Raw genomic sequence first — 71,311 nt, forward strand, 5'->3', positions numbered from 1 at the left:
TGAGAACCATCTCACATCGAAAGGGATATTGCCCATCATACAGGCACCAAGTGCGGGCCTTGTGTTCCAACGAACATCCATAAAGCATGCACAAGCAATTATCTTGATGCGACGCCATATGGACAAAGCACTCAGATTAGAGTATATGTCCATCAAAGATGCAAAGGACCTATGGGCAGCGCTAGAAGAGCGCTTTGGTAATATCCAAGATTCCCTCCTCCCTGACTTGAAGATTCAATGGAGCAATATACGCTTCTCAGACTTCAAGTCTGTTTCTGAATACAATTCAGAAGCTCTTCGCCTAAAGGCCATGCTAAAGTTCTGTGGAAAACCTATCACAGAAGAAGAGCTAATTGAGAAAACTCTCTCTACCTTCCCCGTCTCAGCAATTATACTATCAAAGCAGCATCGCACTGAATATAATGCTGGACGACTTACAAAGTTCAATGAGCTCATCAATCTTTTGTCGGTAGCTGAGAAGCACGACAACATCCTTGTAAAGAATTATAATTCAAGGCCTGTTGGAACCAAAAGCGTTCGTGAGGCGAATTATAATGCACCCAAGAAAGGGCGCAAGGAGCGGTACCCTACTAATAGGGGACATGTGTACCCTAATAACAGGGGACATGAAGGACGAACGGGTCCATATAACCGCCCCAACAAAGAAGGCAGCCGCAACTATAGTGCGGGCACACGTGGTGGTAACTACACACGTGGGAGAGGTGGATATAACAACACCATGGGCCGTAACACTGTGGGCCGTGGAGGTCGCACCATACGCCGTGGTAGTAGCAGTAACAACCCGCCTAGGGAATATCCACAACGTGCACCACCTGCACCTCAAATCAAGGGAGGCAACCACAATGACGTGTGTCATCGGTGTGGTTCAATCGAGCATTGGTTTAAGCAATGCCAGGCAAGTACTCAACTAGCTGCACGCTACAAGGAGTACAGGGAAATAAGGGAGCAAGAAGCCAACCTTGCTGAAGAAGAAAATGGTGAAGATGTCAATCTCACCATAGAAGACTTCAAAGCTGTAAATGAAGAGCACGAGGATGACGCAGACTTTGATTAGAATAGTCTTTTCTATTTTCCAATAAAACGGCAAATGTGCCTTAGTCAATAAATGACAATTGTATTGACTCTTTCTCATGTGGCGTACCTAATGAAGTATGATGTCTAGGAAAGTAATTGAGATCGGGGTATTTAAGCGAGCCTCGCTCCACCAACATCTCTCTACTTCCCTGGTCATATTTCATTGGAATTACCAAACGGATTGAGCAATTACAATTTGTATAAGTTTGATTTTATTTTGGAATAGACTTTGGAAACTTTGATGTAATCATTGGCTTTTTCCTTATTAATAAAGTATCGCATTATCATTCAATGTCATGGACATGTGTTAATATTCCGAACTTTATTTTTTCAGTATGTTTTCGGGAGAATTGGAATGCCTTCTTGATAGTGGCACCACACATACTATATTACGACATAGGCAATTATTCTTATGGATGACGCCTAGTCAAACTTCAGTAACTACGATGGCAGGACCATCACAATTGATTCATGGTCGAGGACCAGCTCAATTTTTGTTGCCAAATGGCACAAATATTAATATCACCGAAGCTCTATATGCTCCAAGGGCTAGAAGAACCCTATTGAGTTTTAAAGATATAAGAGCCAATGATTTTCATGTGGAAACACATAGTGAGAATGGACAAGAGTTCCTTTGCATCACCTCTAATAACTACGGAAATACACGAGTATTAGAGAAACTTATGTGCCGCTCTAGTGGATTGTACGCAACCACTATTAGAGTCATTGAATCCAACCATGTCATGAATGAAAATTTATGGGATTCCGACACATATAGGCTTTGGCACGACCGTTTGGGACATCCAGGTCGTGATATGATGATCCGTATATTAAAAACTTCACACGGACATCCATTCTTCAAAACGAAAAGAAGTACGAACCAAAGAGAGGTTCAAAGAATTACTTCCCAAGCATATCATTCGTTTTGCAAAGCTTGCTCTTTAGCAAAAGTAGGATTGAGACCATCCTATGCAAAGGACACTAAAGAAAATATACCATTCTTGCAAAGAATACAAGGTGATATTTGTGGACCTATCCATCCAACTTGCGGACCATTTAGATATTTTATGGTGTTGGTTGATGCATCGACACGTTGGTCACATGTCATGCTCTTATCCACAAGAAATGCTGCATTTGCTAAACTCCTAGCACAAATCATTAAGTTAAGGGCTCACCACCCTGATCACCCTATTAAGTCAATTCGTCTTGACAATGCTGGGGAGTTTACATCAAAGACTTTTGATGATTATTGCATGTCCATTGGGATCGAGGTTGAACACCCTGTCCCTCATGTACATACCCAAAATGGTCTCGCAGAAGCTGCCATTAAAAGACTTCAAATGGTTGCTAGGGCATTGGTTATGCGCACCAATCTCCCTATTTCTGCTTGGGGCTATGCAATATTGCACGCAGCTGTGCTTATTCGTCTAAGACCCACTGCCACACAACCCTTTTCTGCGTCCCAGATGGTAACTGGGTATGAGCCAAATGTCTCACACTTACGCATATTTGGGTGTGCAGTCTATGTGCCAATTGCGCCGCCACAGCGCACTAAAATGGGTCCTCAAAGACGATTAGGCCTTTATGTTGGCTATGACTCTCCAACCATTATCCGCTACATAGAACCCTTGACAGGTGATCTATTTACCGCTAGATTTGCGGATTGTCACTTTGATGAGACAGTCTTCCCGTCATTAGGGGGAGACATGAACACTAATGTTCAACAAAAAGGACAGGAATTGTCGTGGTTTGTCCCCACTTTGTCTCATCTTGATCCCCGAACCGCACAGTCTGAAATAGAAGTGCGGAGAATTCTCGATCTTCAGAACGTAGCAGAATCGATGCCTGATGCGTTTTCTGATATCGCTAAAGTGACGAGATCACACATACCTGCTGCAAATGTACCTGCAAGGATTGATGTCCCTAAAAGACATAATGCCATCTCAAGAGTACATGAGAATGGCGCCAACGTCCCCTCTATGGGTGACACATTGGCTAGGCCCACGGCTCCTGCCAGGAAGCGCGGGAGGCCCATAGGTTCGATGGATTCTCGCCCAAGGAAGAAAGCGAGTTTGGCACAAAATAATCCATTAATCATCGATACAAATAATCCATCTCATGAGAATATTCCGGATTATGGTTATGTCCAAGAGACATCATTGGGGGACGCTCCAATGACAGAACCAAATCCAGAGAATAGAGAGATCTCCATGAATTACACTAGTATACATGTGATGATGGATAGAAATTCTATGACTATTGATGATGCATTTGCATATCATATTGCAAAAGGAATTATAGAATACGATGATATCGAACCTCGCTCCGTTGAAGAATGTCAACGTAGAGCAGATTGGCCTAAATGGAAAGATGCGATCCAGACTGAATTGGATTCACTAACAAAGAGACAGGTATTTGGGTCTATAATGCTGACACCACCAAATATAAAGCCTGTTGGCCACAAATGGGTCTTTGTTAGAAAGCGTAATGAGAAAAATGAGGTTGTTAGATACAAAGCCCGCCTTGTGGCGCAAGGTTTCTCACAACGCCCTGGAATCGACTACGAGGAGACATACTCTCCCGTAATGGACGTTATAACGTTCCGCTACCTTGTCAGTTTGGTAGTTTCCGAAAAACTTGACATGCAGCTTATGGATGTGGTTACAGCATATCTCTATGGGGATCTAGATTCAGAGATATATATGAAGGTTCCTGATGGACTTCAATTACCCAAATCAAGTGGCTCTAAACCACGGAGCGCGTTTTCAATAAGATTAAGACGCTCACTATATGGATTGAAACAATCCGGACGGATGTGGTATAACCGTCTAAGTGACTACTTGATTGGGAAGGGATATGTTAACAATGAAATATGCCCTTGCGTGTTCATTAAAAAGACAAGTTCCGGATTTGCAATTGTAGCAGTTTATGTCGATGACATGAACCTAATTGGAACTCTAGATGAGTTAAAGGAAACTGCTAAATATTTGAAATCCGAGTTTGAGATGAAAGATCTTGGGAAAACACGGTTTTGCCTCGGAATAGAACTCGAGCACCGTAGTGATGGGATTATGATCCATCAGTCAGCATATACTCAAAAATTACTAAGGCGCTTTAATGAAGATAAAGCAAAGCCTGTAAGTACTCCCATGATCGGCCGTAGTCTTGAGCCCACAAAAGATCCGTTTCGTCCAAGGGATGAGGACGAAGATTTATTAGAGGCTGAAATACCCTATCTAAGTGCGATAGGCGCATTATTGTATTTAGCTCAATGCACAAGACCGGATATCTCATTCGCAGTGAACTTGTTAGCTCGACATAGTTCTGCGCCAACACGCCGTCATTGGATTGGCATAAAGACAATCTTTCGATACTTAAAAGGTACGATTGATATGGGCTTGTTTTATCCCTACAGAGAGAAAATAAAAGACGGAAGCATGGGATCAGACCCCAAGAGGCAAAAAGCCATCTTCCGTAATGTAGACGCCGGTGACACCGTCCATGGTGACCGACGTTCTCCTCCTCCCCTCCATCAAAATGATAATGATGTTTTGATGGGATTTGCTGATGCAGGGTATCTCTCTGACCCTCATAAAGGTCGCTCCCAAACAGGTTATGTCTTTACCATGGGAAGCACGGCGATATCTTGGAGATCTACAAAACAGACCCTTGTTGCTACTTCCTCAAATCATGCAGAGATTATTGCTCTACATGAAGCTGTGCGTGAATGCATATGGCTAAGGTCTATAAATAGACACATTCGAGGAACTTGTGGTTTGAAGTTCACCACAAATGAGCCTACATGCATTTATGAAGATAATGCAGCTTGTATTGAGCAAATGAAATTAGGTTTCATCAAGGGCGACAATACCAAGCATATATCACCGAAATTCTTTTACAATCAGCAACAGCAAACACTTCTAAAAATTGAAGTAAATCAAATCCGATCAGAGGATAATGTAGCGGACTTATTTACTAAGTCGTTACCAAAATCCCCTTTCGAGAAACATGTGAAGAGCATCGGATTAAGAATGTTATCCGAACTCCCATGATCTTCAGGGGAAGTCTAAATCAGGGGGAGTATCCAGAAACATACTCCACACTCAACGCGCGTTGTGCTCTTTTTGTCCTTCGACCAAGGTTGTTTTTTCCCACAGGGTTTTATTACTTGGCAAGGTTTTTAACGAGGCAATTTCGAAGCGCACGGCCTAGACAATGCTATTAAACATGAAATATCCAAGGGGGAGTGTTGTAGTATACATGAATCATATTGTAGTATATATGAGTCATAGTATAAATGTCTATATCATGTATAAATAGGCACTTGAGTGTATAGATAAGGTACTTGAGTGTATAATATAGGTATAGAGACTTGTGTGACAAGCTTTATGCCAAAGGGCAACAAGCATGGCAATTATCATCATCACAGCTACCATGTTGAGCTGCAGCTGTAAATCAAGTTGATACCAAGCTTGAGATTATCTTTGAGCTTTCACACTTGTAATGTATTCCTATAAATACCCTCTTGTATGAGATGAATAAACACACATGAATCTCCATTCTCTCTGAATTATTACTCTCTCTATATTTCTGTCAATTTATGCTTGTCCTCAAACAATTTTCTTTTTCTTTTCAGATTCATTTAAGATCAAAGATTACAATGCAGCTCCTCACATTATAGCCTTCATAGTCTACAATGCATAACCTGATAGAAAGTCTTGGAAAGCTTTAATTGTTTGTTCAGGAGCTGGTGGGACTGGTTCCTCACCTAGTCAATAATATTCTCAGTTAAATATTTATAAATAGCTAACCACATATTTTGCAACAAAGAATTTATAAAATCAATACAAAATACCTGGTTATTTGTTCCTCGCTTTCTTGGGTCTGCCAGGTTGCTTCTTATACAATGGGGAAAGAATAGGATAGTCTATCTTCTTCCAAAGATCTTGGCCAGCAACAGGATATTAATGGCAGGCAGATACTCATTCATTCATTTACTTATCATTACAGGACCAACAGACCACATATAATGCTGGATCTTTGTTCTTGGAAAAACAGCAGCTATAGCATATGGGCATGGCAAACCAAAGTGCTTCGAGATGTATAAATTTGCCCACTAACCTTGAATGCATTTTTCCCAGTAACTTCAAATACGTAATGAGAAGACTCTTTGGCATTATACACGTGCTAAACTTCCCCCCATCTTCTCAAGAGAAGTTTATGCACTACTGGACCAGCACACCTGACCAGTAGCCAAACTTACCATCAGGTCTTTTCAGGTCTTTTCCACATCTGACCAGCACACCTCCTATTAGCCAAACTTACCATCAAAGTGACTCTAACATTTCAAGCTTTATATCAATATTGTCCCCACCCTGAGCGGACTTGGATACTTATAAGCTAAACATTTAGCATTGCATTGATATATATATAGACTTTCTTCTTGCCGGCACATTGGTCATGATTTAGCCTCAAAGTTTTGATCAGTAGGTGTTGGTCATGGTGATATGAATCACTTTGTGGCTTGGAAGCATATAACCAAAAAAGTGCTGATTTGTATATTTAACAATTGGTAGTTCAATGAAAAAGAAAATCAGCTATTTTTGAAAAGTCCAAAGAACAACATTTACTAGTTTGATTGTGGCTAGCAGTTGCTATTTTCATATTTATAGGTACTATTCAATCTATCATTATCAGCCTTGCATACAGTAAGCTATATAGAGGCAAAAACTAAACTGAATTTATACAGTGCTACATTAATGAGTGACTTAGCTGTTTTGCACACTGGAGTAATTCCTATGATATTCTAGCTGTTGCTATTTTCATGTTCAAAGTCTATTCAGTCTGAGCCCCATTCAGATTCCCATTGAGATCGCCATTGTGCTCCTCATTTGCAATATCGCCATTGAGCTCCCCATTAGCAATAACGCCATTGTGCTCCCCATTTGCAATATCGCCATTGAGCTCCTCATTTGCAATATCGCCATTGAGCTCCCCATTTGCAATAAGATTGTCACCCACATAAACAGATGAAAGAAACCTCACAGGTCCGTGAAAGGAAACGGGACCGTGATATGTGACAGAAGAGTGATAGGAAGTGGGAACATTAATTTGGGCAGGAGGAGGTGGAGGAAAGAAAGTAGGGAATAGGTAGCTTAGGGCACTCAAGAGCAAGTCATACAAACGATTAAGCAAATATGAACTAGCACCCCACCCAAGAGAGAGAATCTGATGCATCGTGATGACACATAACAGATGGACAATACAGACAGCAACAATCTGCATTCTAGGTGACAGGGAGAGAAAATTAAAGCACAAGAACCTCAACCAAGACATGACTACCCTGTAAAAGCCCCGAGAGTTAGGAGGTACAACAAACACAGAAGCTAGGATAGAAGTTACCCGGTTTGAGACAGCCGAAACGATGGAAGATGTGTCTCCCGTGATCAGTGAGAATACGCTAACAGGGGACCGTGTGGAAAGTTGGAGTTCAGATACAAAGGGGGCTTCAAAATCGGACCAGCTGATCCCAGAATAGTATACCGCCCCGCCAACAGAAAGCAGTGTGAGTACTGGGGCAAAGAACCACAGCCTCCTCAAGTTACGTCGGAGACGTATCGCTCTGTCTCCACTACGAGGGAAACTCAATGGCTGCTCTTCTTGATTGTTAACTGCATTCCGTTCTTGGCTACGAGGGTGAACATTTGGTGGCACTCCAAAGATGGGGAAATAAGAGAGAAGTCCAAAGCCACGAAAGTGAACACGTGGTGGCACTCCAAAGACTGCAGGCAAAGAAGAGGGAAGACGAAAGTTACGAAAGCCACGCCTCATCATCGAGAAAGGATTCCTTCGAGAACCATCAGAGTTATCCTTCTTGGAATCATCAGATCCATTCTCCTTGGAACCATCACCTGGGCCTGTGTTCCCAGACATTCTCCTTTGAATGATAGAATACCTATATAATATAGTTATATTAGTGGGAGATAGAAGCATTTTTTTACAATCAGTTGCTTTAAGAAGATTATAAAATTCTGTTACTGTGGCATAGGAACCCCACAATTTTGGTTGGTTTATGATAAGGGAAAAAATCATAAATAGTACCCGAAGTAAGGCCCACTACGAATTTCAGTACATAAATTTCCAAAACATAAACTTTGGTACATCAAATATGAAACCCGACCCAATATACGTACACGACGTCAATGACTCCGTCAGACGTCGTGCCATTACGCACATAATAAAGGGCAGAATTGGTTTTTTAGTTTGAAAACCCTTATCCCTTCGACTTGGTCAGCTGTCGTATATAAGGACATGTAGTCCACCACAGTCAACTCGTTTTTCTCTCTCTTTTATCCCTTTGACAGCCACACGAACAAGAAGGTCCTGGAGGATCTGCAAAAATCCCGTCGAAGCGCCTCTGCAACAAGATCGCCGGATTCTCGACCCATCTCATGAAGCGCATCCAGAAGGGCCCCGTCCGCGGCATCTCCCTCAAGCTCCAAGAGGAGGAGCGCGAGCGCCGCATGGACTTTGTCCCCGACGAGTCCGCCATGAAGACCGACGAGATCGCCGTCGACAAGGAGACCGTCGATCAAGAAGGTGGATCCCTCTGATCTCCAGACTGCGCCGATCGGGTACGGCCCCAGGAGGTACTAGGAAATGGTGGCCGGTTGCCGGTTTTTCGCCGCCGCAACGGTTTTGATGTTATAGTACATTGGGTTTTTTTTTGGATTAGGAACCATGTCTAATTTGCTATGCTTTTTTTTGAGTTTGTTGTGAACTAGTGCTTTGTCCTTTATTGGAATTTCTGTTCTGGATTAAGAATTTAAAGCATGTCTCTTTATTTAGATTTGCTGCATAAGTTGTTTTGATATCGTGGTTAATTGGTTCAAATGTTGTTTCTGTGTTAATTTGGTTGATATTTTGGTTGATTGATGTTAGGGGTTTGTTTAAGAATGATTACAGTAGGGTTTAGATTTGAGTTTATTTGGAAGGATCTGGTTTGGTCATGTTGTTGGATATGATTACTTTGGTTCCACAAATGACATTGTGGCTCTAGGTCCCGGGAACTGAAGTGATGTTGATTTCAATTATGTTAGTTTGTTTAGTTGTTAGAGAATGCAAGCTTTTTAGTGAGGCCGTGGATAAATCCCCAGGCTCTTACTGACCTGCTTTTTTCTGCTTTTGTTCACATTTTCTTGATGCAAGTTCTAGGTACTTGAGGGTGCATTTTGTTTGGAAATGTATATACTAGAGTTGAACTGCGACATAAGGGTGCTTCATCATTTCCTAGGCTGAACCAGTGAATGAGACATCATCAGCAAGTGCTGGAGGGTCAAGGAAGAGGTACAAGTTGCCTGCAAGGAGAATTAAGCCAAGAAAGTCACCCAGACTTGCTGCTGCATCTGTTCAACCTCAAAAACCGAAACTGCAGAGGGCTTTGTGGAAACCCTGAATTCTGTGTTTTAGGAACCAAGCTTGGTAGTTATGGCAAGAAACACCACCTGTTAATGTGGCATTTGTTTTCTTTTGTAATAGGACAAATGCCATAAGCTTTTGTGTAACTGGTGGTTTTTGGAAAATCTGTAGTAGGGGGCAGTATGAACAATTGCTTTCCATTATTTGGAATTTCTATGTCATGCACAATTGAACCATTAACTAAGTAATTTCATTCCTATCATTGCCATTTTTTTTTTTCATTTTCACCACTACTAATGGTCCATTTTTAAACAAGAGTATGGTTAGTTGCAGACTTTATCAGAATTATGGCGGGAAAAATATGTGTAAGGAGTGTAGGTTGTAGGTTGGAGGGAAAAGGCCGTACAGACCATTTTACCCCTTCAAATACGGCCAAACTAACGGCGTCATTGACGTCGTGTATGCTAACTGGTCAGTTTTTAAACCTCATGTACCAAAGTTTATGTTTTGGAAATTTATGTACTGAAATTCGTAGTGGTCCATAGTTCAGGTCCACTTACCAAATTTTTCCCTTATGATAATAGTTAAACTCTGATAACATCCATTTGTCAATGTGCACACAGACAAATACCATACTCAAAGATCATAACTTTGATTGCATACACACAATTACAGTAGATAATAGCTTTACAGATGCAACTAGTTGTTTCAAATATCACACATATGAATAGCCTACAGCCCTACACCATTCTCTTCTCAGATATGATGCTCTACTTTGACAAGAAACAAGCATATAGACAGTGGCCTCATATAACTTTAAACAAATTGCAGAACTGCCATATTTTCTAAACACAACAGAGTGAAAAGTGGGTGTGTACCTTGAAATGCGAAGTTGAAGCAAAGGGCGATCGAATTTGGGGGCTCAATTTTTCTTGGCCGCCGTTTCTTGACGCTCCAGTCAAGATTCTAGGTCTTGCTCCTACAATGTGGAAACGCGAAATTGGGGAAATTAGCGCGAAGTCGAAACCCTAGAAATTACGAACTACGTAGTTGGGGCGAGAACGAAGGTTTTGGAGAAGAGAATCAATAATGTGGGAGAGAGGGTTTGAAGTAGAGAGGGAGAGAGGGGGGGGGGGCGGAGAGAGAGAGAGAGAGAGAGAGAGGAAAGATTTACCGTAGTCAACTATGGAGCATTAACCGTACTCGAATTTTCAGAGCTCGGTGGTCGTCGTTTATGGCGGTCGTCCGACTCTCTGTAAGCGCTAGTCAATTTCGAGGACCACAGAGAGAGGGGGAGCTCAGAAAGGTATTTAAGCTTGATTGTCATGGGTTAATTAGACATTTCGTAAACCACATTATGCTATAAAATGTCTTCTCTACCCTCACGTCGCACCTGAAGGAGTGTAGGTTATGGTAGTGACTACTGACTAGTGAAAGTGTGCTAGTGAGGATAAAAAGGACATTTCGCTTCACAATCTGCTTGAAAGGTCTTGTTTGCCCTCACACGTGAGAGGCTTGGGATTTTCCCTCCAAAATTTATTTTGATTTTCCACTCCTTTTTCTACTGAGCTTCCTCCCAATTACTTCATTTTTAAGCCGATCAGCCAAATCGCTCCAAGGCTATCGTTCTAGGCAACCGAAGTGCACATCCCAGTTAGCAAAAATCTAGGGGGAAAAAATAAAAGGGGCGAAATTGACGGCTCATTTGCATTTGCATTTGCATTTGCATTAGGGGATGCCGAATAAGAATGAAGGGTAGAAGCCGAAAGAATTTGTAGCTGGTCTTGCTGGTTGGGAGTTCATTTGCTAGTGACAATTGAGAGAATGTAATGTTTGTGGGTAGAAGACTTATATGCACATATATGATAGAGGTCTCAAAGCACAGAAACGTAAACAGCGATGCATTGGTTGCCAAATTGAACATAATACCTAGGTCGATCTCAAAATATAGACACACAAATCGACTACCAATGTAGTCATTTACAAAATCATCATCGGTTATGAAGCTTCTAATGGTCATTCAACTTGGAAAGTTCAGATTCAAGAGACAAATGCAGCTTGCTTTCCAACTTGCCGAGAAGATGGTGGTCCTCCCACATTTTCACTAGAATTGATACAATAAGAGGTATGTTTCCGTTACCTTCACTAATATTGCATCATCAATTTGCCCAACCAACTGATGTACCACTTCCAGCAATTTCTATCAATATCTGGAGTACCTAGAACCTGCAAACAAATCGAGCATCAAGAAAGACTTTATATAAGAATCCTAACATGATGAAAATCTTACAATGTTTCAAGATGTGCTGAAGACCAAATTTGAATATTCTTTAACAGCGGCTAATAGTTACAACTTACAAACAATGTTATCATCTTTTTCGATTCTATATGAATGGTAAATTTGTGGCCAAGAGTAACGAACTAATTAAGACAGGCAAGTAAGTGATGATGCTTGTGTTCATTCATAGACCCCTGACTTGAGTACCTCGGAAACAACTTGAAATTAAAATCCTCTTCTGATCAATCAAGAATCGATGTAATTGTAAATAAGAACACATGAAATCTTATCTCGATCCACTTAGAATTCAACCAATTTGTGTTGGAGTGTCACTCTTATATTCTTTAACCCTCAAAGAGAACAATCCTACTTTTGGATATAACACAAGCTTCTGGTATGGCAGAACAGTTAAATCATCTATCTATTGACAAACAATAGCTAGCAAACTTAGAGTTCATCCCTAATGTGACCAAATTTTCAGGACTTGAATGATATTTAACAAACTGAGGCAGACTCCCTTAGTTGACACATTTATTTGGGCCTTCAAGCAGAATAATCTGAAAATAGGGCTTTGACAACCCTGCAAACATCAAGCAAAACAATAGGACTTCGACATGCTTCCTCAATTGGAATGGTACTTCCATTATTCAATCTCTTTACAGATCGATACAAGAGAAATATGATCCTGCCGAACAGCCACAAGGTCCAACGAAATTCAGCATTGTTATATCAGAAATAACATCACTTAAAAATGTGATAAACATGAAAGCACTTTGAGTAGTACTGCTGCTATCCAACCCAAGAAACCCACAGATCAGCCCAAATAAAGGAGCACAGTGATAAAAAAGAAAACACTCCAGAATTAAGGAAGTTTTCCTCATAGATTTAAGAGAACCATGCAATCAAGCTCAGAAAATAGAAATTTCACTTCAATCACGTTTTAGAGGTTAAAGGCGTCAGCATGAGGACAACGAAAATAGGAAAGGAAAAAAAGAAGCCTGAATCCGTATTCAGGTGTAGGGATACCAGAGCTGATTCAAATTTAGAAATTCGAAATTATTCAAGCAAAGAACTAAAAACTATCTGAAGTCTAAAACCAATACCTAAGTCCTAAAACACCAAATGAAAATTGTAATCTGTCTGGAATAACTAAGATTGTTGAAAACTCGAAACAAAGCAACAGCAACACATTTGATCTCCAAGGTTACTGTAAATTACAGCTACAAAGAAATTCAACCACCTTAACAATGAGTTTCAAATTTAATTGGAAACCACTCCACAGTTGAATTTCAAACTCATCCTTAAGGTGGTTGAAATTCCTTGCCAACTCTAAACCCTATATACATAATACAGAACAAAGACATCTGAAAAAAGCACTACTCTAATTTCAAGTGCTAACCTAAATTCTTTGAAATTACTACACAGAAGAAAACATAGAATGCATGTATCCCATTGAATTGCTTCCCATGATCAATAAACAGTCCATGACTATCCATTAATGCACCTAGAGGAGAATCACTAAAAAAGTGATAATAGATTCATACAAACATTACTGTTTGTACTTTATTCTAGCAGGTTAAAGAACAGTACTCCACATACAGAAAATACTCCAGCTAAACTATAGATTCACCTTGCTCACTTAGACGCTCTATGTCTTAAATATCCACACAAATGCCTCATATTTCAATAAACTTTTTGAGCAATATCCCTTTCAGATCATAAATTATAGTCAGATCACAACATTGTTCTCATCTGTATTAATAGAGGATTTTTCATTATATCTTGTGCAATTAGTCATTTTCTTCTTCACGTTTATTCATAACAGTTTTATTTATTAAAGAGGAAATGCATTGTGATCTTTACTGACATCACGTTTCATGGTATTGGTATGAAAATTCTCATTACGCAATTCAAAAGATTGGCAAGAGAAAGAAGCAAACCTGATTATATCTAATACCACAACCTATAAAATATATACGAAAACAAAACAATATTCAAAAAACAAAAAGAGGGAGTAGCAATGGAGTAAACACTTGAATGAGTTAACATGTCCTCTTACCTCATTAATGGAAAAAAGCTTTCAAACTAAAAAAAACAGATCCAGATAAAGAAGCCTACCTGTTAGAAGCTCTTGATAGTCTTTCCCAAACTCTTGCCCACTTCAGGTAACTTCTTGGATCCAAAAACCAGAGCAGCCACACCAGCAATAATACCAAGATTCGTCGTTTTTCTTTGTTTCCAGTCCAAACCTCTCGCCCTTCACTATGACCTTACATGATTTACTTAATTTGATGCAATTTTTCTTGCCATCTGAAAAAATTTCAGGACTCAAAACTTTGATCTGCAATCTGCATAAGCACGCCTTAGCTTTGTATTTCTCAAGTCTTCCTCTTTCTGTCTCGATCATGACAATTGGAAGTGAATGAATGGATCCCTGCAAAGACGATGAAAATCATGAAATTAATCCATCATTTTCTCCCCTTGGAAATGATGCTGTCAGTACTAAGGTAAACATAACTATTTCTCAGTGTGTAACACATAATAACACTGAGTCAAACTTCTGAAATAGTGTTTACTAACTCGATCTTCTCAACTTCTGATACATATGGAGAATGAATAGTTCGCTGAACAAAATTACCAGAAAGTCTGCAGCATGAATAGTTCCTATATTCTGACCCTCTGTCTCCAAGTATTTCTTGATGAAGTCTTTTGCCCCCCGCAACTCCTTACTTGGTGGCAAGCTCCATTTGCTGAGCACATCTCTAGTTGAAATCCAAAGAGTTTATTACCTCCTCATGGACATAAAAAAAATATATATATAATAATAATAATAATAAAAACCAAAAAAGCTAATCATGCCGAATAAAAATTTCATTTTTACATTTCACACTGCGGGGCTTATTTTCTTGTCTACAGGCAATGCAGCCACAACTGCATCTGGACGGTCGAGAGTGTCTGCGGCGGAGTGAGGAAGTTAATGGAAGATTTTTTTTTTTTTTTTTTTAAGATGAAGATAATTTAGTATTTCCCTTTAGGGGGGTGAAATTTGCACCCCCAAATTTACAAACCACACCCCCTTTTATTTTTTTAATAGTATTTCATGTCACCTATTTTTACACTTCCTAAAACACCCTCCCCCCTCTCTCTTCCAGACCACCACCAAGGTCCCCGTTCTTCTTCCCACTGCCGGCCAAGTCCTCCACATCCACTGCTGGAACCGCCGTCAAGGTCGCCGCCGCCGCCGCACCAAAATCGAAGGCGAAGGCGAAGCCCAAAGCAGACGCCGACGCGATCAAGCCCAAGAGAAGCCGTGAAGCAGATCTGGAGCCACATCAAGCTCCAAAACCTGCAGGTCGTGATTTCGATCTCCTTTGCTTCATTCTCTGCGTTTAGGTAGCATGCACTCGGCATGCTGGATTAGGAATACCCATCTTCTTTTCTGTCAGTTCCCTTTGCAGATATATAAACATAAAGAAAGACTACAAATTTTAGTTCAACTACCGTCAACCCAAAACAAATAGCAGAAGCATATCAATTTCGTATTAATAAAATTCATAGGCATCCCAAATTCAATCAATCTAATGCTTTTATACATCAATTCCATCTATTCATCTCCACCACAAAATTACAGATTTAATTAATCTCAATATCCCAACAGAAACACATTCACAACTCAAAGGCTTGGAATTCTTACCCTGTACCATTTCTGCCGAGACAATAGTCTCAATGACCTGGTGCATCATGCAGTCCTCCTTAGTTCCTCATCATCCCTTTAAAAATCAATCAAAATCAAGACCAGAAGCTCCCTTTTACATTTCCATTTCCCCTGTTTCCTCCAAGTACGAAATTTAAGAACAACAATCAAAAGAATTGAACATTAATAACTCCATTAGAGTGAAATTGAAACTCAGCCTATCAACGAATGAGAGGCCCTTTTTTTTTTTTTTTTTTTTTCAGAAAATCAAATAAGCTTGGTCCAAGCTTCTCAAACACTATGCATATGTGATTGCCGTAATCAAACCAATCGCGAATCTGCACACAGCATGAGTTGCTAGTATCATTCTTGGCAATACGATTAAGCACATCCACCTCATGCTTAATCGTAATCATCGTCTCGTTTCGGAGGCGAACCATTTCTTCCATTCGCTTGATTACCCGCCAATAATGGCCGTTGCGCCTCTGGTTCGTACTCGGAGGGGCCGACGTCCCAGGCGGACCGGGGCCTTCTCCTGATTCGCTTTAGCATCCTAGAGTCTATTCCCACCGCCGTCATTTAAACCGGTCGAGATCGATCCCCGTCTGCAACCAAAATTCTGAGACAAAAATTTGGGGGAAATTGATTTGGGTTTTCTGGGCGAGACTCGAAGGATTTACCACAGAGGACCCTGAGGGAGAGAGATAGAGACAGATTAGGTAGCATGCACCGTGCAGACGGGAGAAAGAGGCCCTTGGTGGTGGTCTGGAAGAGAGGGGGACAGAGAGAAGAAAAGACCCAAAAAGAAAAAGAAAAAAAATCTGACCTTGAGGGTGTTTTAGGAAGTATAAAAATAGGTGACATGAAATACTATTAAAAAAACAAAATGGGGTGTAGTTTGTAAATTTGGGGGTGCAAATTTCACCCCCTCCCCTTCCCTTTATTATTTTTCAATAAAGAGAAGAGGTATATATAACGGCGTTAGGTTGCTTTTAGTAAATAAAATAGTGTTCAAAGATGACTGGTGGGACAGGTTTGATTTGAGATAGGAAAACTGGGGACATGTGATCTCCTCCCAAGACGAACGAGAGCAGATAGGTAATAAAATAAATGGCTATCGTGGATGTATGCTATAATTACATGAGTGAAAACGAAGAGTCAATAATAGTCACTTGAAAGTTGAAACTCAATCATCATCATCCTCTCCCATCAATAAACATGAACCATACCACAGTACCACACAAGGCAGGGCTGCAAGTCCTGCAACAAGTTTTTGTGTTTAGTTGGTACTAGCACAGATAATAACAAATTGGACAGAAGAAACAAGATTTTCTGTCGTGACAAAGAATAATAAAGCAGTAGTAATGTTAGGCTTGTGTCTTGTTCAGTGCCTCATGAGCCATGTTGCATCAGAGTGAAAATGCAGATATATAGATGTTCTAACGATATTAAACTGTCGCAACATGGTTCAAGTTATAAATAATGAAAACAACTTCATGCCATCAATGATTACACCCTAAAACAGAAAACAGAAAGGCGGTTTAGGCCAACTGCAGCATCGATATAACATAATAAGTTAATTAGCAATGTAATTTAAACATATGTTTTGATGTATGACAAACAAGTGAATGAACTTGTACCAGATGAGTTATTGTGACTTGTGAGAGATACACCGCCGAATTTTCAATTACAGTAAATTCAATAAAAATCTCACTAGAACTATAACAAATATATAACGTACGTACAATCTAACCTGTACCAATTCAAGGACTAGCTTTTTCGATTACAAACTATAACAATCTACAGTATGAAAAAAAATCGGACTTCCAATCTGACCTGTGATTGAAGCTTAGATTAATTCATTGTTGCACGAAGAACTCGAAGCGAAAAAAAGGTTTGAGAATGAAACAGGTAGCTCAAAAAAACCCTGAGAGCGGGTGTGGCATTCGACAAAAAGCGCCAGGGGTAGTTAGGTAAGTTCAGCGTCTTTAAAAAATAAAAATAAATAAAAAGGGAAAGGAAATTTGGGATCGGGGTTGTTATCTAATTCAATTCTTCTCCTCCTCCTCCTTCTTCTCCTCCTCCTCCTCCTTCGAAACCCTAAATTATTGATCACAACACCAACGCACCCAATCTGAAAATTGGGATAGCTCAGTACCTTTTGGTATCTATCGCGAAGGAAACAGTTGCTCAAATTTGTAAGTATATCTAGCTCCCACCAGACTCCAATTTATGTTTTGCTGAGAATCTCTATTTGCTCCGCTGCGTTTATCAGATAATATAAAAGTTCTATGTTAAGAGTAATCGTAATATTCTGTATTAACCCCTAAGTGATTGATCCCTAGCTATCCTTTCAGTCGCTGCATGAAAATCTGTTGTTTGGTTCCAATTCTAGCCATTGATCTCTGATTTGATTTCCGTTATCAAACTCGGTTAAATTAAAACGAAACATGGTTAGGGTTATCCTCCTACAAGTTAGAATGTTAGATATAACGGAACAGAGATCAATGCTAAGATATATAAACAGGATATATAAACAGCAGAGGCGGCTCATACAAGATCAATGGTTAGGGTTGTCCTCCTACTGTTAATAACTCAGTTAACTTTAAATCATTTACCGTTACCCTGATAACTCCTACAAGTTACTTATGCTGTCCCTTTCCATTAATATCAGTTGTTCAAGGCGGGCATGAGGCGTTTCTATTTCTTTTCCAGCACCGCGTTACAGTGGGACCTGATTGAAGCTTACATCAACGGAAGTAATGCTTTGCTTAAATATGTGTTCTTCATGCTAACTCGTCCCTTTCGTCCTTGGATTGACCCACGTGGTGCCAACATGATTCCCATCCATTTAATGCTCTTCAAGCAATCCGCAAGCCGTCTCTCCATTCATTCTCCAATCAACCGTGATGAACCAAACCTCGTGACTGAAAGACGGTTCATGCTCCCTATCTCAGATGTCGTACCTGAAAGGGGTGTGTATACGGAGATCATTGCCGGCTATCTTTCCACCATGTGTGTCCCAGGAAGTCTGCACCCAGATATTATTCAAAAGATATATAACGTGATTGAAGTGGCCGACCCTGGTTTGCCTATTGATGTGACAATAGAGGACGTGACTGTTAACGTATTGGGCAAGTCGACAGTTCCTCCAACCAAAACTGTATTTCACAAAGTGAGACCTGATAGTTTGGAATCTACTATTAGACAGAAGCCATGTGCTGGTTGTCATGAGAGCCTTGATCACTTTTATGATGCAGAAGAAGGGATTACTCGCTTGCCCTGCTTGCACCTTTTTCATGAAGGTTGCCTTGTCCAGTGTTTGGATCTGATTGATGAGCCTGCATGCCCCATCTGCAGTTACCCACTTGTGGAGTTTGTTGAGCCATCAAAACCCTTGGTGGACCTGGATTGGCCTATGTTGCTCATGATGGCGGCAAGCGGTATAATAACTGTTACGCTTCTTTGCAGACTATTGAAGCGGCCCTAAGAACAAAAATAAATGGACTTTTGATTAATGTTTCTCATTCCTGCAGAATTGCCTTCTTTTCTAAGGGGAAGTCTTGCCCCTTGTTTTGGACAAAAGAAATTATTATAAATATTACTGATTACAATGGTCAATCTAGCCAATGGGTCTCCACTGGTTGCCATCTTTTTTATATTTTCCTGTTTAGTTGTCAGCTTGGCCGGTGATGGCATCTTAACCAAAGGGTCCTTACTTTTGCTGTCAAGAGGTACCTTCTTTATAAAGTTAATGGTATAACTCTATAATATGCAAGTGAAAACAATGATGCTCTTAACCCTGATTATTCCTCGCTTTTTTTTCTTCTCTAGTTCGGAGTCCTGCTTTTTCATTGTTACTTAAGATTGGTATTCCAAACTAGAGAATCAAAATGATGCACGGACATGGAAGAAAAACCAGACTATTTTACTCTGGATTTCAAACCAGATAGCTTTCCCTCAAAATTCTACCACTTATCAGATATACATGTTTAAAATGATGTGTCTTTGGATGTCTGAAGGCAAATGATACCTGATGTACCAATGGATGGTCGTTGAAACTGGTTTTTTCTATATAAGGGAATAAAGGAGGTAACAGAAAACCAGCCAACATACATTAGTCAACATTTTCCAACTGGATCATGTGTTGGGAATGAAATACGTTAACATGCTGGTCTCTCCTCCATTAATGTACCTTCTGCATGTTTTTGTTTCTCTGGTATCACAATTAGAAGTGCCAATTACAATTCTTTGTATGTTTCAAAAATAATTAAATTTCTTAGATATGAAAGCATTTTTGTCTTTCAGTTTAGGTGGATTAGAACTTTGTCCAAATGATTTGATGTGCAGAAAAATGCAGATGATGCTAGTCCAAGTTAAATTTTCCCTCCTAAAGATGCTTTGCATTAGGCTGCTTGCAAACATATGATGAGGTTGCCCTTCTGTGTCCAACTCTTCATGTCTTATGCATACCATTTTTTCATGTAATCTCACAACAAAATGGCTTGTGTTATTAGTGATTTGAAATTGCATTATAATTTATCATATCAGCCTTGCGAGATTATTCACTTTCATTTTTTACATTTCTTCTTTGTCAATTTTCATGCGACTTTATTCAAAGGAAAGCTCTTTTGAAATATTGATTTTGATTTTTGAAATTTGGTCAAACAGATCATTTAATTTCTTGTCTGTGTTCGGTGTGTTGCCTTTTGTTAAAAGACTTGTACCTAGTTGTTTTGTAGGTTGGGTTTATTAGTTGGGCCATTGAAGTTTACGATTTGAATTTCTGAACCTTTTTTTTTTTTTTTTTTAGATTTGAGATTTTGAGCAGCTCATTTGATTTCTTGCCTGTATTGCCTATTGTTTAGGGACTTGTATATTATTTTGTAGGTTGGTTTATTAGTTGTTCCATTGTGTTTACGATTTGTTTGCTTTTAGAACCAGTAGCTGTCCTTAATAGAATATGCTTTGTTCTTGTGAGGAGGTAATGTTTAAGCTTATGTAGAGTTTTCTTGTTTAAGGACATTCTTCATTATTATTATTAATATATATATATATATATATATATATATATTTTTGGATCTGAAAGTACTTCCTACTTCCTATGCTGGAGACTCAGAAATCATTGAAGCTTTGTATGAATATGACGGTGGACGTTGGTATGGAATAATCAGGTTTGAGAAACTACATGTGAATTTCTTGTACTCTGGGTCATGTGATTTGGTATTTGTTAACTGAAACACGAAGGGGTTACTTTTCTTTTGGGTGTCTTTTTGGAGTAATTTGGAACTGGGATGTGTTGAATTTTGATCCTCTGTTAATGGCTGTTGTTAGATGCTAGGTATGACTAAATTTGATGAGGTAGTTTTGGTTGTCTTGAAGAACGTTATTTTAAGCAATCAAAAAGGGTGCGCCCCGCCCCCCCTCCCCCCCAAAAAAAAAAAAAGAAAAACAGCCCCAAACACAACTTTTCTTAATGGCTTCAAATATTTCCACTTCCTAAGTAATGTCAGAATATTGTTAGAAGAATGCTTAATAAGCCAGCAAGGATAGAGGTCTTACAGGCTGTTTTGCCTGCTGTTAGAGGGTTAGAGAACAAGCTGTATTAGTTCCTCTTCTCTGACCTGTATTAATGAAGTCGTTTTTTCTGAAAAGTTATTGAAATTCTCTATGAAATTCTTGGAGCTTCCTTCTACAATTTGTGCTTTAATTCAAGCTTTCATATTCTGATCACCATTGTTATGATGGTATCAGAGCTCTGGAGCTCACGCTATTCCATCATGCTTCCCCTTTGATCATCGTAGATCTCTGAATTGTGATACATAGTTGTGAATGGCGAGTGGTTTAGACAGTTCATGTATTGAAGCTTGTAGAACTGGATAAGTATATCAAACAGTCACAAGCTTGATGTTTGGTTTTCATTAGGAATAAATAATAATTGCTGTATTGGATTGTATAGTTTTACTTTCTTGGAAGCATCTGTTCTCTGGTGTGAGAACGGAATTATGGGATTGTCAGGTGGTTCTTCTTTGGAGCAATAGTTATGTTGCAGTAATAGTTGTCAAGAGATATCTACATGTTCTTGAAGATTGAATATGTATGTCTAAGAAAGCAATACAAAGGAGGATATTGTCAACTGGGTTTCAATTGAGTGTCATTTTTGAACTGCTTTGATATTATCTTTAAAAATGAAATATTGAATTATTTCCCTGTCTCTTGTTATTTCTTAAAGAAAGAAGTACTAAATTTGTCGGAAGATTACCTTCAGTTCTTGAAGGACTGTCTGATATCAGCTAGTTGTTTATACCATCGAGTCTTGTATTCTTACTAAGCTACAAATGCAGAGTTGTCGGCGGCAGTTGAAATTGTTTGAGTATGTGCGGTATTGGCTACTACTCAAGCTCAGCTGAAAGGTTTACTCAATTACTATCAAGCTTGATGATGGAAATTTGATGAAGCGGAGTTTTCAAGTTCGGTCAATGAGTAAATTCCTTTGATAAGTGGAGTTTTCTGAGTTGGATTAGGAGTCTGGTAAGAAGTGGGGACCGTAGAGGTGGTTTGAAATTTGATGACGATTGAGGAATTGGTTTCAGGATGAGGAGAGGAAAATGAGTGAGCATATTTTTCCTACAATGAGTTGTATGAATTCCTTCTATCTTTACCTGTATTGAAGTTGTTTTGTAATGCAAGGTTGTTTTGTTATAAAATTCTTTAGAAATCTCAGAGCTTTCAGCATTTTGTGTATTTGTACATGCTTAATGCTTTGATCATCTTATCACCATTGTTATGACGCTAATCTATGCTCTAATATAATTCGAATGAGAGAATCATAGCTGACAGATCATTCAGGTAAGGTTAATTTAGGAATGTTCAATTTTTTGAATTTGTCTATCATTAGCGACGACTTTTTCTTCAGCAAATATCCTCCCTTGAATTCAAATATTTTGATTGTGACAATCGTTGCCGACAACCTCTCTGTCGGCTCTGGCAACTGCAATGATATCTTAATATTGTTTTTTTTATTGACCACACAATAAGAACAATATACTCGATAAAAGATTATGCCTCTTTTAGTCTGATGTATGGGAACTGGGAGTAACTCAATTGAATGACATCAGCCTTATTGTTGCCAAAGAAACCCCCCGTGGTAGTATTTCACAAAGAATCTCTAAGACTTACATGCTACAGACCATTGCATAAATACCATAGCAAAGCACAAAAAGGCCTAGACCAATATAACAAGATTTGCATGAACAACCTTGTAATTCTACAGTCGAAACCAACATCACCGGTCCCATGCTGAATATCATTCAGGAGATGACTGTCTTGGGTTCACAGGCACAACATCAGGTCCCATACCAGATCTCTTTCAAGAAATGACCGACCTCTCATTTTCAAAGCAACATGAACTTCAGTTATCAGGCTTGAAGCACTTGACAGTGTACGTACAATCCAACTCTCCAAACCAGTTCCCCGTGCTATATATACTTGACCATAAATCTGAGAGTATCACTCACTCACTCACTCTCCCTCTCTCCATTTCAGCTGTAGAAATGTAGTGAAGATCAGGAATTCCAGACACGAACATGAATAATGGATGAATCAAAAGCAAAAGTTAAAACATATGGTTTTAATAAATAATGTACAGATGACCATATTAACCAGTTACACCTGTAGTTTCTACTATTGTATGAAAGGGTAAAGAGTTGTGATAAATAATATATGACTATCTTCATCTACTTCTGTAAATTCAAATGCTGGTTTGTTTAAAAGAGAAAAGAAACAATTGAAACGCTGAAGGAAAATAATTTAACAGCCAAATACAAGGTCAATGGTAAGATATATAAACAGCAGAGGCGGCTATGCAAGATGTGCAAGTATCTTCATTCTCATGTTCGCTTCAATAATCTGCACAGAAGCGTAGCAGTTATTATACCGCCAGCAGACATCATGAGCAGCAGGGTTTTGATGATGAATTAGCCTCTTGCACAATAGGCATAAACTGTCGACACAATGGGCAGTCCAGACACCTCTCCAGCCAAGGGGCAATGCAATCTCCATGATAAAGGTGCAAGCAGGGCAAGCGAATAATCTTCTGCTCATCATTATCAATCCCTTCAAAGTGATCAAGGTCCTCCCTACAAATAGCGCAAGTTGCATGTCTAATAGCTTCCTCCAAACTATCAACTCTCACTCTCTCCAAACCCTCAATATATGATGTAATTGCATTGTCCGCTACTTGCAGAGTCAACTGCTGTATCCTCACTATAATGGGAAATTCAGGGACGGCATGATGAATTGCCCAAAATATTTCTTGAATAATAGCTTCATGTTCATCTTCTGGGACGCGCATGCTGGAAAGATACCCGGCCACAATCTTTCTATAGCCACCCATTTTCGATAATGCCTTGAAATCAGAGACAGGGACAATAAATCGTCTTTCAGTTACCCATTTTGGTTCATCAAAACAAAGGCCTCTACAAAACTCATCCCAGCGGACAGTTACTGTTTGCTGGTAGAGTTTTATTCTGATCGGAACCATGTCCACGCCGGACAGGTCAATCCAACGACGACAGCTATGAATTAGCTTGAGGAGCCTATAATGTATCGGTGCAGTTCTTGCTCTGATCCAAAGTCTCTTACCTTCTTGAGCAACCCCAGAAAATTGTACTGCATTGCAATAATATAATGGTTCCAGGGTGGACATGTCCATGCTACATTGCATAATCGAGAATGGAGAGTGTCAGTAACTTGTAGCAAAGTGTTACCCGAGAGTTTAACAGTAGAAATCAAACACAAGCTTATTTATGGATTAATCGGAAGAAAAGGTTAATTCTTTGAGAAGATGCTAGCACATACATATGTTCCCTCAAAGACTAATGAGGTTTATATATGACTAACAACGCAAAATAGAAATCGATCACCGAAAGGAACAAAGCGAGTAATGATTCGACGTAATTTGAGGGTGAGAGATATACTTACTTGTCCAATTGCTGTTATCTTCGTCCACAGAATAGAGGAGATGTCGAATTTCTCTGTTGGAGTTTGGGGAAAATTTAGGGTTTCGAAGAAGGGGAAGGATGCGAGGAGGAGAAGAAGAAGGATGGGTTTAATAATGTTAATATAAAAGTTTTTATTTTAGGGTAATGATGGAAAATGTCACTTTAGAGAGTGAAATGATAATAAGGTCACCTAGTTTCCCACTTGATAAAAATGTCCATTGTGAATTGTTATTAATATTAGTTTAGTCCTTATGAATAATGAGGTCATGTTAAAAAAGGTCAGTTTTTAATTTTTATCATTCCGATTCTGCCCCTAAGGTAATAAACCTTTATAACATTTCATTTCAAAATCTGGGAGCTCAAATTTTCTCTCTCCTTTGATCAGAAAGCTTCCGTTTCGATTTGATCGGAGATCTCTTTCCGAGATTCTTTCTTCGCCGCCCTCTCCGTCGGAAGCTTCCCTTTTCTCTTTGTGCCTCTGCGATGATCTGAAAGTGGTTTTGGAGCTTCCTCAGCTCTTTTCTCTTTTTCTGGATCTCTGGCTTCGTCGGTGTTCGTCTTGATCACGTTATTGTGTTCTTCTTCTTCGTCGACTCAGTGCTTAGTTACAGTCTCTCTATTTCTTCCTCTTTCTGGTTTTCTCTGATTTGATCGGTAAGCCTTCTCTCTGTGAATTTGTTCATTTTGGATTTTGCAGTCTATTTTTGTTGTTTGTGTTAAATTGTTGAATTGTTCGTTTTGGATTACTGTGTTCTTCTCCTTCGTCGACTCAGTGCTATGTTGAATTGTTGATGATGTTTTGTGCTATTGCGGTACTATATTTGTTCTATACTTTGATTTTTTTATCAGTGACATGACCAGTTACATTTTTAATACTGCTGTTTTGTTCAGGAATTATCATTTATTTTGCGAGTATGATGTTGTTCTTCTGTTCAGGCATTAATAGTGACTTTGGCAGTGATAATTCTGTTGATTCCTTAGTAGTGACATGGTCAGTTACATTTGTAATATTGTTATTCTGTTCAGGCATTAACAGTTACTTTGGCAGTGACTTGTTTGTGTTGATTCTGTTGATTTCTTTAGTAGTGACATGGATAGTGATTTGTTTTATTCTTTTGCAGTTGTTATGGATACTAGTGCTGTCAAGTTTATTTATTCTGGTGAAGCAGCGACAGTTCCATTGTTGCATAATTGGTCGTTTGTTGACCTATGCAATTCCATACGCTCTCGTTTTCCGGATTTGATTCAAGGCAATTTCATGTTGAGGTACATTATTCCTCTGGATTCTACTTCATGTTTTCTAGAGAGTGAAGTTGATATGAGAATGATTTTTAGGAATTTGGTTCATTACAATTCTGATTTTGTTGAAGTGTTTGTGACTGAATTGCCTTCTATTAGTGAAAGTGTGGTGAGTAATACAGTGTGTGAGGATTCTAGTACCATGCTTGAGGAGAATGATTATTTGGGGTGTTATAGGGCAGAGGCACCGAAGAGTTATATGATGAAAGGTTGGAGAGTTATATTCATTCTGAAGGCCAAAAGTTTGAGGGTGGGGTTGTTGAGTTTAGGGACAAGCTGCGTAAGTATGCCATAGAAATTGGCTTTTCATATGAGTTTGTTAGAAATGACAAGGTTCGTGTTATTGCTCAGTGTTCTAAGAAACATTCTCAGGGCTGCAATTGGCTTGTGAAGGCTCATTTATGCAGGGCTAATGGTTTCTTTATGATTAAAAGGTTGGTTAATGTTCACACTTGTCATGGTGTGATTCGTTTGCAAAAGAGTAAGATGATGGGATCCAAGGTTGTCAAGTCTATTGTGCTTGATAAGATTCGTGCCAATCCAAACAAAAAGCCAATTGATATAGTTGATGAGATCAAGAGTGATTATGGTTTGGATGTTGCTTATCGTACAGTTTGGTATGGTACGGAGTTGGCAAAAACAGCCCTACATGGTGATGAAGCTGAGTCTTATGCTCAGCTACTTTGGTTCAGTGAGTCTGTTATGAAGTCAAACCCCGACTCTAGGATAGTGGTTGAGTTTCATCGAGAAACACACAGGTTTCAGCGTATGTTTGTGACCTATGGTGCATGGATGAAGGGTTTTCAATCTTGTAGACCTATTCTTTTCATTGATGCTACATTTATTACCAACAAGTACAAGGGGCAGATTATTGCTGCATCGGCAAAGGATGTCAATCAAGGTTGAATCTCCTTCATTATTTCTAGTTTTTTATTTTTCTTGTTTTCTATTTCCTGCCATGTTCTGTTTTTTTTGTAATGTAAGTGACATGGTTAGTTACATAGCTACTAACATGGTCAGTTACATGTTTATTGACAGTTACATGTCCAATGACTTAAATGTTCTGTGATTTGAATGACATGTCTCTGGCCATGTCACTGTCAAGTAATATGCAGTTATGTCAGCGACATGGTCAGTGACATTAACAGTTACATGACAGTGACATCATTTTGTTTTTCTGTTCAGGCTTGTATCCAGTTGCTTATGCTATTGTGGATTCTGAAAATGAGAGTAATTGGAGATTTTTTCTTGAGGTTTTGGCTGAAGAGTTTGCAAAACACCCTATGAGGAGGGTGACGTTCATTTCTGATCGTCATGTTGGGCTTGTTAGTGCTTTCCCTAGAGTGTTTCCCAATAATCCACTTGGGTTTTGTTTTAGACATCTGATGGCTAACCTTTCTGATAAATTTCCAGCTGGTTCTTACCTTAAGGATCGGATTCCTTACTTGTTTATGTGTTGTGCTTATTCTCGAACACCGGAGATGTATGAGTTCAACATGGAAATCTTGAGGAGTGAAGGCGGTGACATAGTTGCTCAATTTTTGGAGGATCTTCCCAAGGAGAACTGGTGTATGGCTTACTTTAATGGCGAAAGATTTGGTGAAATGACAAATAACTTGGCTGAGTCTTTCAATAATTGGGTGTTGCCTTTGAAGAGTCTTCCTATTCTTGATATTAATGATGGGATTAGAGTGAAGTCCATGGCTTCAATTGCTGCTCGGAAGCAGGATGCTCAGGAATGGTTGTCTGAGTTGTGCCCGGCGATTGAAAAGAAGTTGAAGGACAATTTGGAAGTCGGAAGGCATTGGAGAGTGAGCAGGTCTGATACCTATGTGTATGAAGTTCACTTCCAGAAGTACAATAGCATGGTAAATTTGGAAACTCGCTTTTGTTCGTGTGGAGAATGGCAGTTGTATGGCTTCCCATGTTCCCATGCCCTTGTAGTGATCCAACAACATGGTTCTTCCCCGTATTTGTATGTCAATGAGCTGTACAAGGTGGAGAAATATCGAGAAACTTATTCTTTCCCAATTAATCCTCTTCCCTCTATTTCGAAGCAAGTGCATGATTTTGGTAGAGATGCGGTGATATTGCAGCCGCCTTTGACTGGAAGACCACCTGGAAGGCCTAGAAAGAAGAGGTTCAGAAAAAGGAGCGAGAAAACCAGGGTGATCAAGTGTGGTAGGTGTGGAAAATGTGATGGTCACAACAGAAAGAGTTGTACAGCTCCGATATAGGTTCAATTCTGCCTACATGCCTTTAACAGTGACATGGCAAGTGACATAGCAAGTGACTCCAATACAGTTTGAAATTTTGTTTTGATTTTTCATTTTTTTCAATAAATGATAAGAAGTGCTTGTAAGGTGCTTACTCATTGGAATTTTTTTTTTGACTATGAGACAGTGTATCTGCTTTCTTCTTTTATAAATCCTTCAGTATTCTTTGTGTCTACAGGTTTTTAATAGTTACATGTACAGTGACATACCCATTTTGGCATTAGTTTACATTGACTTGTCCATTGACATTAGTTTTTAGTTATCTTGGCAGTGACTTGTTCAATGACTTGTAGTTGGATCACTGCATATAGATTTGGTAATTGGCAGCGGAACGCTGCCTTTGCGGTGCAGCGGCACGCTGCAAACTGAAATAGAAATATCATTTTGGCTGTGACTTCTCTAATGACTTATAGTTTTAATGTTTTTTGTCCAGTTACATATTCAGCTACATGCTTAGTTACATGTTCAGTTACATGGTCAGTTACATACATTGTAAGTTACATGGTCAGTTACATGGTCAGCTACATTATCAGTGACTTGGTCAGTTACTTGAGTTTTACAGTAACTTGCCTAGTGACTTGGCCAATGACATTCAGTTTCCTTTTTACTTGGCCAGTGACTTAAGCAGTTACATAATGGGCAGTAGTGAATTTAACAATGACACTTTCAATTATATGAATTCAGAAGATGCATTAATCTTGAATAAAAAGATCCATACAAGTCATAGTCTGAACTAAACAACAAATTTCTGAAATTCTGAACTAAACAAACAAATTTCTAAAATTCTTAATTTGCTGAGTTCCAGCTCTGCTTATGTTCTGCAAATTTTTTGAATATTTGAGCTTTGAACTTCATCATCTGAGCTTTGGTGACTTTGTTTGGCATCTTCTCCTCTTTTGTCATTCTGTCCATGTAATACATTACAAAATGTCCGCAATCTAATCTGTTGTCAATTAAAAATTTCAAGTTAATGATTTTGACCAACTTAGTAACAGTAAAGTTATCATTTGAAATTTTTGAATATAGACTTACGATCCTTCGTCTTGTTGGGGGCAGATTCTGGCATGGTTCAAAGGAATCCTTCCACCGTCATAATTTTCCTTTATCCACCTTATTGTTCTTATCTCGTCATCGCTCAAAATAATTTCAACCATCTTTAATTTTGTGTGAGTGCTTTGACTCTTGTCAAATTTCATTCGGCAGCCTTGTTGCAGCATATCGTCTGCTTGATCTTTCACTGCTCTCATCCACAACTCGACCATTTCAACCTGTATTTTTTAACAGATTAGTGAGTGATAGTTACATGGTCAGTAAGAAGTTTCTTACCAATTTTTTTATACTTTTAAAGCACTCCCCTGTTCTTGCTCTTCTTGGTTTCATTGAATCAAAATGCAGCCATTGTGGTATGTCCTTGTCAAAGACTAAGAGCGTGTGGTGAAATTCTTCATTATGGGTAATTGGGAAGAAAAGCATGCTGCATTTTCCCATGTTTTGGAACAGCGGCTCACACAAGTATTGATGGAGGTTTCTCACAGTTAAATGTATTATCGAATACTATTAAAAAAAAAGAAAGAAAGAAATACATAGAACGAGTTATAAATAAACAAAGAATGAGAGATAAGGATTCAATGTTTATAGAAAGTGCTCGTCATACTTACCCAACACATAGTATGCATAAAAGCAGATCTTCCCAAACTTTGTGAACTTTCGTTTTGCAGTTCATCCTTCAATATTTCCCCATAGCAATCAATCCAGTTGTTTGCTATTGATTGATCGCTTATGAACATTTTGACATCTGCCTTTGTGATTTCGCTTCCAGCCTCTTTTCCCTCCCAGAATAATACGCTGCATAACATAGAACGTTGTTAGTCCTGTGACTTAGCCAGTTACTTTTCACTTGCCAATGATCTGGACAGTGACTTGGCCAGTGACTAGGCCAGCTACATGGCATTTGAAAATGATCTGGACAGTGACTAGCCCAGCTACATGGCATTTGAAAATGATCTGGACAGTGACTTGGCCAGTGACTAGGCCAGTTACATGGCATTTAAAAATGATCTGGACAGTGACTAGCCCAGCTACATGGCAATTGCCATGATATGGACAGTGACTTGGCCAGTGACTAGGCCAGCTACATGGCAAGTTAAGTCACTATCTTGTGAGCTGTAACATGAAACATTACCTTTGTTCTGCCTTGTTCCAGTACTTTTCTAATTTGCTTTTAGTTGGGCTGTCAAGTAGCTTGTACAGTTGTCGTTTTTGCCAATCTATCACTTCAATTTCGTTTTTTTCTGTTTGTTCCTCGTCATCCACATTAATCGTCAAATCATGTATCACTTCCTCCTGTGGCTGCTGTTCAGCTGTCTGTCCTTTTTTCTTTTCCAGTGCTGTGATTCTGGTCATTTTTGCCCTCTGCCTTTGCTCTTTCACCTCGTCCCACCAGAAAATATGATGTGTTTTTTGTACTCTCTCCTTTCTCTTCGTCCTGACCACATAACAATAGAAGCCAATAGATTCTGAGTCCTGCCCTGATATCTCCTCTAAAATTGGCTTGATGAACTCAGCTCTTGTCATCTGTTCTGTAGGAGAAATGTAATTGACTGGTTCGACGTCAAAAACAGGCTGAACCTCTGGTGATATAATGATCTGATACTTGTGTGGCTCTGCTTGCATATCTTCCAAACTGACTTTTCTTGGAGGTGGAGTTTGGAACGCGCCCGGAGGTGGAAACACAAACAATGCATTAACCCAAGCAGTATTCGGTGTGCAAGCATCTTCCGTCATTCTCAATTTAACCTCAGGAGAGGTTGGTGAATGAACTTGTGCAGCTGCTTGGGCAAGGCATTGAAGTGGTGACTGATGTCCTTGGTCAGTTGAGTGAGGTGCTGCAGATGCCATCTCAGATGCGCTTGCTGTGGAGCAGGCAGGTTGTGATTGAGTTCCCTGACTACCACCTTGAGATTTTGTGTTTTTGGAGTGCTTGCTGTCAGTTGGCTTGTCCTGAGGGGCCTTTGGTTTTGGCGGAGAGAAACTAGGCAGTGGGGGAGGAGGAGTTGATTCGTTGTCATCACCTGGACGTGCTATTGGCGACTCATACTTCTCAGTTAGTGCCATCACTATGCCCTCCAATTCCTTCACTCTTTTAATCAGTGAGGCTTTCTCAATTTTCAGCACCTCATTTTCCAATAACACATCCTCCTTCTCTTCGTTTATTCTGCCAATTTCCTTTTCTTTCTCCTCAACTTCTTTTTTAAAAGCACTTAGCTCGTCTTCCTTTCCCTCCAGCTTTCTCTGTAATTCGTTCTCTCTTCATTGGTCTTCCCTATCTCTGTCTCCATCTTCTCATTGTTAATGTTTCCACTGGTTCTATTTTCAACATTATCTTCTTGCCCATCATTCTTTTTTTCTTTACTTTCTGTGTCTGTATTAGACTCAGAATCTTCTTCCTCTGCATCTTCTTTAACTTTATCAAAGATTTTCTGAAACAAAATTACAAAAGTTGTCAGTGACATAAGCAGTGACAGAAATAAAACAACAACACAATTATAGACATGGAAAGATACATGCACTGTGACATGAAAATATAACAATAACATGAGCAGTGACATAGTCAATGACTTGCTCAGTGACCTGACCAGTTGGAACCCTACGACATTAACAAGACCAGTGACAAGACCAGTGACCTAGTTTATCTACATCAAATTAACATACCTTCAACTTCCCCATGGTGTTGAAATCCCCTTTTTTATCTATCAGGGTCTTTAATTGCCACTTTCTTATTCCATGTTTTTCGGTTTCTCTTCCAGAGATTGGCGGCACTACTCCCGTCTTGTGGCAAAACCAATACTGTTTGGAAAATAAAAAATAAAAATAGAAAACTAGTTAGTTATTTTTCAAACAGCTGCTTAGCCATATGAATATCACAAACATAACCAATGACATATGCAAATACATAAACAATGACATTGTCAGTGACATAAACTTGAAAGTAACATTAACAGTGACCTGGCCAGTTACCTGTCCAGTGACCTGACCAATGACATGACACTGATCTAGTTTTTGTACTTACAACAGGATACGTAGTTAATTATGGGACAGCAAAATGATGCATAGACAAATTTTTAACAAGGTACGGGAATTTACCATCACCAATATCACGCAACCTGCCATGTTTTGGGATTCTTTTGCCTTTCGTTTAATTGATTTTTTAAGGAAGTCGCCAACTTCCTTTGCCCAGCTATATTTTCCCAGACTTTCCACCTCTTCACAGACTCTTATATAGTCCCAAGATATTGTTCCTCCAGAGTTTGGGAACAGGAGTTTGATGAAAAGGTTCAAGAGTACTAATACGGCAACATTTCTGTCCCGTTTCATTTTTTCATCCCCTGTTTCTGGACTTTCTGCCAATGCCTTCTTCAAAGCTTCCTCTGCAGCCGCCTTGTTGATCCTCTGCTTTTTGTCAAAGTATTTAGTCACGAACTCAGATTTGTATGCCACTTCTTTGGTCTTTGGTACTGATAACCCGGATCCCGGCACTCCTAAAATCATAGATATATCACTTGTTGACATTCTGAATTTCCTGTTCCCAAACACAAAAAGGTCTGTGTCACTGTTGTATGCTTGTAGCAGAAGTGTGATTAAATCATCTGATTTCTTTGCATCCTTTTCTTTAATTGAACCTCCATGGAATGCATCTATCAGCGTTGCAAAGGGTGTTTTCTACAGCAGCTCTAAAGTCCCTTCAGTCAGGTTATTTTTGTTTTCTGCAATTGTTTTCAGAAAAGCAAGCATTGTGCAGCGATACTGCACATAACCCTCTTTTACATATCTTTTCCTTTTCCCTAGGACTTTTTCCTCTTCATCATCCTTTGTATCTTCTTCCTCGTCAGTTTCTTCCTTCTTCTTTGTACTCTCTTTTTTTGTCTTCCTTTTATCCATTTTCTTCTTCTTCTTTGCACGAACTTCTTCTTCATCTTCATTTTCTTCCCTGTTTCTTCTTTTCTCCTTTTTAATCTTATTCTTCTTCTTACTGCGGACTTGTTCTTCATTAGATTCTTCTTCATCTTCAGTTCCTTCCAGTTTTCTTCTTTTCTGCTTTCCAGTTTTCTTCTTTTTATCCTTCTTTGTCTTCTTACCCCGGACTTGTTCTTCATCAGATTCTTCTTCATCTCCAGTTGTTCCTTCCTCATCTTCACTTGATTCTTCTTCATCTTCAGTTTTCTGCTTTCGCTTTTTTCTCTCTTTCACTTTGTTCCATTTTATCAGTTTCAACTTTTCCCCAATTGTTTCTTCTGGACTTTGTTCTTTAGATTGTTCTTCTCCGGATTCCTCACTTTGTTTTCTTTTTAGTTGGTCCATTCCTCGAACTTTTTTAAAAAAATCCTGTAAACAGTTAAGAAAATTAGAATTCAATAGTTATTTTGATTGTTACATAACTAGTGACATATTTATGCACATGTTTATGATAGTGACATAAACAGTTACATGACCAGTTACATGATCATAGCCAGTGACCAGTGCAGCGACATGGGCAGTGACAAAGACATTGAACAATGACAAAAGGCTGAAATTTTCTCGCATCATCCCACATGTAATTCAAACAAAACTAACATGGAAATTCATTTTCTCATCAAATTCCACATGTAATTCAAATAGAAATCATCATTTTCTCATTACATTCCGCATGTAATTTAAACAAGTCTCACCATTTTCTCATCAGATTCCACATGTAAGTCAAACAAATGTCGCATGCAAATTCATTTTCTGATGAGACTCCACATGTAATTGAAATATCTTTTCTAATTCAAACAAAACGCAAGCTATTCAAATCGAAATTATATGAAAGAAGGAGGAGGAAGTTACCGGCGGCTGTCTGACGAGCACAGATTTTCAAATATTTTCGGTAAATTTGTAGAACCGTAGAATTTGGGGCTTAGTCGGTGAATCACTCTTGCTTACCCACCGTTCACGGTGGAGGAAATCAGTCATTGTCCGCTGTTTTAGCCGGAGAGAAAATCTTTGAGCAGTTTCTCTGAGTTTAGGGCAAAATAAAGTTTCTCCGAGTTTTGAAATTGTGAAAAGATATTGTAAAATGAACGAAGAGAAATAGTCGCCCTCGGGTTAGATAACTGCCACTGGCAGTTTACTTGTAGTTGAATGGTTAGATAGGTAATTTTAAACATAGAAAGTGACATAAGCAGTGACTTCAAATTTTACAGTTACTTGTTCTATTTATTGGCTCATGACATTAGTTTTTAAAGTTACTTGGCCACTTACTTTATAGGGTACATAAGGACATGAATTTTTTTACAGTTACTTGCTTTATGTATTGGCTCATGACATTACCTTTTACAGATTTTTAATTGAAACTTAAACTTTGTTTGTTGTCGTGCAGCGGAACGCTGCAGTCGCGGTGCAGCGGCACGCTGCATTTAGAAATAAAAAGATCAGTTTGGTAATGTCTTGCCTTTTGCTAGTGAGTGACTTTGTCAGTTACTTTGCCAGTGACTTGGCCAGTTACTTTATAGGGTACATAAGGACATGAATTTTTTTACAGTTACTTTGCCAGTGACTTGGCCAGTTACTTTATAGTGTACATAAGGACATGAATTTTTTTACAATTACTTTGCCAGTGACTTGGCCAGTTACTTTATAGGGTACATAAGGACATGAATTTTTTTACAGTTACTTGCTTTATGTATTGGCTCATGACATTACCTTTTACAATTATTTTTGCCAAATCATGGCTGGTGACTTGTTCAGTGTCTTGCTATAAGATCTGTAGACTTATTGATTGACTCGTTTAGTGTCTTGGCTAGTTACTTGGGCAGTTACGTTGTCAGTGACTTTGCCAGTTACTTGAGACGTACAGTGACTTGACCAGTGACTTGGTCTATGACATTCAGGTTGCCATATCCAGTGACATTCAGTTTCAGAAGATCATATCAAACAAACTTTTACATACTGAAGCAATATCAAACAAACTTTTCAGAAGATCATATCAAACAAACTTTTATATACTGAAGCAATATCTGCAAGAAAATATTAAAAAATGGAAATTCCGATTGAACAAATTTCCATTGAACAAACTAATGTCAATTCGAAAAAACTATATAACCTATCCTATTCCCTAAACAAATTTTCTACGATTCTTCATGTGTTGAATTCCAGCTGTGCCTACTTTCTGCAAATGACTTTACAACATGAGCTCTAAAATTCAAAATATCATCCTTTGTGAGCTTCTTTGGAACTATCCCTTTTTTCGAAATTTTCTCCATTATGTACATTACAAAAAGTCCGCAATCCAATCTGTTCATCATATAAAAATTGAAGTAAATGAATTTGAACTTTATAATGATTATATTGACATTTTTAAAGAGCTGTGTACTTATGAATCTTCTCCTTGCTGAGGGTTGTCTTTTAGTTCTGTCACTGCCATTTTTCGTTTATAGTTATCCTTGATCCACTTTATGTTTTCTCTCTCTGTTTCAGTCAATGGAACTTCCATCATTTTCAGTTCTTCTTCTAAACTGTTCTTTTCATCAAATTTCATTCTGCATCCCTGTTCCAGCATGTCATCTGCCTGTTCTTTGACTGCTGTCATCCAAAGTTCTACCATGTCAACCTGCATTTCCAACATCGCAACATAATCAATAATATGCTTTCTGCTTAAATTAATTATATGAAATTAGTATGACGAAAGTGTTCCATACCATTTTTTGGACATTTTGAAAGGATTTTCCAGTTGATGATTTTTTCGGTCTTTTTGAATCACAGTGGGACCATTTCTTTAATTCCTTGTCAAAAATGAGCAGTGTATGATGAAATCCTGATTCATGTGAGATTGGGAAGAATATATAGTTGGATCTTGCCAGATTCTGGAACAGTGGTTCGCAGAGGTACAGATGTACATAATACACCGTCAAATTTTCTGCAGAATTCTGTTTGTAAGAAAAAAAGAAGACAAGTTATTATCAATTAAGAATTATTTGCTTTGATTGTAGATTGATAATCGTTCCACTACTTACCCAGCATAAGGGATTCATAAAAGTTGGGACATCCAAGCCTTGTGATTCTTTCTCCAACAGCTGATCAGTCAAGAGAATTCCATAACATTCGATGCAATTGCTTGCTATTGGTTCGTCCATGATCATGTCTTTTAAATCCTGTCTTGAAACCTGTGCTCCCTAAAGTATACTCTGCAAAGAATGAATATTGTAAGTAACATAGATTGTGATGTCGGTTATTTAACAATCACATGGCCAATGACTTGGCCAGTGACTTCACTTGCCCAACTCGTTGGCCAGTGACTTCCTCAGTTACATGGACAGTGACTTGGCCAGCGACTTTACTTGTCCAGTTACTTTGTCAGTTACATGGACAGTGACTTGGCCAGTGACTTCACATGGCCAGTGACTTCGCCATATACATGAACGATGGCCTGGCCAGTTACTTTGATAGTTACATAAACAGTTACTTGGCCAGTGACAATAAGTTTAAAATAGAATTTTCGTCTTAGCCAGTTACTTTGATAGTTACATAAATAGTTACTTGGCCAGTTACAATAAGTTTAAAATAGAATTTTAAATTAAAGTATTACCCTGATGGTGCATTTTGCCAGTATTTCTGGACTCTCCTCTTGGTGTCCTGGTCCATAAAATTGTATACTTTGCTCTCCTCCCAGTCTACAACCTCAGGAGGTAGCTGTTTCTCTTCTTGCTCTTTATTGATTTGTGCATTTTCTGCAGCGTCCATCTGTCTTATTGCTTCCCGAACATCCTCTGGTACATCGTCCATCTTCTGTTGTGCTACCATCTGTTCTAGCCTTTCACGTTCAGCATCTGGCAGTGAGGCCTTCATCTGCTTTTCTTTTTCTTCTTTTTCTTCTTTTTCTTTCTTTTCAGCCTCTTTCAATCTCTCTTCAATCTCCTTTGCTTTCTTCTGTCGTTTTGCTTTCACATCTCCCCACCAGTAAATGTTGTCCTTTTTATGTGTTCTTCTCCTATTCTTTAATCTCACAGCGTAAGAGTAGAGACCCATTGATGATACTGTTTCACCAGAATGTTGCTGTGTAAGGTGCATTGTTAACTCGCCCTTTTTGCTCTGCTCTGGTGTCTTCTTCTCTTTCTCTATGCTCAACGTATGAAGTTGAGATGCTTCTTCAACTATAGGACTTTTCACTATCTGAAACATGTCAGCTTGTTGTTCCATTTCCGCCACTGTGAGCATGTGGACTGTGGGGCTCTGGAACTGTGAGTCCTTGTGTGATGGAGGTGTCGATTGAGTTTCTTCTGCCACTGTGCAGTGAGGTGGAGATTGAGCTGCTGCTGCTGCAGATTCTTCGACTGTGCAGATCCCATAGGACTGACCTTCCTCAACAGTCGATTGATCTTTCTTTTCTGTGTTTTCAGCAGCCTTAGATGCAGCTCCATTTGATTCATTTTTTTCTTCTGCAGAGTTAGGTGGTGGGGAGCTGTGCTGCTGAGCTGCTGTTGAGGTGTGAGTCTTTGTTCTCAACATTTGCTCCAATTCCTTCAATTTTATCTCTAACTCCTTCACCGATGATGCAAGGCAGAAATTCTCGGTCACAAGTGTAGCATTTCGTTCCTCCAGATTCACCATGTCCTCCGTGATTTTCCTTAGTTCCTGTTCCTTTTTGTTCAGTTTTTTCTTCAAATTATCTTTCTCCACAGTCATATATCTTATCTCCTCCTCCTTTTTCTGAAGCTCTTTCTCCCATTTGTTTTTTTCTGAAGTTGTTTCCTGTTCAGCCACATCAACTTGTAGGTTATCTTCTTCGTTTTCACAATTCTGATCATCAGCTCCTTTTTCCTCTCCTTCCGGAACTGTCTTTGCTTCATCTGATCTATTCTCCTCTTCCTCGGATTGTGATTCCTCTCTATCCTCCTTCAGGTTTTCAAAGATTTTCTGAAAGAAACATATTCAATATGTCAGTGACATGCTATGTGACATGAGCAATGACATGTTTACAACAGTTATCAAGGCCAGTGACATGAAGTGTGACTTGGCCATTGAACATGCAGTGTGACAGTGACTTAATCAGTGACTTTTAACCAAGATAGTTACTTGGCCAGCGACGTGTCCAGTGACAACTACTTTGACAGAGAAGAAAATACCTCTAGTTTTTTCGAGCTGTTAAAACTTGTCCAATTCTGTATCAGCTTCTGGATGTCCCATTTTCTCATCCCATGATCTTCGTTCTCCCTTCCAGATATTGGCTTGATTTTTCCAGTCTTTTGACAGAACCAATACTGCTTGCACAAAAAACAAAAAAAAATTAGTCATAGTGACTTGACGAATGACATGCAGTTTGTCTTGATCAGTGACTTGACCAGTTACATTTCAGTCTGACAGTAACTTACCAGTATTATCAGAACGCAGCCCCCCGTATTACCATATGGGCTGGTTGACTCCTTTTTCTTTTTCAAAGTCTTTATAGACTTTTTTAAGAAGCTTCCAACTTCCCTTGCCCAGTCATAAGATCCGATCTTATCCAAATTTTCGTAGGCTTTGACGTAGTCCCATGAAATTGTTCCTCCTGCGTTTGGGAACAGAAACTTGATGGACAAGTCCAGCAAGATTAATCTTGCCACATTTTTGTCCTTCTTCTCAATCCCTTCCTCTGTTGTTGGATTGTCTTTCAGCGCATCTTGCAGAGCTTTCTCCACGGCTCTCTTGTTAATTCTCGCTGTGTTTGAAAAAAAACTGCTGGACAAAGTCTGACTGATATGCACCCTCAGAAGTCTTTGGGACCAACTCACCTTTTTCTGGCATTCCTAGGATCTTTGAAATATCTCTTGTTGAGATCCTGAATTTCTTCTTTCCAAAGAAGAAGAGGTCATTTTCATGGTCGTAGGCCTGCAGGAGGAGTGTAATGAAATCATCAGATTTCTTGGCTGACTTCTCCTCTATGTAGCCACCATGGAATGCATCGACAATATTCCCAAATGGTGACTGCCTGAGCAAATCTAATGTTCTTGCACTGAGATTCTTCTTGTTATCTTTAATTGTGTTCAAGAAACTTATTAATGTGCACCTGTACTGCACATGTCCTGGTTTCACATTTCTTTTCCTCTTTGGTGCTGCTTCAGTTTTTTGAAACAGCACCAAAGAGGAACCTTTCTTTGGTGATTGTTCTACTTCTTCTTCTTCTTCTGTTTCTTCCTCTCTTTTTTTTTTTTGATTTCAAGCGCTTCTTGGTAATCTTCTTCGGTGATGGTTCTTTTTCTTCTTCTTCTTCTTCTGTTTCTTCCTGTCTCTTTTTTTTTATTTCTTCAAGCTCTTCTTCGAATTCTTCTTTCTGTGTATAGTTCGATCGTGTTCTTCATCTTCTGATTCCACCTCTTTGTAGTCTTCGTCATCATCGCTTGGTTCCCTTTCTTTTCTTTTTGTTCTTGCCATTTCTGATGTTTAAATTCTGTTGAAAAAATAAGAAGGTTAGCATTGAGTTTGCAGTTACATAATCAGTTACGTAGTCAGTTACTTGGCCAGATACATATATTGTAAGTTACATGATCAGTTACATGGTCAGTTACAGCTCATGTCAATGACAACGTCAATTACATGATCAGCTACTTGGCCAGTTACATATGTTGTAAGTTACATGGCCAGTTACATGATCAGTTACATACATTGTAAGTTGCATGGCCAGTTACATGGCCAGTTACATGATCAGTTACATACATTGTAAGTTACATGGCCAGTTACATGATCAGTTACATGATCAGTGACAGGAGTTTAACACACGTTGTCAATGAGTTGGCCTTTTCCAGTTACTTATCTGGCCTTTGACTTGTCTAGCGACCTGGCCAGTGACCTCACTGGCCAGTTTCATTATCTGAGCCTATAAAATATGTATTTGCACTAGCAGAATTTCCATTCAAGTAAAGCCTAAAGCCTAAACAGCATGACACACAGTCATTATCTCCATATAAATGGTTATGTTACTGTCCATGTCTCTGTATCAAATCACACCAAAATGGAAACAGAGACCCTCCAAAATCAAATGATACCCAGTTAGTAGCCTATGACACTGGCTATGTTACAGCATCAAACTAAAATTTGAAGACAGTCATTGATCATCTCCACTCAAAAAAGCTTTAAATCTTCACTCAAACCAAAACTTGGAATCGAATTGTTTTGTTTCAGAATCAAATGCAGAAATAATTATATCATATTCGACTTATAATTCCAAAGCTAAATACTATATCAATGACTCGAAATTAAGTAAGAGAAGTTTCTGAGAATCGAGGCTGAAAGATTACCCGGTCGAGGTAGACGATTCGAGTTCTGCAATTCTTCGAATCCCTAAAATTTGGGGCTTTTTTAGTTCAGTACTTTTGCAGAGTCGGCGCTGCTTCACCGTTGAGCAAAACAGTCGTCGGAGAATGTATGTGTCTCAGAATGTGGCCGCCGGAGATGAAGATGAGACGGAGTAGGTTTGAGCGGTTTTGGAACTTTGAAATTCCGAATTATAATGTGGAGAAGATAAACAGTTGTGAAATTTCCAGTTAACTGCGAAAGAAACTGACGGTGGCAGTTTTTGTAATTAAGTTGAACTCTAGTGGTAGGTTGTGAACAGGTGACCTTAATTATCATGGAGACATTTGTGGTGTTTAAATTATAATAAGGCACTTCAAAATGACATTTTTTATCATTATCCCTTTTATTTTCCGAAAGGTCCAAATACGTTAATTTTAGGAAAATTAACCTCTCTTACCCTGTTAAATTTATGGATTTTCTCATTATACGTAAAATAATGACATAATTATTAAAATACACTCTAAATTTGACAATAGTTGTCAATTTACACCTCAGTACAATTGCAAAAATTAATCATTTTGATAAAAACTGCCGATTTACACCCGTTCCATCTATTTATTTATTTATTTTGTACAATTTCATCTACTTATTTACTCCTTCACTTCATAATCCTTTTTTTTTTTTTGTGACAAAATTATGCTTATATTATATTATTACAATATGAAAAAATTAAGTGGAGAAATAAAAATCAACACTGCGGTTTTGAACGCAAGAGATAAGACTATCTTACCAAGCCTTTAGAAATTGAGGGCTTACCTTATGCTAAGAAGGGGAAAGCAAAGATAACCAAGCTAACTTTTTTTTTTCTCCACTTAATTTTTCTTATTGAAATAATATAATGTAGGCATAATTTTGCAAAAAAAAAAATCATGAAGTGAATGAGGAAATAAGTAAATGGAATTGTACAAAATAAATGGATGGAAGGTAGGGCTGGATTTAGAGGCTTTATGATGGTAGTGGCTAGTGACCCTCCACCATTGTGAAACATCAATATACAGCTCGGAAAGAATAGGATATGCAGCTGCGTTGACCCTCCACCATTGTGAAACATCAATATACTTGCCCCAAATTTTCATAAGCTGCTAGCTTTTTCATATATAACATGGTTGAAGTCAAGCCACTATCCTCATGCAGTAATACCAAAGAATGCCCAACATGGTCAGCAAAGCAACCACCAAATACACAATTGGCTGCCCAACAAAAACCACATACAATAAAAACCAAAATGGAATGAAGCACATTGCTATCAGACTCCTCAGCTTTGTAAGTGGAACTTTGAAGCCACTTCTGGAAACTTCATCCTCAAGGAAATAAAAGCTGCGAATTCGAACATCATCCCCAGACTGTAGAAAACATTCACTAATGATGTGACATGTCTGAATTTCATACTTGAAATTAAGATCGATATCAGTTGATATCAGAATCCCCACCCAAGGAGTGTTGAACCGTTTGGACCGTGCACTGAAAAATGTTGGTAACAACCCTAATTCAGTCATACCTAGCAGCTGATATGAACAACTGCTCAGCTGGGACTGAAAAACACCAATACCAGATAAAAAGGCTCCAATCCTAATCCACCTTTTGAACTTTTTCCCCACAATTTTTTCTCCCACAATTGTGTAATATCCATCAACCCAATCATCTAGGTCAATTTTAATAGCCCCAATTGAAGCTAGAAGAGGTATTAAATGAGCAAAGCAAGTGATCAATCCACTTGAGAGAAATGCTTTTGGTAATGTTTTTGAGGGTTGTGTAACACCCCTACTACGTACTAAAGTACTAACATTGTCCCAACAATTCCAAAACCCAATGAGGAAGCCCCAGAAGGGACCAAAGGCTTGGTGAGTCCATATGACAAAGCCACCATTGCCGGGAAAGGCAGTGGACAGTTCAGCAGTGATGAGGGCCTCGGGAACGCTCCAGAGGATTGGGAAGAATATGATGCCAAGGATTGCATAGAAAGTACCCCCAGCACCAACCATGGTTTCTGTGCCATAAGGGCCACCAGAGACTTGAAAGTAGATGAGGAAGAGTAATGGGATGAAAGCTAGTTTTTTGGTTGTGATCATAGTGATAGCTGGAGGTTCTTTTAGGCATTGTTTTTCTTCACCTTCAAGAAGCTTTTCTGAACTGGGAGAATCTTGGGATGTTTTCATGGTGGCTTTGATGTGTTGATGCAAATTTGGATTGGGTGTCAAATTTGCTAGTTCATTGTGCATATATAACATTCAGGCTAGGTAGCCATATAACTTGGTACAGCTTCTCAATCGTTATGCTTCTGCTCTGTAGTTTGTATTGATTTCGCTTCTTTCTTGGAAATTGCTTGAGGTTGGTACATGTTATAGCTTGTGAGAAATTAAAGGGTAGTTTGTACTACAACCTATTATACTCCCATGCTACAACCTATTATACTCCCATGCAGCATATACTTCCCATGTGCAAAAATACATGGTTGATTGAGCAAACTCTTTCCTCCTTTCACCCCTCATGTCTTCTTTTGTTGATTTTGCTTCTTTCTAGGAAATTTCTTGGTATACAACAAAAGACAATGTTGGTGGTATTCATGTGGTGCAAGTTAAAAGCTATACCAAGTTTCCTAAGAAGATAGTAATGGATAGTTATTGCAGAAGATATTTAGTAGGAAAATGATAAGTTTTTAAGATTGGTGATTGAAATGGATGAAGAAACACAAAGAACAGAGAAGAAATTTTTTACTGGTATTTGTCTATTTGACTGCTTCTGTAAATGTCTTCTTGCTTAATGAACCAATTACAGTACATCAGTATTTATACTAACTATGACTAGCTGAAAACTTTTAACAGCTGAAATCTCCAACTCCTTCACTAGATTGCTGACACGTCCTCATATGTAGCTTCTGGAATTAGCTGAGGTAACCGAGTAAGCATAAAAACTTCCACTGATATAATATGGGATAGTAGCAGTATTATCAAGCCTAACAGAAAGATGATGTGTGTGTTGTAAATTTCATACAATTGTAATCAATCACTTTAAATAAGGTCTCATATAGTATCAATCTATGATTTGAGGATGACTGCTTTGGACTAGGTCTATAGGCCTCAGCCTACAACTGAGATTGAAAAAGCTCCAATGAGCTTAAAATAATTTTTAATGTTCTAAAAATCTATTAGGAGCCCGGGATCGATTACTGGGTTTCACGTGTTTTAGTGAGATATTTGAAAGTAGTTTGGCATCTTAGGCTTTATTTTTACTTTCCTCACTGATCAGTGAGTCAGGGAGAAGGAACAAGAATTTTGATCTAAATAGAAAGCTTTGAAAGAGTGATGATTCAAGTATTCCTTTACAATTAATCAGATGAGTTATATATAACCATCCATTACTGCTATTTGAACTGCTCATATGCTTGACTCTCGAAACAGCATTTTACAGTTTTGTTTTTGTAAAGTCATTTTAAAAGCATTCTATATTTACCTAATGAACAATGTTAACTAGTTTGATTCTTTGCAGTTGCTATTTTCATGTTCATAGGTACTATTTAGTCTATCATCATGTCATTATGTTCAAACTGAAACATTTAGCATAAGGTAAATTTATTTTTACATAGAATGGTATTGAGTGATTTGTTGACTGTAAATAACTAGAAAGCAAAAATCTTGCAAGGCCCTGAGATATTTATACTGATATCATTGGATGTCGCTTTATATCGTCCAAGTTTGAGGCAATCATACACTTCTAATCTTCTATCATGTAACAACAGTAATAGTAAATTTTGAAGCAACTTGCATTTCTAATATTTTCCAACCACCTTTCAAACTTAGGTCCCTCATTGCTTAGTGACATAATTCCAAATCACCTAAATCCCATTTGAATATGATTAAAGTTCTGTTACCACAATCTGTCATTCCAGAAATTAATACATAGGCTCATGAGCATGGAGCCTCAGATTCTTCTACAAGCTCCCAATCCCTAATTGAACATCAACAACAAGAACTAGAATCACAGCCTCAAATTACCACCAAGAATCCCAAAAAACTAGCCCTTATCCCACTAGTTTTCCTTATCTATTTTGAGGTCTCTGGAGGTCCTTATGGTGAAGAACCAGCAGTTGGTGCAGCTGGTCCACTCTTTGCCATTCTTGGCTTCCTCATCTTCCCATTCATTTGGAGCATCCCTGAGGCCCTTGTCACCGCTAAGCTGGCCACCGCCTTCCCCGGAAATGGTGGTTTTGTCATTTGGGCACACCAGGCCTTTGGACCCTTCTGGGGCTCCCTAATGGGATCTTGGAAATTCCTGAGTGGAGTCATTAATTTAGCTTCATATCCTATTCTTTGTGTTGATTATCTCAAGCTGGTAATCCCAATTTTCTCTTCAGGCCTTCCTCGATTTTTTGCAATATTTGTATCAACTGTAGTGCTCTCATGTTTGAATTATTCTGGTTTGAGTATTGTTGGTTACACTGCAGTAGGTTTAGGAATAGTTTCACTATGTCCATTTATAGTAATGTCTTTGGTTGCAATTCCCAAGATTGATCCTAGCAGATGGATCAGTTTGGGACAAAAGGGTGTGGAAAAAGATTGGACTTTGTATATAGACACCTTATTCTGGAACTTAAATTTTTGGGACAATGCTAGTACATTAGCTGGTGAAGTTGAACAACCCCAAAAGATGTATCCAAAAGCACTTTTTTCAGCTGGCATTCTCACATGTTTGGGGTACATAGTTCCTCTCCTAGCTGCAACTGGTGCTATTCCACTTGAACAAGAAGATTGGGTTGATGGGTATTTAGCTTCAGCATGGAGAAGTAATTGCTGGGAAATGGTTGAAATACTGGATCGAAATTGGTGCTGTTTTATCAATCATTGGACTGTTTGAAGCTCAGTTAAGTAGCTGTGCATACCAGCTTTTGGGCATGGCAGACTTGGGGATTTCACCGATAATTTTTGGGTCAAGGTCCAAATGGTTCAACACACCTTGGTTAGGAATTCTCATTTCAACAGTTTTCGCACTATCGGTTTCTTACTTGGATTTCGCAGACATTATATCTTCTGACAATTTCCTGTACAGTTTGGGAATGCTATTAGAATTTGCATCTTTTCTTTGGTTGAGAGTGAAGTTTCCAGGTCTAGGATGGCCATTTAAAGTTCCAATGGGCATGAGAGGGTTGATAGTCATGTGCTTGATTCCATCTGGGTTTTTGGTCTATGTTCTGGCTGTGGCCACCAAAGCTGTTTATTTGGTTAGTGCATTGATGACTCTGTTTGGAATTGTGTGGTACTTTTTTATGAATCTCTGCAAATCAAAGATGTGGTTTGAATTTAACGAGGGTGAACAAAAATTGTAAATACGAGGACATGAGTGAGCAAGCTGCTCTATACGAGCCATTTTGACATTGTTGAAGTAGAAGTCTCACTTTTGAAACATATGCAATCACTCTGCTCTCGAGACATCAAAGTTCTGATTTGCATATAGTAAGCCGGTAACTTGTCATCATCAGTCACCCATATAACCAGAGTACCCTTTGTATGCCTTTCTGTAAGAGCAACTCTACTCATTAGGTCTCTGGGTCAAAACATTGCTCAATGATTTTTTATGTTTGTGTTGAGAATATATACATCCCACATGGGAAAAATAGAACATTACCTGTGAGTTTATAAGGATTTAGACCACTCCATCCATTGACAATTGGTTTTGAACGTGAACCACAGATTACTTTATTAGTTTGTTTTCATTGGTTGGGTCAAGTCTCTAGCACATGACACTATTCTTTTAATATTCTATTACTTTATTTATTATGAATAAGAAAGATATGTTGTAAATTAATAATAATGATGAACATTCTGAAAAACTGACTTTTAATATTCTATTAGTTTATTTATTATAAATAAGAAAGATATGTTGTAAATTAATAATAATGATGAACATTCTGAAAAACTGACAAAGTGATTAAACATTTTAGGTGAAAAAAAAAACGACACCAACAAATTGGCACTCTGGCCTAGACTTTAGGCACTCTTGTCCAGAATTTGATGACATGAGTTCGAGTCTCCTTGTACGCACAAGCATCAACGGAAAGAGATGAGATTGTAAGAAATGATATTTTTTGGGACCATGAGGCCCAATGATACTCTTTTAATTCCGATGAAATGAATTTGATTGTCCTTGTACACAAGCATTAAGGAAAAAAGATGAGATCATAAGCTCAGGCGTACACCCCTAACTAATCACTTTGCTAAATCTTCTGTTAAAATTCCAGTTAAATACACTATATTTTGTAAATATGCAAGGGTAATTTTATCAAAATCTCACTTTGGTCACTTCTCCCTATCATTTCAATTCAAACTTCTCAATTTTTCACGATTGGTCGGATGAAAATATACTTGATATTGTGGCAAAAAAAAGTTTTTCTTTTTTAACAAAAATATTAATGGAGTAACTAAGCTGAAACACAGAGTTAAAGTCGAGAGACTAAAGTAATATATTTAAAAATTGAGTGATCAAAGTATTGAACAGGTAAAAGTTGAGTGACTTTTTGTGATATTCTCTAAAAAAGAATCAAACAAATTCTAAAAAAAAACGAACAAATCATTTGTAACCCCCCCCCCCCCCCCCCCCCCCCCAAATATTTTTGAAATGAATCGAACAAATCATCTATAGCCCCCAACCAAAACAAAGACATAAAACATATCAATTCGTGCATAACAAAGCCTGCAAGCAGTTGCATTCTAGGAGAAATAGACAAGAAATTGAACCAATCTAATCAAATTAATAGGAAATATTTTTATGATAAATAGTATCTAATCAAAGTCCTAAAACTAAGCTACGTTTCCTTCATTGAGACCGGTAATCAACTAATCAAAAACTCCATTCACAAACTTATGGGAGCATTTTTATGCGATATTATTATGGGAGCTGCTCTAATGAGAATTTTCAAATCAACTGTTGGATGAGTGTTTTCAATTTTAGTTGAAATATTTATTCTGCAACACAGATGTCATCCAAACGTTGTGTCACGCCCCGAATTTTGAATAATCAATTCAAAGTCCGAAACATGAATAATAACAATTACAAATAACGTCCTGAAATTTTTTTCTCACAAACAACCACACTTCACACCTCTCAATATTACAATAAACCAAATCCTCAATTTATTTATTACAACACACTCTCACCAAATCAAATTGTAAGGCTCAAATGAGCTTAACTCATCTCACTATTACAATTGCTGTAAATCTATGACAAATACTCTAACCCGTACGATCACCGCCCTGATTCTCCTGACCTGCAGGATTACCCGCTACACAATTTGAATAGTGTACCGGGATTGCAACAACACCAAACCCGGTAAGCTTTTGACAGCTCGTATGAGTAAACAAGAAATGAACGGTTGATTTATTAAATCATATTTCTTTTAACTCAAGCAAAACAACCAACAATCACAACAACCACAAAGCAATCCACAATCCCCAAAATCAGTCACTAAAATCACCACTCTAAATCACCAAAGATTAATACGGGATCTAAACTCACATCTTTCTTCTCAAAACCCCGAAAGCGTATTTATACAAATACGGTGACTGACAGACTAGAGCTCTAACTGAATCGTAGCCCATCACCTGGCCTAGGTTATGGCATCCGACATGATTATCAATATCGTAGTTCATCAACATAGGTTAGAACATCCGATACACATACTCAACTTAGCCCATCACCCAATAAGGGTTGGGGCGTCTCTTACACTCGACCAATCGTAGCCCATCATCCACCTAGTATTAGAGCATCCGATTCCCCCATACTGGTCACTATGTTGACCCTAAACTCAACCAATCGTAGCCCATCATCCACCTAGTATTAGAGCATCTGATTCCCCCATACTGGTCACTATGTTGACCCTAAAACCAAAATCGAGTACAATAATATTCTTTCACACAATAGGATCAATAATACCATGATACGTACTAATATTGTGTATATATATGTACTCAAAATACAACTCCAAAAATCACCAATCCATACTCAATCATATCATCACTCAATACCACGTCATCCATAAATTTCCAATATAATTTCACCAATCACTATCATCATAAATGAATATGGTAAATCACGTTTTCGATTTCACATCACTTAAATCATTATAAAATCACACATCTCCATGTCACACCAATCCATATATAACCACGTAAATATATATATACGTAATTATCCGCTCAGGGATAATCACTAATACTAGGGCTGGGCATGGGACGGGACGGGACGAAATTATGGTAATCCCGGTCCCGACCCGGAAATAAAACTCGGGACGGGACGGGACGGGACGGGACGGGACGGGACGGGACGGGATTGGCACTTTTTGAGAATTGATCCCGACCATCCCGAACCCGAACGGGACCGGGTCATCCCGAAAAAAAAAAAAAAAAAATCTCCTGCAATTTCTGCAATTTCCCTGTTTTGCATTCTGCATTTCCATTAAAGCAAGCTACAACTCAAAGAAGACCAAAGTATCAAAGCAAGTTGCAACTAAAGCTAATGCATTTCTACATTTCCATTAAAGTAAGCTGCAACTAAAGCTAAACAAGAAGAAAACATGATATAATAAGCTAAACAAAATGGACCAAAATACCAAAGCAAGCTGCAACTCAAAGAACTGAAAGAAGACCAAATCTGCATAATTTAATAATCCATTACAGTTCACAATCTGACATTTGATTGAAAATGTGCACACAACTAAATGAATTGAACAAAGGTCAAACATCTATCACATTACTAGCTGCCCCAAGCTTTCCCTTGCCTTTTGCTCTTGGATTTGGAGCTGGACATACATTGGTTTTGCTAGATGCAGTGCTTCCATCACTCCAGACCGAAATCTAAAACTCCAAAATAGAAGTTTAAAACTCCAAAACTAATTCCAATCTACAGCCTTAATTCAAAATCAAACCCAATTTCTGAATCGAAACCTAATTCAAAATCTACAGCCTTAACACAACCCACCCTAACATAACACTTATCAGTTATCACAGCCCAAAACCCAGTTTCCTATTTCGATTCTTTACAAAAACCCAGCTCGATTTCACAAAAAAGCAGACGAATAATAATCAAAGAAGCTAAAAGATTGGTACCTGATCAGAGAGCAGAGCAGTCTTGCTTCAGATCCGATCGGAACAACAAAGCAAGAGGACGAATTGATGAATGATGAATTGGGGATCTAGGGTTCTAAGCTTGGAACGGTGGGTGCTGTGAGAGAAATCGAGAATGAGAGTGATCGCGTGAAGGAATGACCGAATGAAGATTGAAGGGATCAGAATAATCCGATGTGCTCGAGTACATGTTAGGACTATAGACTCAAAAATCAACCAATCAAATGCCATATAAATAGAAAAGTAAGAAAAATAGAATAAATGAAAATAAAACGGGACGGGACGGGTCTTTTCGGGATTCCAACTTTCCAAACCGAAGCCCGTCCCGTTTTAACGGGACGGGACGGGACGGGACCAAATAGTAAATTTTTAGGATTTCAAACTGTCCCGTCCCGCCAGTTTTCGGGACGGGACCGGGTCGGGTTCGGGATTTCGGGATCAAGTGCCCACCCCTAACTAATACCAACTATAGTTCAAGCATAAAAATCGTGAAATTCATTTTGTATAATTAAATCATTTTACTTACCTATGGACCGTAGTTGATCAAGCCCATATGATTTAAAACAAATATTTATTTCATAAATATTTTCACACAATTACGACACAATAAAGTAATTAAATTTATTCGGTTCGTAATATGAACCACGTGAGGTTTACTCACCTCGATATTCCCGCTGCGTCTTCAATTTAACACAATACACACCGAAACCGCTCACCCAAGGAAGACCGTCAATCACCTAATCAAACATGACCTTAACTTAGCAATCATTCATAAACTACACATATACGGAAATCCAACGGTCGGATTCTAAATTAATGATGATCCAACGGTCGGATTCTAATTTAATGATGATCCAACGGTCAGATCAAAATTATATGATGATCCAACGGTCGGATCCTCACGGATCGCCCTTAGGATCATCCTCCAAAATTATCACGAAGATCCAACGGTCAGATCTTCTTGAATCGTCCTTACTAACATCTTCACAAATTTATACGAAAATCCGACGGACGGATTCTCACGAATCGCCTCCCTAATCACTGTTTTGCATTTATACGAAGATCCAACGGTCGGATCTTCGCCCATGACCACACAAAGCCACTGGGACAGTCATAAGATCATCATATCAAAACTACAAGTCCATCTGACGGTCCTAACTTCACAGATCACAAATCTAACGATCGAAATCGATCGAAACTTAAGAATTCATAACTTAATCATACGATATCCAAAAATTGCGTATAATATATCAAAATGATCGTATTGAAATATAGAATCTGAAAATGTACAGAAACCATATTTTTGATCCCCGGAGGTGGCCGGAAAGGGCTGCCGGAGTTAGTGGCAGAGCCGCCGCCGCCGATCACCACCAATGGTGTCGGGGCAGGGCTGCTCTTCTTCCTCTCATCATGCTTATCAACTTTCATAACTACCATGTAAGCTGAAAATGACCGGAAGTGGTTGAAATTACCTAAAACAGTCGAGGTGGCCGGAAAATTTCCAGAATCCGGCGAAAATTTGCAGAATCCGGCAAGGCTTGATTTCGACGTCAAAAATTCAATTTCAGGCTTCGATTACTTCTAGAGAGTTGTTCAGAACTTCAAGGCGAACACAGTGGTTCAAGAATCACTCAAAACTAAGCTCTAAAACTTGAGATATCTTGATCGAAAGCGTCGGTGGCCGGAAAATTTCCAGAATCCGGCGAGCTTGAATTCCGACGTAAAAACTTCAATTTCTCGCTTCGATCCCTTCATGAAAGTTGTTCAGAACTTCAATCTGAGTTCACCAGCTCAAGAATCACAAGAAATGATGGTCTGTAGCTATCCGGATCGATTCGCTCTTTTTTTTCGATTTTGATCGGGGCTGGCTTCCAGCTGCCACCACGCGCAGCGCCGCCGTGCAAGGACACTTCTGGGAGTTTCAGGAGGTTGAGGCGAGCTCGAGGATGAAGTTTGGTGAGGATTGGTGGCCGGAAACACGAGGAGGATGAGTTAGTTCGGTTTCGGGTGCAACCGGGTTCGAGCTGGTTTGCCGGACCTTGAGGTCGTGCCGGAGGAAAAGACGACGTCCAGTAGGTAGAGCAGCCTCAGGAGAAGCCAAAGGGAGTGGTCCGACGTCTGAAGGTGGTTGATGGAGGAAGAACAAGGCTGGAGAACTATTGCTCTGTTTTTCGGAGTGAAACAGAGTGAGTGAGAGAGAGATGATAGTCTGTTTGCTAGCTCTCGTCAATCATGCATAATCATGAAAGAGACAAGGCTCCGATCTTTACTGCCTAAAACCAGAAAGTTGTCTGCCACCATTTTTCTTTTATTAAAAGTATAGGTCGGTTATTACACGTTGATCTAAAATTCTCACTTTAAGAGCAAGTTCGCCGGTGGTGTTCTTGCTTTGTCTCCACCTAGGATGGGTAACCATTTCGGTAAAAATCAGATTTGCTGCTTTTCCTTCAACAATATGGAGGTTGGTCTGTTCTTGATCCAGGCCATAGGCTGGGTTAGTATACTGACCTGGGTCGAGACCCAAAGAGACTGGTTGCCAGCGTGGCTCAAAGGATTGGGACGATACACCATATGGCACGAAGGAGCAAAAAGATTTCTCACTGACATTCAAGATCCAGTAACTAAAATGAACCACACTAGCATTCTACATGTAGCTCTTACACATGAATACAGAGAATCAAAGGCTCACTGACATTCAAGATCAATCAATCAATCCAAATGTAGACCAGCATATCATTAGACAGAATCAAAGGAGAAACACGAAATTCAACCAGATTAAAACCCCTATAAGGAAAAAACTAAGAATCTGACAACAATGCACATATGATGCTGAAATGAAAAGAACAAAATTAAGGCTAAATGGAAGCAAATTTCGCATACAAAATCCCCAAAACCCAGCAACATTATCACAATTAATTGTGGCCAAACAAACAGATCTCATACAGTCAAAGACTTGAAACCTGAAGTGTAACAATCTGCAAAATTAAAGATGCAAGAATGAACATCATAAAAAACGAGCCCGAAGTTCTAACAATCAGTTCATCAAAATCAAAAGCTCAAAGAACCAAACAAATCCATACTTTGAAAGATTGAGACCAAAACTATATCAAAATGATGAAACAAAGTTGCAGAGAGTGAAGACATACCTCCGTGAGTGACGAGTATAAACAGTAGGTTTTCAAAGAAATGAGAGACTAGGTCAAGAACATAGAGACGAACGCAGAGAAAAAATGAAAAAATCCATACGACTCCTCTCAAGATGAGGAAGGAGGGTTAAAGATACACTAGGTAATGTAGATGACATGTCGTTTTTTTTTTTATTTTTAGAACTGTCACACCCTTACCCTGGAACGTGACTAATGAATAATCAAGTAAATCTCACAAATCACATAAACAATTCTAGTAATTGAAACTTGTACATGAATCAAATAAGCTCAACCAAATTCTCATCAACCATATTTCTTTCAAAATTTAACAAATCAGTTTTTAGTTCTCTCTTTTCTCTGGGTAGGCCCATTACCTCTCCAATTAAGGCCATCGGGAACACCCCATACACTATGCCAAAATGTGCTTCAGACGACACACTTCAGACGACATAAGTTTTGTTTTATGTCGTCTGAGTTTTTCAGACGACATAATTTTTTTTTGTGTTGTCTGAATATAGACTAAAACCATACTCGTTCAATTTGAAAAAATGGTGAGCATTCAGACAACACATTTGTGTAGTTGTAAAAGATGATGATTTCCTATCTCAAATGCGGAGGGATATCCAAAATTTGATCAAGTACTTTTCCCTCTCAAATAGCCGAACTCTAGTTGACTAGAAAATGTTGTGACATTTAGACAACATTTAAATGTCGTCTGAGTGTGGAGCTTGTTTTAAAATTTTTGAAGTTATTTTGACTTGTGCTTTTTTACATAGATCCCTCGTAATTAAATCATTTTCTGTCCTTCTCACTCCAACACCAGCCCGCGCGCTCTCTCTTTCTCACTCAGCTCGACCTAGAACCCGCGAAACTGGAAAACTCAAACACCAGCCTCTCTCCTTCTCACTCAGCTCTCTCAGATCTCTCAGATCTCGATTCTCACTCTCTCCTCTCTCCTTCATCTTCTCACTCTCTCGATTCTTCTTGGTCTCTCCTTCTTCTTCTTAGCCTCTACTTCATCTTTCGCGACCGGATTAGTGGACCTCCCCAGCAACAACAGAGCTGTTTTTAATTCGGATATTGGTAAGCAATTTAGGGTTTCAATCGTTTTTTAGTTTAGGGTTTCGATTGGGTTTAATCCTAGATCGATTTTAGGGTTTTATCTGCAAATTTTAGGTTTGCTTATTATCCAAAATTTCGATTTTAGTTGATTTCGATTAGGTTTTTCTTCTATTTGGGGATGGGGTGATTGAAATGGATATAGCTATATTGGGGTTTTGTCTTGGGGGTTTCTCTTCGATTTAGTGCTGTGGTTTTCCTTCGGTTGAAATGGATTTATGTGTTGGTGTTTTATTTTCCATGTTGTTTGACAAGAACTCTTCCTTCTTTCAATTAAAACTCATTTGGGTTTTGGGGTTTTGAGTTTGGATAATAGTTCTTCTGTTGTATCATGTTTCTTCTATTTTGTTGGCCTTGATAGGGAAACTTGGTGCTACAAAAGGATTTGCTGGGAAGGATGTAGTGATTGTGGCGTGAGTAATTGATAATGTTTAATCTTTTGCAATCTATATCTGTTGATAATGTTTATACCTTCCCTGTGCTTAATATTGCCTTGAAAATCATGTTAAACAGGGCCTACCGAACTGCCATTTACAAAGCAAAGCGAGGCGGTTTTAAGGATACTTTAGCTGATGATTTACTGGCACCTGTTTTGAAGGTAAGATAAACGTACAGTGGAATTTTCATAGGAAAGAATGTCGAGTCTCGGGATTTGTATGTTTCATCTTAAGTCTATAGGGCTAATTTATCTGTGATGTACTTGTTATGTAGGCAGTTATAGAGAGAACAAATTTGAACCCAAGTGAAGTAGGGGATATACTATAGTTCTCGCTCCTGGCTCACTTAGAGCAATTGAGTGCAGGATGCCAGCATTTTATGTTGGTGTTCCTAGTAAGTCTTTAATTGTACATGGTATTTAAAGGGGCACCTTATATTCAGTTTTATCTATAGTCAGAAGCTTATAGTCCATCTGTTTTATCCAGATATAGTTCTCATCAGAACCGTCAACATGCAATGTTGATCTAGCCTTTAGGCAGTTGCTGATGTAGCTGCATTCATAATGTAACAACCGAGAAAAAAAAGAAAAGAAAAAAAAAAGATTAAAAAGGGTTTTGTTTAAGGGCTTTTTGGTATTTGGCCACTAGGTAGGAGGGTTTGTTGTTGTCGTGCTTTTCAGATTTCACCGTTGGGTTTTGATAGATATGGAGGATGAAGTTAGAGAATTGGGGGAAAGAAGAGGAACTTCAAGTTTGGATGCCCAAGGTAAATTTGTGCTCTAATTCCCTTAGTAAGGCTTCATTATGTATTTTTAGATGCGTTTGATTAATTCTAGGTTTGGATTTATGGAATTCCCATCATTTTAAGGTCTTTCAACGAAATCCAAATTTGGATATTCTAGTGATGAATTCTGGGAGATGACACTAAGTATTCATGGAATTCATATGATTGTCTTAGGCTGAGAAGGTTGGTAGGGATTCAAGGGGGATGCTTGGCCTACATTACCTGTAAGTGATCTTTACCTTAACTGGTGTTTGTTTTTCTATTGCTAAACTTGGTTTACTGAATAGCTTCCTGATAGCTATATATATATATATATATATATATATATGAATGAAGCCATTACAATGTTTTGGTCTCACAGTGAGAGATATGGATTCCAGTAAATGGTATGATTACTGGAAGTGTTGATTTCTTGAGTCTTTGGTGAAAAGTTTAACAAGGATCAAGCATGTCGTTTCCTTTTCCTAATGCAATTTATGATTGTAATTACTATCATCTTGTTAAAGAACCACCAATTTGGTTGCTTTAGCTCTTTGAAGAAGGGTGTTTATTAGGATTCTAATGTGAGCTGGGACACATTCCAGGATTGTGTGTCTTTGTTATGTGAAACTACAGTTTTTTTTTGTAAAGAAGGTGTTGGTTTTGGGGAGATCTGCTATGAAGGTGATGTTGGTTAGTCTGGGCATCATGAAGGGATCAGTTTCTTCAATTTCTAGGAATGGCTCCTTTTTTGCCTTTCAAACAGATTGGAATGCGGAAGTTAGTTTCGTTGTTTTTGGTGCTTATTGTTTCTTTCTGCTAGGATTGTTGTACTTACTGGGTACTTTTTCTCACTGTATACTTGTCCACTTATCTATACTTATTCCTTTTTTGTCAATGACTTTCTCTGTAATTAAAAATAGATACAGATTGTGGTGCAACTTCTTTATTTGTCATTATATGAATGCACTGCACTAAACTAAATTGTTATCACACATGTATCACTATGCCAAAAAACGAATCAGACGACAGTTTTTCACTGTCGTCTGATAGTGAAAATTGCTGTTGTTAATAGTCCTGCCATCTGTTGCTGGTATCAGACGACATCGTGAAACTGTTGTCTGAATCCAATTTAGACAAGCGCTAGCATTAATATGCATGTTGTCTGAATACCAAAAAGGACGACATACGACTGTGTAGAGTCCGTTGTGCAAGTCATATTAAGTCGGCAGCAATCTCATGGAAAGTAACTTTTGAAGCAAAGTTTGACAAGATCAGTTGTGTAGAAACTGTTGTCCCTTTAAATGTTCTACATCATTTTTTTTAGATAACGCTGTTGTCTGACTTGAAGCAAAACAACAGAAGTTTGTAGAAAGCATTGTGTGTTTGGGTTTGATACTACAGAACATGATACTTTATTGTTGTGTCTTTTTTCGTTGGGCAATTGAAAGTGTTTGAAAAATATTGTAGTTAAATTGTTCATACAACAGTTTTTGAATTCCATTTTATGATGTTCCATTGTTAGACAACAATTTCTATTTGGAATGAAATGGCATAAGAGAGTCACAAGACATATATTACTAAAACCAATTGACTAACACATCCATTGATTGAACATTCAAAACCAGTTCATTACATCATCATCCCAACATCAACATACTAATCCTACCTAAACATAAAGGCCAAAAACATCAAGGCCAGAAACATATTGTACTTGTCCATTTCCTTCTCTCCATCAACTTCCTCTATACAGTTCCTTCCTCTTCCTTCTCAGCAACAAGATATGCAGAGTAGAACTCAATACCAAACTGACCAATCATGCTAACAATAGCTCTAGCAACCTAGACTTCCATGATTTTTGCCATCACTTCACACATGTCCCTGCACAACAATAGTGGATGACTGTACAAACTATAATAGGCCAGACTGAGCAGAAATCTAACCAAAAGCAAGACTATGAAAATTAGTTTACAACTGTTAGTTGCATCCAACATTCTTGGTGAAGGGTTATTCCATTTTTCATTTTCCAAATCAATAACCAAAAGGCATTGTTTTAGATAAATTTATGGTTACACAAATTGAAAACAAAAAATGAAATGAAATTAAGATTGTAAAAAGCAAACCTTGAGGCAAAAAAGCATTCATTTTGGCGTAGGATCTGTGTAATCAAACAGTACTTTTTACCAGGGTGCAGCTAAGAGAACTTCTGATGCTACCTTTTCCTCCTCAAAGCAAGCCAATAGATCATCGGAAAAGAATATAATACACCTATAATAGTATGATTAGTTAACGATAGATAAAAGATAGAACATAATCAAAACTAACCCTACCTAAACAGAACTCATAAGAAACAAAAACATTATCCCATTATGTGTCATTTACAAGTCAATGTGCAGTAGCATGCCAGACCAAGATAGTACCCTCATCTTCCTCATGGGTTCGAACTAGACCCTCAAATTTCATTGGAAACCTTAGCATTCTCGGCCTCCATGGAGCTAAGCTCCTGCTCAAAACGTCCCATATATGCTTCTAAAAATTGAACCAATCACATTAAGCAGCAAGTAAAAGCACCAAATGTCACAAACCCACATCTGTCCAGTAAAGCAAAAACTAATCTGCTTGTAGTGAACTTACCAAAATCTTGATCCCCTAACAGACCAACGTCAGAGCAATCAGATACTACCCTTTCAACTCTACTCTGCAACATGCACAATGAGAGAAACATGTAATGAAAATTTCAAAATTCAACCAAAAGAGTGGGGGTAAATTCAAAATTACCCGAAGAAATACTGCGCTGTCGTTAAGTAAATCATGAGAATCTGCAGTAGGTGATTCGGAATCATCGTCCCGGCCGCATCACTCGAGAATCTCTTCTAGGTCAAGCACTCGCGATGATCCAGACCAGCCTTTTGTGGCTGTTGAAGCCCCATTAACAGGGGGTCCAGGACCTTTGGAAGCTTCCAGTAGAACTTGTAGTTCAGCTTGTCTTTCATACAACCTCTCTTGTTGGTCAAGCAATACTTTGATTTGGTCTGAAGAATAAAAAATGTGGAATAAGCATAAATTACAGCCATTTGAATATATAGGAAAAACATGGTAGAGCATTGTATTTCATTCATGAAAAGTCCTACTCAAGTGAACTGAAACTCAAATAGAAAAGAAAACTGCCTCTTGTATAGGCAGCAACCAAAACCTTAATAGGACTTGATTCATTCACTGCCTCTTTCTTTACTACTGAGCATTCTAATTAGTTGGCAATGAGTTTCTGAAGGTCTTTGAATTTAGAACTCTGAATCCCTCTAGATCCAGCAAAAATAAAGCAATCAAGACCTTAAAAGCTCTCCTAAAATAAAGAAAGTACAATATAAAGACTTTCTAGAAACAAAGAGGCAGTCAGGTAGATAGGTAAATAGGTAGGAACCTATTCCTCAATTCCTTCAGTGCAGCCTCTGCAGTTCATGAAAGAGATACCCAGCTTTTTTACCATCCAAAAACGCAAATAGGTAATTTACCATCCAAAACCCAGCTTTGCATCTCCACGAAAAGCCATCCCAATACACCCCTAAACTCTCTTTCTCTACAATCCAATATGTGAGCTTTAATCCGAGAACTGGTTTAATGAGGAAAAAAAAAATATATATATATAATTGAACAATATATATATATATATATATATATATATATATATATATATATATATATATATATATTAGTTTTTCTGCTGGAGAAAGAAAATCAATGCATTCATATGAATAAAGAAGAAGATAAAAACAAGAATGACTAATTCCATAACAACAATGAAGAAAAGGATTCATCCACCGTAAATCTAAAATTGCCCTCTATAATCCAAGAAGAAGATAAAACCCATAGCTTAGAAACCATTGTGTATTTTCTGTTTATTTCTAGTACAACATCAGTTCCATATATGATGTTCAACTAACACCAATCAACTCAAATTAACAAAACTCAGGCAGGTAGGAAGCCATGAAATGTGTTTGGTCAAAGAACAAAGAAAACAACAAAGAGATCCAAAATTTGATGCTTCACTCCTAAATAACTGCAAACAATATGAAAAACGTAAAAGGGCATGACTTACATTCAGACCATAGACATTAAGAGAGAAATTGGATACTTTTGCATATAAAGCAGCAGCACGATCACAAGTGATAAAGAAGCCTGCCACGACCGGGGGTAAAGAATACAGCCCTTTCTTCTTCACCGACCTCTGACCCACACACAATTCAGATACTATTAACAAACAAGAAAAGAGAGAGAGATCGAACTGACGTTGAGAGGAAGATATATAACGTGTCTTTCCCTTCTTGGACTTGAGGGCTGAGGACGACATGGATTTATTGTCGGTTGTAATTTACCAAATACACCCATCTGAGTAAAGGCCTGTGAAGAAGTTCAAGCTCAGCAGCTGTAAAACTCGGAACGATGAAACCCCAAAATAAAATTCCCAGGAGGAGCGAAAGAAACCCCAAAATCTACAACAGGAGCGATGAAACCCCAAAATCAAAAGAAACCCCAAAATCAAAATTAGAAAGAAACCATAATTTGGTTTGACCCATTACCTAGAAAAACCATAAAAATTGATTTTCGATCTGTTTCTGTAATTGATGACCGGAGTTGATGGTTTTGTGATTCAGGAGATGGAGAAGCCGCTAAGGAGAGAGATCGGAGATCTGAAAACGGAGGTTGTGAGGGAGCATCTGAGGAGCAAGAGGATCAGGCTCTGTGGATTGATGGAGCTCTTTCTTGAGGTTGCGGTGCTTTTCGTTCTTTGCGGTTTCTTGTTCACCATCAATAAATGGGTGGTTTCTTGAAGGTCTGGCGTTTATGTGTGTATGAGAGAGAGAGAGAGAGAGCGTTGGGGAGCTGGGCCTCCGAGAGAAGAGAGAGAGGTTGAGTCTGAACATCTATTTTTTCTTTCCCAAAATAAAACGATTAGTTTTGTGAAAAGCCAGGAGTTTAAATTTTGGTCAAAAAATGGGCGGGCAAAGTAGAAACAGGGAGTCAAAAAATTTGAGTTTTGGCCAAGTGTGGAACTCAGACAACATAAATTTATAGTCATTGTCTGAAATAGAGTTACACAACAGATTAAAACATCAATAAATAACTGTTGTCGGAAGCCATTGTCTAAAGGAGACTTGCACAACAGAATAAAGTAGCACTTCATAACTGTTGTCTAAGTAAAATCAGTCAGACAACATCCAAACTCAACCATTGTCTAAATATAAATTGCACAACAGTAAAATATCAATAGATAACTGTTGTCTGTAACCATTGTCTGAAAGAGAGTTACACAACATAATAAAGCAGCAAAAAACAACTATTGTCTGAATTAGATTGGTCAGACAACATCAAAATACCACAATTGTCTGAATAGTAATTGCACAACAGTCAATGTAATAACTGTTGTCTAAAAAAACTCACTCAGACAACATCAAAATATAACCATTGTCTGAATGAAAATTGAACAACAGCAATGTAATAACTGTTGACTGAATCGAAAATTTGGACAACAGAATAATTTTTGCTGTCGTCTGATATAATCAGACGACAGTTAAAAATTTCGCTGTTGTTGGAAATGTGTCGTCTGATTCGTTTTTTGACATAGTGTATAATCATATATATACATCTGCCTTTTCTTAACTTTTATGCATATTTATACATCTATATATATATATATATATATATATATATATATATATATATATATATATATATATATATATATATAACACTGCCTTTTCTTAACTTGTGGTTTAGAGAGTTGAGTATGTATTGTCAAGATTTGCATTTATTTGTGTATACTGCACATACTAGACTAGGCAGTTAGCAAACAAGAGTAGACCTGGCTTAATTTTTCTTTTCAAGGTCCAGAGAAATAAAGGGACGTCTGAAGCCTATGGTAGTGCGGAGTTGGAAGAGTTGTGGGAAAGAGTTAAGATTTGAGATTCTCTTTGGGCCTCTATATTTGGGGAGTATGAAGATTACACTCTTTCATCTGTTGTTCTAGATTGGCAAGCATGTTTTCTGTCAGTTGAGCATCTTATTCTGTTCCTCAAACTATCTTTCTTTTCTTATGTGGACTTCTTGTCCGCTTCTTTGTATTATGGTATTTGTTTTGTCAATAAAAAGCTGTTTCCTTTCAAATAAAAGAAAAAAAAAAGGTCCAGGTCTAGAGAAAATGTAGAAACAAAAATAAAATGTATGAGACTAAAATGTCTAATATTCATTGCCGCGTTGCATGTGCCTGTGTATGTGTGTGCGCGCGCGTAAGATTGCTATCTGGAAGGCTGGTAATATGCCTATCCAGTATCGCAGGTAGGTAGCCAAAGCAACAGTTCCTTCATTAGCTCATAGCTTAGCTTAGCTTTCACTGCTAATGGTTTTAATTTTACTTTACTGTTTCATATTCAGTTATTCGCATAAGGACAGTCATCAGGTGTGATGTAGTAGTTGTAGTCATCTCGTTTTCAAGCATGTTGTAGATGCACATTAAATGACTAAGACTGAAGGATTGACTGACAATGTACTTTGATAAAGGTCCACTTTGTTGATCGCACCAAAGTGGTTTCTTTCTATTGTTTTAGCTTGCACTCATGACCTAGTTACATTACAAGTATTTTTAGAGTTAGGTGCGGTTATACTACGACCAAACTTAGTTTTATATTGTTGCATGAGCTGCAACAGTTTTTGCAGTTCTGCGGGAACATGGCACTGTTATTATGGCATTCCTTGAAGTGCTTGAAGATTTATGTTGCATAGATATGTTAGAGAAACAAAACAGTGTTTGACAAGTGAGAAGATAGGAGAATAAAAAAAAATATCTCCTTTTCAATTAGAGTGCTATTTGCTTATTGTGGAAGACATTGAGATGATTTGTCTTGCACAGATTTTATTTTACAGTTTTGTTTTGAAGGCAGAAAAAGAATAGTTGAGTTCTTGTTCAATGTGTGTACTTGTTAGTGTTTTACTTTCATCCATTTTCCTGGACTTGGTGAAATCAATGGTTGAAAATTATAGAGATCCCTAGTCAAAACGGGTTTCCATACTATCTTATTCCCTCTTAAACTACTTTTGACTTGGCTAATAAGATAAAATCGTGAGTAGTAGTTGAGTAGGAAAAGTGTGACATATTTACTAACAGACTTCTTGGTACTAGGCAATATAAGTTTTCTGAGATAAAACTTGCTTTTGGCTAACATTCTGAGAACTTAGGGATGTGAGAAGAATGGTAAGACCAATGTTCGTTACTTGCTGCATATTAGAGTATGCAACCTATCGTGATCCCTTCAAAAAAGTCTCCAGAACAGTCCCAAAGTCCCTAATACATAAGTATCCTGGAATTCAAGCAAGCAGTTCTTATTCAATCCTGTTAGTTATATATTGTATCTTAGTTATTTAATATAATTCTATAAATCCCTGAGTCCGTGAACCCTTCAACTATGAATCCCAAAATTCAAGCAACCAGCTCTTGAATTCATGGACTTTGGAATTTGAAATGCCTTTGCAAAAAGCTAGTATCATGATCCATTAAAGAGTCAACATGTCTTTGGCTTACCTTTGTTTCCCTGAATATTTTAATGTTTCTTAGGAGCACACAAAAATTGTAAAGGATAAAAGTGTTTCTGATATTCATTGTTGCATGTGCGTGTGTGTGTACGCGCGCCATGTGTAAAAGAGACAGAGACTGAGAGGGAGAAAGCGAGCAATGCATTGCATATATTTTGAATCTCTGAACAGTCATCCCATGTTTACATTTCGGTAGTTGATTATTTGTTTGCATAGATTGTGGACCCAAAAACTAGAGAGGAGAGGCATGTTACAATTTATGTGGATGATGGCATCCGGCCAAATGCAAACATGACTGATTTGGCGAAATGGAAGCTTGCATTTAAATCAGATGGGACAACAACTACAGGTATTTCATCACTCAAGTATCAGGTAGCTTGTTACTCATGATAGTATCTTCATTTATCAGGACTTTTTTCCTTCTTTAATGCATATGAATCAACCATTGTGAATTCAGCTCATTTATTTTTTATTCTAGGAAATGCTAGCCAGGTAAGTGATGGTGCTTGAGTAGTACTCCTGATGAAGAGAAGTGTAGCTATTCAGAAGGGACTTCCTATTATTGGTGTTTTCAGGTATGACATTGTAGTTTTATTAAACAATTGCTGATCCATTGCTTGATTAATGAAAATATATTGGGCTCTTGAGAACTTGAGATGACTATAACTCATAGCAATGAACTCAGACCACTAAGGATCATATTAGTTTATAGTATTGTTGTTGCAAATGTTAAATGAGTTAGTTCCTTGGGATCAATGTTTTTCTTTTGCATGTTTTCTCTTTATTTTGTTGATCATAGAGGTTATGGTTAATCAAAGGGAAATTAGTTGCATAGTTGTATATAACTGCTGAACACTCCTTAGGTTAACCTTGTTATTGAGGTTTTGAAAATAACAGTCATATTACCATCATAGATAGATGAATATGTAGAAAGGTTCAACAAGATACTTTGGTTGACTAAGGAAGAAGACTTCTTTGTAAGCGGCAAGGATAGATACTTCAGTGTTAGCTTATGCTTAGAAAACATAATCTTTTGTTTTCTTCGAGAAGACATAAAAGACTCATTCTTATGCTCGTAGATATATTTACATCAGCTCTTCTAGATTTTCCATCAATAAAAGACTCATTCTATCTCCCTTAGCCAGTTGAGAAAATACCTGCTGCAACTAGGTGCTAAGTGGATGCTTCTTTAGCTGTGTCTTTGGGGAGTATTCATTGTTGGTCTCTGAGATATTGTAGTTCTTCTGTTAGTCTGTTGGTTCCTTATATTTTTCCTATAATTAGTGCATTTTGTTTCTAACCAGTCCTTGTAATCAGTTTGAATATAATTATACTTTGAGAACTCATTAGGTTCACAACACTAGTATAATTATGAGAGCAGTCAATGGTTTAACCAATATAGCTAGATAAATTAGGGAAATTTGATCACGTATCATATCATCAATATTACTCGCATGGTCTTTTCCTGTAGTTTGCTTGATCTTGTGGATTTGTCTGATTGTATGAAAAGACCAGTACATGGATAATATCTTCCGTAAGGCTTGTTATACCCTATTTACTAGCTTATGTGGATCTCCCTCACACGCCATTATTAATTAATTTATGCTTAGTATCCTCATAATCCTTGTGCAAATAAAGTTAGAATTCTGTTATCTGTATACTCTTTATTTAACCAAACCTCTGCTTGCGAAACCAAGGATGAGACTACTCCAAAAGATATCCTCAGAATCTAAAAGATTAAACTAATCCACTGTAATATTGATTTATTGGATTAATCCACTGTGATCTATGACTAAGCTTCTGTCCTTGTTGTCCTTGCAGTGGGAAAGAAAAGCAAATCACTACACAATGGAGAATGTTGATGTTGTCCCGGCAGAGTAGGCAAAGTATGTTCTTAAGTTTAAAGATAGCTAGTGTGTAGGTTAATTAGTAGTTGGAGATATGTAGCATAAGCTTTTGGACATGCATAGTTGATATATAGGCCAGACTTTGACTTACAGTACTGCTAGCTATTTTGCTGTGTTGTTTAGTTGGTTGCCCAGATTGTGCAGTGCTTCTGGTTTATTAGCTTGCAGTACTGTGTGCATATATTTTGTTGGCTGCCCAGATTAGTAGATTTGGGTCATTTTGAACTGATGCTCATGATTAATTTGTGTACATGAGACAATGGTGGATTAATGGAAATTGCAATGAATAATTTTGGATGTGGATTTTATGGTTTCATGAATTGGCAGTTTTATTTTCCAGAATGCATGCATACCAATTGTACAGGGGACTACTAAAATGTGTAATCACAAACTGCAAGCTACAACAAAAGCACATAAAAACGTGTGGTTGCAGCTGCACATACACAACACAAAAACCAATAAGAAGTCTATTGTCTTTTTGACAATGGGACAACAGAAAATTGTAGTCTGAAAGGCAAAACAACAACATAAGTTAGTTGAAAGTATTGGCTAAAGTGTATAACAACAACAAATAAGTGTGATTGGACGTGATTACAGACAATATAAAACACATACTATTAGTGGTCCTTTTTATATTCAGACCACAAATATTTGTCGTCTAAATAATCTCAAACGACAGTAAATTGTCGTCGTAATAAGACTGACATAACAGAAAGAATATGATATCTATTGTCTAAACCATTTCCCAACATCACATATGTATAATTTCAAAACCTTTCACACAACACTTAAATGTCATACAAACCTACCCTAGAACGACACTTAATTGTCCTCTGATGCTCTTTACGACCACATATAATTATCGTTTAAAGTAAATTAGCACAACTTTTAATTGTTGTTGTATGAGAGAGTTCTCAAAATGCAAAACTCATCAGACGACAGAACACTTCTGTCGTCTGATGCCCCCAAGAGACGACACCGTACTAGACGACACATTTTTGTTCGTTCAGACGACAGAACAGTTCTGTCGTCTGAAGGCCTTTTTGGCATAGTGATACCACACGGATTCCCGATTAGGTTTTGGGTCTTTCACCCTAAAAGCAACTCCAACAGCTTCCCTATAATTTCTGTATAATAGGGAAGCAAAAGTCAAATCTTTAGCAACTTTTTCTTCTCCAACTCCAACAGATTCCCTATTTTGCAGCAATTTCTAAAATCTCCATATTCTTCCTTAAAATTTTAGAGATTGCTGTAAATATAGGGAATTTGATTTTCTCTTTCCTCACTTTCTCTAAAATAGGGATAGTTATAGGGAATCTGTTGGAGCAAAAGATGCTCATTTTTCCCTAAAGTAAAGAAAAATCAAAATATGGGGAAGTTGTTGGAGTTGCTCGGAGGCACAATCCATACTTAACTATCCGCTCGAATCCACGAGCTCCAATCAGGTTTAGGGTGTTTCACCCAAGAGAGACACAATCCCTACTTAATTATTTTTCTCGGGCCTAACCAGATTAATTCATTGACATTACAAAGATCCTTTCACTTCAACCCAGTTCAGAGTTTTCGTTTGTTAGCAATCAAGACATTAAACTTGATAATTGCAGCGTACAAGAGAAAAAGTGCATATCTTCATAGCCATTAAAATGAAACTGGGTAAACAACAGCAATTACGCAACTCTGCAATTGAAGAAGGAACACGAACTATCCATCTCTAATTATAGAGATCACGCCCAAAACGCATCATCACCTTGTCAAAAGAGCAACTAAAAGAAATTCCTTTCATTTAATAGAATTTTTCTGGATGATTGTAGTTGTGTTTGGTTGAAAACCATAGAACAAATTAAGGGTATATATTTTTACTTTTGTGGCGAGCGACAAGGAAAGAAAAGGTGACATATTGAGGGAGAGCTCTACAAAAATGAAGAATATGTCATAGATATATATTGCTGTTTTTCCCAGCGAAAGAGAAAATCGTGATCGTTTTCTTCCTCTCAGAAAAGTCGGTGAAGAACACAATATAACCCTATATTGGCCACCTAACACCTGTAGTCTCCAGACAATTCTAATCCTGTCTAGACTTTGAAACATTCTCCTTTTTTTTTTTTAATATTTGATAACTTAATTTGGTAAATGAATTCATTTAAAATCATTCATATCAAATCTTAAGTATCAGGTTATTGACACTCAAAATTCCACAAGTCAATTTTACGAGCGACACATGAGTTCGAGTCTCCTTGTACCCACAAGCATCAAGAGAAAGAGATGAGATTGTAAGAAATGATACTTTTTGGGTCGATGAAGCCCAATAGTGCTTTTTGAATCCCGATGAAATGAGTTTGAGTTCCTTGTACGCATAAGCAGTCTCCTTGTAAACAAGCATCAAGGAAAAAAGATGAGATTGTCTGAATTCATACTTTTTAGAATGGTGACACCCAATGATACTTCTCGAATTCCGATGACATAAGTTTGCTGAATCTCCTTGTACGCAAGCATTAAGGGAAAAAGATGAGATTGTCTGAATTGATGCCTTTTGGAACGGTGAAGCCCAATGACATAGAGATGCAAAATATCACAAGCTTAGGCGTAAACCCCTTAACTATTTCAAAGAACCGAACAAATCATCTGTAACCCCCAACCAAAATAAAGAATAGAACAAATCATCGATCCCTAACCACCCAACTATTTCTAGAAAGAATGGGAAACTTTCCCAAATGGTTACTCAATTTTTGAATATATCACTTTAGTCACTCAATTATTATTGTATTAATCATTTTAGCCATTTTGTTAAATCCTCTGTTAAAATTTCAGTTAAATACACGATATTTTTGTAAATATGATTTTTTGGGATTTAATTTTATCAAAATCTCACTTTAGTCACTTCTCCCTATCATTCCAATTCAAACTTTTCAATTTTTCACGATTGGTTTGATAAAAATATCCTTGATATTGTGGCAAAAAACGTTTTTTCTTTTTTAACAAAAAAATTAATGGAGTGACTAAACTGAAAAACAGAGTTAAAGTTGAGTGACTAAAGTGATATATTTAAAGTGAGTGGCCGAAGTGTTGAATATGTAAAAATTGAGTGACCATTTGTGATATTCTATAAAAAAGAATCAAACAAATTCTAAAAAGAATCAAACAAATCATTTGTAACCCCCCAACTATTTTTAAAACGAATCGAACAATCATCTATAACCCCCAACCAAAACAAAGACATTTTTACATTAGGATAACATATCATCGATCCGTGCATAACAGAGACTGCAAACAGTTGCATTCTAGGAGAGATAGACAAGAAATTGAACTAATCTAATCAAATTAATAGGAGATATTTTTATGATAAATAGTATCTAATCAAAGTCCTAAAACTAAGCTACATTTCCTTTATTGAGACGCGTAATCAACCAATCATAAAATCCATTCACAATCATAAATCACAAACCGATGGAGCATTTTTATTCGATATTATTAATATCGAACTTTAAGTATCAGGTATCACAGGATCCTTCGTTCCCCTCCGAATCAAAGCACAGTTGCACGATTGGAATTTGGAATACTATCATTTGGTCCAATATAATAAAGAACCCTACCTTCATTTACGGGATCGATATCGAATCAATCAAAAATATGAGAGATTCTTAGGTAGGGCAGGCATGTCATGTGGCCGATACGACCAGCCAATCATTGCCTATGTAGGGGGGTGTTTGAGGTATTTCATTATAATTAAACATGGGTAGTTTTAGAATACAATTAAAATATAGAGAAACATGATTGGTTGGGCGTACCACGTGACTGGTACGTTTGCCCTACCTAACAATTTCTCCTTAACAAACCCTAATTCGGACTATTAACAATACAGAGTCTCGTTCCCCTGGCAGCTACTGACCAGGGGAACACGGCTGTAACAATATATATATATAGGACCTCATTGCATTCGCTTCCCCGATCTCTTCATCTTCATCATCATCTTCTTCTTCTTGATTTCATTTCTGGTCTTTAATCCATCTATTTACGTAGTTGAATCATGCATTTATTTTGTTGTTTACACTCTCACTTTAGTTTATTCTCGATAGATTTGTATCGAGCAATGGAGCCTGATCAAGTTCATCAATTTTTTCGATTTCCGTCTCGTTCCTCACCCTATATTCGATCCATTTATATATGGGGGATCTTGGATCAAACAAGCAATAGCAACTCGTATTTCGATCCATTTATATCAAGTAATGGAGTTCGCAAGGGTCAATCAATCAATCAATTTTCAATACATGTACGTATGTTGAATGGTGAAGTTGGGCTAAGGTTGTGTAGTTTCTTAGATGAAAAACATCATGTTTCGTTAATTCGATCTCGATCGATCCTGCTCTATTTTTTTATTTGGCACGTTTGCCCTACCAAAAAATCTCTCTGAAAGAAATAACAAAGCTATAAAGAGATTTATAATTCTATTTTAACTCAAAATTTTCCACATCTCCAAAGCTATAATTAAGCAATTGTACTTCTTTTTTTTCTTCTTTATTTGGCATATTTTCTCCATCATCGAATCTGGACCCTCTCCTTAGAATCTCTTCATTCTAGATTATTATGGATTAATACTCGAAATATCACTTCTCGGAAGCCAATATAAGCTTTCTTGTCCATCGATCTACTTCAATGACTTTTACATGTAACAATACATCAGTTTTGCATTCGATACATTTCACTTCGTACAAGGCATTGTTAGTATTGCACAGTTGCTTAAACAGTTTGTAATTCTACGCATATGAAAAATTGAAAAATATAATCTTATCCCAAGAGCTAACCAGTAAACTCTCTTTTAGATTGCGTAAGACCGTTTAGCCAAAGATTGCATGCGCTGATAGGATGCAGTTTCTGATCGTCAATGGACAATGATTAATTAAGATCTTAACCAAATCGACTGTATGTGTCTTCTACGGTTTGCACGGTCTAGCCTAGATGATTCCTACTGAAAAGTTCATCATCACCAAGTTTTGTTGTTGTAATTATTGGACTAAGATATCTTCTTTGGTTGGAAAAGGAAAATTTATATAGTATTGTCTAATGATTCTTATCATAAAGATACATTATATGCCAACTGTGGCGAAAACTTCGACTATTAATCAAGTAGCTTCAGGGTGTGCTTTAGCACTTTAGCCTAACACTGGGAGGCTGGAGGCAACAAATGAAAAGAAAATTCTTTTCAGGTTCATTTAAGATCAAAGATTACAATGCAGCTCCTCATATTATAGCCTTCATAGTCTACAATGCATAACCTGATAGTAGGTCTTGGAAAGCTTTAATTGTTTGTTCAGGAGCTAGTGGGACTGGTTCCTCACCTAGTCAATAATATTCTCAGTTAAAAATCTATAAATAGCTAACCACATATTTTGCAACAAAGAATTTATAAAATCAATACAAAATACCTGGTTATTTGTTCCTCGCTTTCTTGGGTCTGCCAGGTTGCTTCTTATACAATGGAGAAAGAATAGGATAGTCTATCTTCTTCCAAAGATCTTGGCCAGCAACACGATATTAATGGCAGGCAGATGAGTATTCATTAATTTACTTATCATTACAGGACCAACGGACCACATATAATGCTGGATCTTTGTTCTTGGAAAAACAGCAGCTATAGCATATGGGCATGGCAAACCAAATAGCTAGCTGCCATCTTCTACAACCCCATGCATGTATAGTTTTTGGCCACGTTCACGGAGTGCTTCGAGATGTATATTTGCCCACTAACCTTGAATGCATTTTTCCCAGTAACTTCAAACACGTAATGAGAAGACTCTTTGGCATTATACACGTGCTAAACTTCCCCCCATCTTCTCAAGAGAAGTTTATGCACTACTGGACCTACAGGTCTTTTCCACATCTGACCAGCACACCTCCTATTAGCCAAACTTACCATCAAAGTGACTCTAACATTTCAAGCTTTATATCAATATTGTCCCCACCCTGAGCGGACTTGGATACTTATAAGCTAAACATTTAGCATTGCATTGATATATATATAGACTTTCTTCTTGCCGGCACATTGGTCATGATTTAGCCTCAAAGTTTTGATCAGTAGGTGTTGGTCATGGTGATATGAATCACTTTGTGGCTTGGAAGCATATAACCAAAAAAGTGCTGATTTGTATATTTAACAATTGGTAGTTCAATGAAAAAGAAAATCAGCTATTTTTGAAAAGTCCAAAGAACAACATTTACTAGTTTGATTGTGGCTAGCAGTTGCTATTTTCATATTTATAGGTACTATTCAATCTATCATTATCAGCCTTGCATACAGTAAGCTATATAGAGGCAAAAACTAAACTGAATTTATACAGTGCTACATTAATGAGTGACTTAGCTGTTTTGCACACTGGAGTAATTCCTATGATATTCTAGCTGTTGCTATTTTCATGTTCAAAGTCTATTCAGTCTGAGCCCCATTCAGATTCCCATTGAGATCGCCATTGTGCTCCTCATTTGCAATATCGCCATTGAGCTCCCCATTAGCAATAACGCCATTGTGCTCCCCATTTGCAATATCGCCATTGAGCTCCTCATTTGCAATATCGCCATTGAGCTCCCCATTTGCAATAAGATTGTCACCCACATAAACAGATGAAAGAAACCTCACAGGTCCGTGAAAGGAAACGGGACCGTGATATGTGACAGAAGAGTGATAGGAAGTGGGAACATTAATTTGGGCAGGAGGAGGTGGAGGAAAGAAAGTAGGGAATAGGTAGCTTAGGGCACTCAAGAGCAAGTCATACAAACGATTAAGCAAATATGAACTAGCACCCCACCCAAGAGAGAGAATCTGATGCATCGTGATGACACATAACAG

At 38.0% G+C, this 71,311-nt stretch overlaps 5 protein-coding genes, 4 long non-coding RNA genes and 1 pseudogene across 20 annotated transcripts; 4 read left to right on the forward strand and 6 right to left on the reverse strand.

The window, feature by feature from the left end:
* Window positions 1-6,745: 6,745 nt before the first annotated feature.
* Window positions 6,746-10,929, reverse strand: LOC133728309 (uncharacterized). Its single transcript, XM_062155711.1, has 3 exons — window positions 10,688-10,929; window positions 10,392-10,492; window positions 6,746-8,050 (listed from the first exon to the last, which is right to left on the reverse strand). The coding sequence occupies exon 3, from the start codon at window positions 8,026-8,028 to the stop codon at window positions 6,931-6,933; it is 1,098 nt and encodes a 365-aa protein (XP_062011695.1). The 5' UTR covers window positions 8,029-8,050; window positions 10,392-10,492; window positions 10,688-10,929; the 3' UTR covers window positions 6,746-6,930.
* A 414-nt stretch (window positions 10,930-11,343) lies between these two features.
* Window positions 11,344-16,402, reverse strand: LOC133728315 (uncharacterized). Of its 3 annotated transcripts, XR_009855780.1 has the most exons (5): window positions 15,486-16,402; window positions 14,673-15,241; window positions 14,430-14,553; window positions 13,910-14,225; window positions 11,344-11,739 (listed from the first exon to the last, which is right to left on the reverse strand). It is a non-coding gene; the product is annotated as an uncharacterized LOC133728315 (long non-coding RNA). The 3 variants fall into 3 exon arrangements; XR_009855778.1 differs by having other exon boundaries at window positions 14,673-16,389; XR_009855779.1 differs by lacking the exon at window positions 14,673-15,241 and having other exon boundaries at window positions 15,486-16,384.
* A 1,095-nt stretch (window positions 16,403-17,497) lies between these two features.
* On the forward strand, window positions 17,498-22,324 carry LOC133728314 (uncharacterized). Of its 2 annotated transcripts, XR_009855777.1 has the most exons (3): window positions 17,498-17,683; window positions 18,160-19,219; window positions 21,830-22,324. XR_009855777.1 is itself a non-coding variant. In XM_062155721.1 (2 exons), the coding sequence occupies exon 2, from the start codon at window positions 18,175-18,177 to the stop codon at window positions 18,973-18,975; it is 801 nt and encodes a 266-aa protein (XP_062011705.1). In that variant the 5' UTR covers window positions 17,499-17,683; window positions 18,160-18,174; the 3' UTR covers window positions 18,976-19,115. The 2 variants fall into 2 exon arrangements, 1 of the variants encoding a protein (XP_062011705.1); XM_062155721.1 differs by lacking the exon at window positions 21,830-22,324 and having other exon boundaries at window positions 17,499-17,683; window positions 18,160-19,115.
* An 810-nt stretch (window positions 22,325-23,134) lies between these two features.
* On the reverse strand, window positions 23,135-24,593 carry LOC133732352 (uncharacterized). The gene is made up of 2 exons (XM_062159890.1): window positions 24,468-24,593; window positions 23,135-24,199 (listed from the first exon to the last, which is right to left on the reverse strand). Exon 2 carries the CDS (start codon window positions 24,196-24,198, stop codon window positions 23,434-23,436), a length of 765 nt encoding a protein of 254 aa, XP_062015874.1. The 5' UTR covers window position 24,199; window positions 24,468-24,593; the 3' UTR covers window positions 23,135-23,433.
* A 2,476-nt stretch (window positions 24,594-27,069) lies between these two features.
* On the forward strand, window positions 27,070-28,321 carry LOC133734701 (uncharacterized). Its single transcript, XM_062162313.1, has 2 exons — window positions 27,070-27,870; window positions 28,241-28,321. The coding sequence occupies exons 1-2, from the start codon at window positions 27,070-27,072 to the stop codon at window positions 28,319-28,321; spliced, it is 882 nt and encodes a 293-aa protein (XP_062018297.1).
* A 12,506-nt stretch (window positions 28,322-40,827) lies between these two features.
* LOC133732529 (probable polyamine transporter At3g13620) lies at window positions 40,828-42,686 on the reverse strand. The gene has a single exon (XM_062160100.1). The coding sequence runs from the start codon at window positions 42,630-42,632 to the stop codon at window positions 41,517-41,519; it is 1,116 nt and encodes a 371-aa protein (XP_062016084.1). The 5' UTR covers window positions 42,633-42,686; the 3' UTR covers window positions 40,828-41,516.
* A 1,302-nt stretch (window positions 42,687-43,988) lies between these two features.
* On the forward strand, window positions 43,989-46,127 carry LOC133734726 (probable polyamine transporter At3g13620; annotated as a pseudogene).
* A 1,343-nt stretch (window positions 46,128-47,470) lies between these two features.
* On the reverse strand, window positions 47,471-51,316 carry LOC133734616 (uncharacterized). The gene is made up of 3 exons (XR_009858434.1): window positions 50,990-51,316; window positions 50,179-50,254; window positions 47,471-47,677 (listed from the first exon to the last, which is right to left on the reverse strand). It is a non-coding gene; the product is annotated as an uncharacterized LOC133734616 (long non-coding RNA).
* A 1,758-nt stretch (window positions 51,317-53,074) lies between these two features.
* LOC133733085 (uncharacterized) lies at window positions 53,075-64,750 on the forward strand. 2 transcript variants are annotated; one of them, XR_009857484.1, is made up of 8 exons: window positions 53,075-53,746; window positions 54,144-54,195; window positions 54,296-54,380; window positions 54,923-54,985; window positions 55,178-55,227; window positions 62,783-62,915; window positions 63,045-63,141; window positions 64,388-64,750. It is a non-coding gene; the product is annotated as an uncharacterized LOC133733085 (long non-coding RNA). The 2 variants fall into 2 exon arrangements; XR_009857485.1 differs by lacking the exons at window positions 62,783-62,915; window positions 63,045-63,141; window positions 64,388-64,750 and having other exon boundaries at window positions 55,088-55,178.
* On the reverse strand, window positions 56,569-59,985 carry LOC133733887 (uncharacterized). Of its 8 annotated transcripts, XR_009857961.1 has the most exons (7): window positions 59,560-59,971; window positions 59,079-59,405; window positions 57,761-58,014; window positions 57,617-57,680; window positions 57,403-57,511; window positions 57,106-57,250; window positions 56,569-56,863 (listed from the first exon to the last, which is right to left on the reverse strand). It is a non-coding gene; the product is annotated as an uncharacterized LOC133733887 (long non-coding RNA). The 8 variants fall into 8 exon arrangements; XR_009857960.1 differs by adding an exon at window positions 58,404-58,592 and having other exon boundaries at window positions 57,106-57,680; window positions 59,560-59,985; XR_009857958.1 differs by adding an exon at window positions 58,404-58,559 and having other exon boundaries at window positions 57,106-57,680; window positions 59,560-59,984.
* Window positions 64,751-71,311: the final 6,561 nt, after the last annotated feature.

The sequence above is a fragment of the Rosa rugosa genome, chromosome 2, assembly GCF_958449725.1.
Source record: "Rosa rugosa chromosome 2, drRosRugo1.1, whole genome shotgun sequence".
NCBI classification, from domain to species: Eukaryota; Viridiplantae; Streptophyta; class Magnoliopsida; order Rosales; family Rosaceae; genus Rosa; species Rosa rugosa.

Excerpts from the sequence above, each read along its gene's own strand:
- LOC133728314 (XM_062155721.1), top strand. The coding sequence starts at position 18,175 with ATGAGGCGTTTCTATTTCTTTTCCAGCACCGCGTTACAGTGGGACCTG.
- LOC133732352 (XM_062159890.1), bottom strand. The coding sequence starts at position 24,198 with ATGGACATGTCCACCCTGGAACCATTATATTATTGCAATGCAGTACAA.
- LOC133732529 (XM_062160100.1), bottom strand. The coding sequence starts at position 42,632 with ATGTTATATATGCACAATGAACTAGCAAATTTGACACCCAATCCAAAT.
- LOC133728309 (XM_062155711.1), bottom strand. The coding sequence starts at position 8,028 with ATGTCTGGGAACACAGGCCCAGGTGATGGTTCCAAGGAGAATGGATCT.
- LOC133734701 (XM_062162313.1), top strand. The coding sequence starts at position 27,070 with ATGAGGAGGGTGACGTTCATTTCTGATCGTCATGTTGGGCTTGTTAGT. Across the intron at positions 27,871-28,240 it reads ATGATTTTGGTAGAGATGCG|GTTTTTAATAGTTACATGTA; the intron begins GTGATATTGCAG and ends TTGTGTCTACAG.